Source organism: Lacerta agilis, chromosome 2 (assembly GCF_009819535.1).
Source record: "Lacerta agilis isolate rLacAgi1 chromosome 2, rLacAgi1.pri, whole genome shotgun sequence".
In the NCBI taxonomy this organism is placed as follows: Eukaryota; Metazoa; Chordata; class Lepidosauria; order Squamata; family Lacertidae; genus Lacerta; species Lacerta agilis.
The window spans coordinates 110733826-110792004 of record NC_046313.1 but is presented as its reverse complement, the minus strand read 5'-3'; the positions used below and the strand labels follow the sequence as shown (position 1 = coordinate 110792004).

General features: G+C 43.5%; 4 protein-coding genes across 4 annotated transcripts in view; 1 reads left to right on the top strand and 3 right to left on the bottom strand.

Moving 5' to 3' along the window:
- Nucleotides 1-8111, bottom strand: part of LOC117042431 (E3 ubiquitin-protein ligase TRIM11-like) — a 22776-nt gene extending 14665 nt beyond the window's left edge. The window contains exons 1-7 of the mRNA XM_033141976.1: nucleotides 7701-8111; nucleotides 7039-7134; nucleotides 5957-6187; nucleotides 4410-4432; nucleotides 3060-3178; nucleotides 1894-1926; nucleotides 12-251 (exon numbers count right to left, since the gene is read on the bottom strand). Of these exons, the coding sequence (XP_032997867.1) occupies nucleotides 12-251; nucleotides 1894-1926; nucleotides 3060-3178; nucleotides 4410-4432; nucleotides 5957-6187; nucleotides 7039-7134; nucleotides 7701-8111 (1153 nt within the window). The remainder of the gene's footprint in view (nucleotides 1-11; nucleotides 252-1893; nucleotides 1927-3059; nucleotides 3179-4409; nucleotides 4433-5956; nucleotides 6188-7038; nucleotides 7135-7700) is intronic.
- Nucleotides 8112-18023: 9912 nt separating this feature from the next.
- LOC117042430 (zinc finger protein RFP-like) lies at nucleotides 18024-30805 on the bottom strand. Its single transcript, XM_033141975.1, is given in 9 exon segments — nucleotides 18024-18568; nucleotides 23597-23629; nucleotides 24803-24868; nucleotides 27924-28145; nucleotides 28148-28216; nucleotides 28219-28321; nucleotides 29081-29097; nucleotides 29100-29175; nucleotides 30395-30805. Coding segments are annotated over 9 exon segments (1542 nt in total).
- A 3076-nt stretch (nucleotides 30806-33881) lies between these two features.
- Nucleotides 33882-43898, bottom strand: LOC117042428 (zinc finger protein RFP-like). The gene is made up of 8 exons (XM_033141974.1): nucleotides 43455-43898; nucleotides 42636-42731; nucleotides 40640-40870; nucleotides 40220-40242; nucleotides 38317-38435; nucleotides 37692-37718; nucleotides 36495-36527; nucleotides 33882-34526 (listed from the first exon to the last, which is right to left on the bottom strand). Exons 1-8 carry the CDS (start codon nucleotides 43896-43898, stop codon nucleotides 34030-34032), a joined length of 1470 nt encoding a protein of 489 aa, XP_032997865.1. The 3' UTR covers nucleotides 33882-34029.
- A 9765-nt stretch (nucleotides 43899-53663) lies between these two features.
- On the top strand, nucleotides 53664-57061 carry LOC117042824 (vespryn-like). Its single transcript, XM_033142480.1, has 3 exons — nucleotides 53664-53775; nucleotides 54637-54669; nucleotides 56727-57061. Exons 1-3 carry the CDS (start codon nucleotides 53736-53738, stop codon nucleotides 56954-56956), a joined length of 303 nt encoding a protein of 100 aa, XP_032998371.1. The 5' UTR covers nucleotides 53664-53735; the 3' UTR covers nucleotides 56957-57061.
- Nucleotides 57062-58179: the final 1118 nt, after the last annotated feature.

Below are 58179 nucleotides of genomic sequence, written 5' to 3'. Positions count from 1 at the left end.
GGCAATGACACCCTTTCTCCTCACAGACTTCCTGGCAACCCCCACAGCCCACCATATCCCACTTTCCACATTGACTTCCCAGAAATGTCTGCCTGCTGTGAATCCCTCACGTCCCAACACGGAAGGCAACTCATTGAATCTCTCAGGATTGTCGGGCAGGACTTGCTCTTTGTCTCCCCATCTCACGCTTTTCTGATCCTGGGACAGAATGAGCCTGGGATGGGTTGTGTCTGGATCCAGAGTGACATGAGCTGTTGGGGAGAAGATGAGGAAAAGAGAAGAGAGGCAGAATCAGCTCAGAGGCAGAGAAAAGACATTCTGATCCAAGAAACACCCAGAAGAATCAGATTCTCTCTAACAGAAATGGGACTTCTTTGCATCATATGCAGGATTGGGACCTTCCTCTCCTTCTTCCAGACTTTCCCCACAGTAAGTATCTGGCTTGTTGCGTTTTAAATAAGTTACTTTTTTATTTTTATGGTCCATGTATTTACATTGTTCCCCTCCTGTCAATCTGGGTATCTTCAAAAAGCAAAACAATCCAATAAACTTTTCTTTAGCTTTTTTGTGTGAAGGGGAGGGAGAGGGCACGAGAGGGGAGAAATTGTCCTCCTTTGCGCCTCTCTGTGTGAATTGGCCATTTGGGGATGCGGGGGCTCCCCAATTCAGTTAAGCAGAGAACAGTCATTAACTCTTTCTTTTCTAGGGCAGATTCACCAGCCAGTTCTGCCCTAGTTGGAGGTAGGACCACTACTGCCTCAATGGTTACATTTTGATGAGGGAACAAATAGATTCAGGCAACCCAGCAGATTTCCTTGCCTTGTGAACCTTACTTCCGTTCTCTTAAAAACACAATACTACTACGTACAGATTTGCTTTCCTAATGCATGCTAAAAACTCTTTGAATAACATTTTGTCTTTGGCAGTTGTTATTTTCAAGCTGATTTGCTGTTCTGAAAACGTACCTGCATTTGTATGATCAAAAACCTTGCAAAAAGCTGCACAAAACCTGCACATGTCAAATTATAGCCAATGAAAGTTTGGCTGTGGTAGGAGCCTATTGGCTAGTGCCAACACCATCTCCTATATACCTTCTCCTGATCCCCTGAGCATTTTTTAAATATATGTATACAAAGTAATATATAATTGCACCCTAACGTGTAAGAATCATGGAATCATAGAATTGTAGAGTTGGAAGGGACCCTGAGGGTTATCTAATCTAATCCTCTGCAATGCAGGAATCTCAACTAAAGCATCTATGACAGTGGTTGGATTGGCATCTATCATGGATGCTTTACTTGAGATTCCTGCATTCTAGAGGGTTGACTGGGTGACCCTCAAGGTCCCTTCCAACTCTAATAATTCTACTGTGTTTCTCTGAAAATAAGACACCCCCCGTGGGCGGGCGGATGGCGCAGCTACTGTGTTTTCCCGACAATAAGACACTGTCTGCTGCCTTGCAGGGGGAGGAGGGGGCGAGGAGCCACTTTCAGGGAGGCAAGGAGTCCTGCTGGGGCTGCAGATTGGCGTAGCTGCGCCATCCACCTGCCCACGGGGGGTGTCTTATTTTCGGAGAAACGCAGTATGACTCTTACAAGGCTGCCTCTGAATTCCTGCTTGTGGGCTCCCTGCAGGCATCAGTTTGGCTCCTGTTGCAAAGAAATCCTGACCTAGATGGGCTCTTGGGATGACCCAGCATCGCTCTTCCGAAGCGGTTTAGTCACATGGAAAGGCAAGCAAGTAATCTCTCTCTTTTCAAAGGATCTAGAGGGAGCTATGAACCAGAGTTAAGGCATTGATGATGGTTGCAAAGTCTGCAAAAAATATTATTTATCCTCAATTATATATCCGTCCACATCCCTCCTTCGAATTTGGGCTCAATAGAATTTTTACCTTCTTGAAGCAGTTGTCTGAATAAAAGAGAATCTGAGGAAGCAAAAAGATATGAAGTATAAGTACCACTCTTGTACCTCAAATAAATATTTGTGCAGAAATAACACTTCATAATTTAGCATCTGTTGCTTCCTTATATTCAAGTAAAATATTAAATAGTAGAACGAATAATTAAAAACAATAAAATAATTGAAAGAACCAATTAAAATAACTCTAAAACTCAGCAGTGGTAAAGTAGACTTAAAAGCAGCAGAAGAAAAATGTTCAACTAAAAACCTAACAGTATATGTATGTTGTCACAGAGATTGGGGTCTACAGTGCAGGACTGGAGGAATAAATCAGATAGGTCTGGCATGACTTATTTCTGAGAAACCCATGCTGGGTCTTAGTAATCACAGCATCCTTTTCTAAATGCTCAGGAAGGAATGGCAGAGCTCTCATTCAAAGGGAAGTCTGGCCTCAGAAATGTTGTGAAAATCTTCCAAGCCATGGGAGTAGCCAGGATTTTTTTGGGGGGGGGGGGGGCAGAAGTGACGTGATTGGGTTGTTAGTTAAGTATTTCTATTGTTTCACTTGATTGGGGGTGGGCTTGGCTATGCCCATGTTCCCAGGCTATTAAGAAACTTAATTGTGCCCTTTGGGGCTCCTGTGCGCTTGATTTCAGGAATAGTTTGGGAACTCTAAGGAGATTGTGTTGGTTGCAGCTCTAGATAGGGTAGCTGTGGATGGACGTCTGAGGAGATAGATCAGGCCTTTGCTTCACTGCTGGGAGACAAGTCTAAGAGGGAACAGGCTGTTTCAAAATGCCTAGTCTGGACTAGGGAGATGGATAACTAGTGAAAAAGGAAGTTCTGCAAAACTGTAAACAGATACCCATTAGGCAGAAAACCCTGGCTTTGCTATACACTTTGGTTCAGGCTTTTTCTCTTTGTGGCAGTACCATTTCTCTCTTCCGACCCCCCATGCACCAGAGTGACAAGGTTTATGGGGCATTCTGGGGGAAATGAAATGATGGAAGCAGCACGGAGAAGGCAGGTACTGTGGGGATACCCCTGTCTGCGGCAGGAACAAAATACAATGCAATGCAATACTCTAGGGGCCTGCCATGCTCAGTTTTGTAATAATATAATGCCCAGGATAAAATCCTGGCGGTCATTTTTCATTACCTTTGAATTCCTTCATTGCATTGTCAATGATACGATCTATGTCACAGAATCTGGAGATCTTCCCCTTCAGCTGTGGAGGGAAAGCCCATGAAATCTTTGAACTCTTCCTTTTCTCATACCTGGTGAGAATTAAAACAATGTTAGCCCATTCAAATCCATAAGGAGGAAGAGAGTGGCAGAAAGCCTGGAGCAGGCATGGCCAAACTTGGCCCTCAAAATGTTTTGGGACTACAACTCCCACCATCCCTAGCTAACAGGACCAGTGGTTAGAGGTGATGGGAACTGTAGCCCTAAAACATCTGGAGGGCCAAGTTTGGCCATGCCTGGCCTAGAGCATGGGTAGGCAAACTAAGGCCCCGGGGCCGGATCCGGCCCAATCACCTTCTAAATCCGGCCCGTGGATTGAGTAGAATGTGTCCTTTTATTTAAAATTAATCTCTGGATTATTTGTGGGGCTTAGGAATTTGCTCATTCACCCCCCAACAAAATATAGTCCGGCCCCCCCACAAGGTCTGATGGACAGTGGACCGGCCCCCTTTTGAAAAAGTTTGCTGACCCCTAGCCTAGAGGGAAAGGCAGGCACAGAGGGGAGATTCTTCCTCACTACGGGCTCCACAGCCAGACATCTGAGGGTCAAAGCAGCCACCCCAGGCCTCTGAGTCTCCCCACTGATGTCTATTCAAAGGAGAAACACCATTATGTAATATTGTCATGCTCAGAGTTTCTCTGCTACAGCTTCACTTCATTGACGTTCCTGACAAGGGCAGGAACTATCTGAAGGTGTTGACAGCACAGCTGGCAATTCCTTACTATAGAGTCTCCATAGAAGGTACAGAGAAGAAAAGAATGGCTACTGATATCAGCAAATATGAAATGTTCCTTATAACCTCTGCTCTGAACCTGAGTGACACCTTGAAGTACTCCCCTATCTCCTGCTGCCTCGTGAAAACTTCCACACTTCCACCCCCCCACACACAAGAGCTCCATGGGGAAGGGGTGTGTAAGGGCCTGGGTTGGGGGGGGGGGTCAACAGAGGATGCTGTAGAGGAGGAAATATTGAGGTAAGCAACTTAGGCACTTGTTCCTCCAAAGGAAGTCACTTTCTCTTCTTGTGCAAGTACAACAGCTTTGTCACAGTGACACTTGAGTAAGCTAAAAAAAATTGTTTCTTCAACTTGGGGGTATCTTGCTTTTACTAAGTAATATAAGCTCTGCTCTAGTATGAGGTGCTCTCAGAGGATGAAGCAGACCACCTTTTTGGGGGAGGGTCAGTCCTGGCACAGAGTCTGGACTTTTCTCAGCCTTCAGATTGTGGCCAATAGAAAAGAGTAGGATCCACATACTACATACCTCTCAAAGGTGCTTCTCACAACCTAGAGGGGAAAGAGAACAGAAATCATTGCACACCACAGGCCACTGTAGGAAGACACTTCAGATCATGGAATGGAGTAACCCTCTTGCCCTCTGAGGCCTGTCTGTCTGCCACATGCCAAAGCTTTGAGCAGGAATAGCTGAAGTACGTATTCAATTCTGGTTTGAGTCAATTTTTGATTTTCCAATTGTCAGTTCTCTACATTTCCACATCAGTTTGAAATTTTTAAAATAGAAATTCATAAGCATTTTTCTGTGAATTTATCCCAAAATACATTTTTGTATACAATTTTGTATGCAGGTACAGATTACTTAGTTGGAGAACTGCACTGGAAAATCCAGACATGCAAATGTCAATGGGGGGCTGTAATTCAGTTTGCATATAGATCAGAAAGGGCAAACAAGGCAGGTCATCTCTACCGGTAAGTGTGCAGTCAGTGGAACCCACTTACCTTTTCCCTTCTGGAAACAAATAACCACCTACAGCAGGCATGTCCAAAGTCTGTTTTGGGGGCCTAATCTGGCCCAGTGGTCAGTTTAATCCAGCCCCTGTGGCAGTTTATTTCCTGGGGTAAAATCCTAAAAAGCTCAACAACTTCAATCTTTCGTCCGCCCTCATGCATGTTCACTTCATCAAATCTGGCCCTCTTTGAAAAAAGTTTGGACACCCCTTGACCTACAGTATAAAATGCCTCCAACACGCAATGAATTTTGTTCAAGTGAGTTTCTTATCCCAGCAAATGTTAGTGGAGCAGAGAAGTAAAACACCTAATCGTTTCTTTCACAGAGAAATGGTCTGGGAAAGGTCAAGGAAGTGTCAGGCGGTTGGCAGAAACCATGTAACGTTGTTTGGGGACATTTCACTAACCAAGGACAGGTTTCTTACTGGGCTTAGAAAAACACACTAATCCAGGCATAGGCAAGCTTCGGCCCTCCAGATGTTTTGGACTACAATTCCCATCATCCCTGACCACTGGTCCTGTTATCTAGGGATCATGGGAGTTGTAAGCCAAAACACCTGTAGGGCCAAAGCCTGCCTATTCCTGCACTAACCAGTAACAATTGTTCTGAGTTGTAACAAAGCTCTTGCATTATTTGATACCAGAGCACCATTTTGGACAAATCTCCATGGCTGGTGTAGGTGATCAGCCCAGAAGTTGAGTGGAGACATTTGGAGGGCAGCAGTGGAAAGGACAGTCTGAATGCAGAGGTGTTGGGGGTGTCATTTTGGAGCAAAAAAGGTGACTGTGCTCAGTGCTAGAGCTCACTTTTCCTTTCTTTCATTTTTCCTTAGCTGTAAGGTGGAAATAAAAGTCTCTGGGAAGCCCACCACAGGGCATGAAGTGTTCTTTTAACACAATCTGGATTAAGGGGAATAAAGCATCTCAGTTCTCTTGGTTGCTTCTGTACATGAGACCTGGCCAGAGGTGCCATTAACTGTCACTTTTTGCATCTTGAATTGATGGAGTTTTGGAGCCAACACTGTCTTTGGGAACAACCTTGTGCTGTTCCTGCCACCTTCTTACCTGCAGAAGTTCACTCGCTGGCTTCTGTCGTTTCTCTTCCATCTCCTGGATGATCCTCTCAAGAGAGGAGAGTTTCCTGGAGAGTCTGTCCAGCTGCTTATTTCTTCTCCTTGCAATCTCCTTCTCCACCTCTTCTATCTCATTCAGCAGACACTTTTCCTGTTCTTTCAGAAACTGGCACATTTGTCTAAACTTCTCCACTGTCCTCTGCTTCTCAGATTTTGTTAATTTCTGCAAGAAGAAGGAAGGAAGGAAGGAAGGAAGGAAGGAAGGAAGGAAGGAAGGAAGGAAGGAAGAGGGAAAGAGGAAAAACAGATCCCCGAGTAAGGAACATATTCCTGCTGACTTGCCCTTTGCCTAAAGCAAGGAGCATTTTTCTAGCCATGAAGGTTCCTTGCACATTTTTGGACCTGGCATAATCAGAGTTCTAAAATATTCAGAGAGCCTCTGTGGACATTAAAAACTCATCTCAGGAAGATTTTAGTTTCTTAAAGGTTAACAAGAGTGCACATTTGGAAAGACCCTTAATTAATAATATTTATGGAAAATCAGGCTGTCCCTGCAATTTCATATACCCTACTCATTCATATTCAAAAGGGTTGGGCTGCCTCAGGGCGAAGAAATTCAATTCAGTTTGCATTCAAAGGTGAACTTACCTCATAACTACTTTCTGGGGAAAAAATACGTGGACTAAAAAACAACAATCCTTTGAAATTCACACTCCTATGAACTTAGCATAGGTGATGTGTATTCAAAAATGCACATTCTGGGGTAAAGTATGTACAAAATATGTTTATGAGTGCAAATAACATAGAGAAATGAATGGAAAAGGCACTGAAGAGTGCTTTGCAAAAATACACATGTTGGGGAAAATAATATTGAAAATCTTGATATCAGGGAAAATTCATATTAAAATGCTGATGAATTTTCAGAAGTACAGTACTCTTAAAAAATTAAAATCATATTCTGATGTGGAAAAATGAGAAATGGAAATGAGCTGATAGATTTCCCCATCCCTCCTCAGTCCTAACTTGATTCTTCAAATACTTCCTCCCTCCTTAGTTAACAATAGTGAAACTTACAAGGAGATCTTGGCTCTTCTTTTCCAGGTCTGCCTGAGAGGCCAGAATGGTTTCACGTTCTTTCCTCAGAATCTCCAGGCGGTTGCAGATCTCTCCCTAAAGAGAAAAGGGAAAACTCAGGTTTGACACACACACACACACACAGAGAGAGAGAGAGAGAGAGAGAGAGAGAGAGAGAGAGAGAGAGAGAGATGACTTCCAGTACCCTGATATTAGTAGTCGGGGAATTTCTAATTTGTTTTCTTTTTTTCAATTTCATTTGTTCGTTTTCCTTGAGGAGATTAGTTGAAACTTGTGGGGAAAGAGGATTTTCTCTATCTCAATTTGGCACAGAAGAAATGAAATCCAACCAAACAACACTGAAATATTCCAGATCTTCCTCAATCTCAGAAATTCATAATTTAAGAGTGATTCTTATTATTTATTTATTTATTTATTTTTCACATAACCCATCTTAAAAACATCACAAATTACCATTTTTGGTATGGGGGGGGGCTTCCCGTATTGCACGATAAGTCAAATCTCATTACAGCCCATTTGTTACTAACAACACATAAAATATAAACATAAAAAATAACAGGCTAGGACTTAAAAATTATGGAAAACCACCCAAGAAGAATCCACAGCTCTTTCCCTCATCAAGATTCAGAGTAATTTCCTACCTTGTACTCCTCAGAAGCCTCCTCCAGAGGAAGCACTTTGTGATTTTCATGTTCCTTGGATCTGTGACACACCACACAGATGGGGGTTTCGTGGTCTTTGCAGAAGAGCTTCAGGGTCTCCCAGTGCATCTCACAGACCTGCCCTTCCTGAAGGTGAAGACTGAGCTTCTTGGCTATTTCTACCACCTTGGCCAGGTGCTGGTTGGAGATGAGGCTCCTTCTCTTGACAATTATTTTGCACTGGGGGCAGAAAGCCACTGCCTCCAATTTCCTCCAGTGTCGGACCAAGCAAGTTCGGCAAAAGTTGTCCCCACACTCTGCGATGGTCACTGGATCCTTGAAGTAATCCTGGCAGATAGAGCAAGTAACTTCATCACACAGACTTTGGACGGGACCCCCTGCAGCAGCCATGGCTTCCTTGTCTCAGTGAAAGAGTTAAATTTTCAACAACTTTGCAGTTGTCAGGAATTTTACTTTTTGAAATATGGCAACCCTAGATCAAGCAGGATTGCAGAAACTGTGCCCACACTCTGGATGATCTCTGGATAATTGAAATACTCCAGAGAGATGGAAGAAGTGGGTTCAGCAAAAATACTTCACCACAAAGAGTGGTTTCCTCACTCCAGAGACGGAGTTAAGTTTCACTTTCTCAGTTTTCAGTAACTGGGTGTCTCCCTTCCTGTCATTGATTCAGGAAGGAACTCAGTGCTGTTGTGATTTTTTTTAAAATGAATCATAGAATTGGATGAGACCACAAGGGCCATCCAGTCCAACCCCCTACCAAGCAGGAAACACCATCAAAGCATTCCTGACAGATGGCTGTCAAGCCTCTGCTTAAAGACCTCCAAAGAAGGAGACTCCACCACACTCCTTGGTAGCAAATTCCACTGCTGAACAGCTCTCACTGTCAGGAAGTTCTTCCTAATGTTTAGGTGGAATCTTGTTTCTTGTAGTTTGTATCCATTGCCCCGTGTCCGCTTCTCTGGAGCAGCAGAAAACAACCTTTCACCCTCCTCTATATGACATCCTTTTATATATTTGAACATGGCTATCACATCACCCCTTAAACTTCTCTTCTCCAGTCCTCTGCAGTTGCTTAACCTTTCATCAAGAATCCTTGATTCATTGCTTGGCATTGTTTTTAAACCTTTGTGTATGTGTTGTTGTTGCACCTAGTCATATTGTATATTGCACTTAAAACACACTTTAAAAGTTTTATTTGCAGCTGTATAGCTGAGTCCCCAGAGACAGCTAAAATGTGGAGGAGCTGCCTGTGCTTCCAGAAGATTCACCTCTCCAGGGTTAGAGTTTTGTAGCAGCTGAAGATGATGCTCTCCCCTCCTGGCAGGGGTGAAACTAGACTTTCTGCCACTCAGGTAAAAGTCCCAGTTGACATATGGCAGGTCTGCTCACTGTAATCTTTTTGGTGGCTGCTTCCAAATACTTTGCTTTGTTGACATGTAAAAATCAAGATAAGCCTATTGCTGAATTTAATTATCATTTGAATGTTTTCAAATTCCTGTTTTCATCCACCTTTCCTTTAGTATTTTAATGTTTATATTTATTTTTTGGGTAAACTGCTTAGAGGTTTTGTCAAGCGGTACATACATCTTGTTAAATCAAATAAACCATATAAACAATTCCCATTTAATTCTGTTTAAATGGGAACAGAGCTGGGTGGGTGGGCAAGGCTCCCACCCCAAGTGGACTTGTGGGCAGATGGGGATCCTGGCAAATTCCCCACACTCCAGCCCATGCGGAGAAGGCCACTGATGACAGGATTTGAAATGTTAAAGCTTTCCAATCAAAGCAGGAAAGTCCCCCCCCACCCAGTCCTCTCAATCCATTTCCTGTCTAGGAATCCTTTCAATGGACTAGAGAGTTCTCACTCATGGTTTAGTGGTCAGGATCCTGTGCCACCATTGGTGCAACTGAGGTCATTCCAAGCTGGAATTTATTTATTTTTTGCTCCATCTGCCCCTTCCAGGAGCTGAAGGTCTTGCAGGTGTAGCTCTTCTACTCACAAACAGGTGAAGAGGCGCATTTTCATCTGAGGGATGGAAACAAGTCCAGAGGCCAGGGCAGAGTTTCTCTACTGTGGTGGTTACTGCGATCACCTCACACGCAAAAGGTCTGAAGCAGCCAGCAAATGTGATGCCCTCTGGAAGTTGCTGTGTGGGAATATGTTTTTATTTTTTTATTTTTTTATTTTTTAATCTTTATTGGTTTTATTTACACACATTAAAAATATTTACAGTCTCATCAATACAGATAAGAAAAGAAGAGAAAGAAAAAAGAACAAAGAAAAAGAAAAACACAAAAAGGGTTAAAATTAAATTACATAACCACACTTCTCACATACATACATACATACATACATACAAGTCTTCCGATCTTTCTTATTGTACTTTCGTTACATCATTGTTTGTCTGCACAGTTTTGATCATAATTTCTCGTTCCTTTATCTTCAATAGTATTCGATATTTGTTTAATTACAAGTATCACTCTAGTTCTGCTAATATGGCCTTATTATTGCAATATATTCTGATGTATTCTTTAAATATTTTCCATTCACCAAAAGTTTTCTGCATCATTTCTCCTCTAACTCCTCCTGTCAATTTTGCCAGCTGCAAATAATCTAACATTAGCATCTGCCACTCTAGGATTGTCGGTACTGATTCGTTTTTCCACTTTCTAGCCACAAGAATTCTAGCTGCTGTGACAGCATACATGAATAGCGTTCTCCTTTCTTTTTTAATCTCTGGGGGTAAAATTCCTAATAGGAAAATCTCTGGGGTTTTTTTAAAAGTAATTTTAAACAATTTCTTCAGTTCATTGTAAATGTTATCCCAAAATTCTCCAATAATTACACACGTCCACCACATATGGTAGTAAGACCCCACGGCTTTTTGGCATCTCCAGCAATTTGGTGACCCTCCTTTATACATTTTCGATAATTTCGAGGGGGTGTGGTGCCACCTGTAAAGCATTTTCATGGTGTTTTCCCTTAGGGTATAACAGGCTGTAAATTTGACATCCTCCTTCCACAGTCTTTCCCATTGATCCATATATATGTTATACCCAAAATCCTGGGCCCATTTCACCATTACCGTTTTAACCTGTTCTTCTTTGGTTTCCCACTCTAAAAGATGGTCATAAATTCGTGAAATATTTTTCCCTTTAATCAAGATTAGATCTTTTTCAAATTTGGATGTCTCCCTCGCTATTCCCTGCTTTATATCTATTGCCAATCTTTGATTTAACTGAAAATACTGGAGCCAGTCCGTTAGGTAGCCCTTAATTTCCTCATATTTTTTCAGTTTGAAGTTATCATTGTTTAATTCCAGTACTGTTCTATACGTTGGCCAGTTTGCTTTCATGTTCGGTCTTTTAACTGCTATGGCTTCGGTTGGCGACATCCACAGGGGTATTTTTGGCTCCAAGATTCCTTTGTACTTATTCCAGATCTTATACAATGATTTTCTCACAATGTGGCTCAAAAAACCCCTGTGGACCTTTACTTTTTCATAGATTAGATATGCATGCCAACCGAACCTGTTGTCGTGGCCTTCCAAATCGAGTATGTCTGTATCTCTTAGTGTGATCCAATCCTTTAACCAATTTAGTCCAGCTGCTGCGTGGTATATTTCCAAATCCGGCAGTGCGAAGCCTCCCCTCTCCTTTTTATCTATTAACGACAGATGTTTGATCCTAGGTTTTTTCCCACTCCATATAAATTTAGATATTTCCCTTTTCCATTCTCTAAAACAATTCATTCCTCCTAGAATGGGCATCGTTTGGAATAGATACATCATTTTAGGGAGGACACACATTTTTACCACTGACACTCTTCCCCAAAATGAAAGGTGGAGTTTGGTCCAGGTTTCCATGTCTTTCTTGATTTCTTTCCACACTTTACAGTAATTATCTTCATACAAATGTAGACATTTATTTGATATCCAGATCCCCAGATACTTGACTTTATTTTTTATTTCTAGCCCTGTCTTTTCTTGAAGAGTTTTTTTCTCATCCCCTGTGAGGTTTTTTGTCAGAATTTTGGTTTTTTGCATATTTATTTTCAGCCCCATAATTTCTCCAAATTTCTTAATTTCCTCTATTGCTGCTATTAAACTTTGCTCAGGATCTTGAATCGTAATTATTAAATCGTCAGCAAAAGCTCTTATTTTATAGACTTTTGCTCCAATCCGTATCCCTTTTATATTCTCATTTTTTCTGATACTGTGGAGTAGAGGTTCTATTGCTAGTATGAATAGCAGGGGCGACAAAGGGCACCCCTGCCTAGTCCCTTTTGAAATGGAGATGTTTTCTGTTAAGTTACCATTTATCAGCAATCTAGCTGTTTGTTTTTCATATATTGCCTCTATTCCTTTTGTAAATTTTACTCCAAAGTTCATTATTTCCAGTTGCTTCTTCATGTAGTCCCAGGACACATTATCGAATGCCTTTTCGGCATCTAGTAATACAAGGGCAGCCTTCTTATCGCTATGTGCTTCTAAATATTCTAGAATATCTATAACATTCCTTGTGTTTCCAGCTATTTGTCTGCCCGGGAGAAATCCAGTTTGATTAGGGTGGATAACCTCCTTTATAGCCTCCCTTAATCTATTGGCCATTATATTTGCAAAGATTTTATAGTCACTATTTAAAAGTGATATTGGCCTATAATTTGATATTAGTTCTGGGTCACCTCCTTGTTTCGGTATGAGAGTTATGTAGGCTTCTCTCCATGAATTGGGTATCTTACCTTGTTTTAAGATATTATTCATTGTCTCAGTTAATGGGGTTGTTAACAATTCTATCATCTTTTTGTAGTACTCCGCTGGAAGACCATCTGGGCCAGGTGTTTTGCCTGTTTTAACTCTCTGGATAGCTTTCTTGGTTTCTGCTTGTGTTATCGGATCTTCAAGTGTTTGTAGTTTATCCTTATCTATTTCTGGGATTTTATACTGACGAAGATACTCTTCCACCCTCTCTCCTTTATTTGTTTTTTCCTTATATAAATCTTCATAGTATCTTACAAAACTTTGCATTACTTTCTTTGGGTCATCTATGTATTTCTCATTTATTTTTAGTCTATTTATTTGTTTTTCTTCTCTCCTTTTTTTGAGTTGCCAAGCCAGGTATCTACCTGGTTTGTTTGCAAACTCAAAGTTATTTTGTTTCCAGGTTCTCAAGTTAAATTGTATTTCTTGTTCTATTTTAGATGTGTATTCTGCCTGTAGTAATCTAAGTTCCCTTTTAATACTCTCATCTCCTGGTTTTTTGTTTAATTCTTTTTCTTTTTTCTTTATTTCCTCCAGTAGTCCTGCTTTTTTCCTTTCATTATCCTTTCTTAAAATCGCATTTTGTTTTATAAAATATCCCCTGATGACCGCTTTACTAGCGTCCCAGATTGATCTTACATCGGTATTTTGCTTGTTATTTAATTCAAAATACTCTTTCAGGGTTTTCCTAGCACCCTCTACAATCTTTTCGTCTTTCAGGAGGGATTCGTTTAGTTTCCACCTCCAAATCCCTGTTGTCCATTCTGGTTTTATTTTCAACAGAACCGGATTGTGGTCGGAGATTGTTTTGGGCAGAATTTTTACCTCTTCAATCCTTCTTAACATTTCTTTTGAAATCCAAATGGCATCGATTCTGCTAGCTGATTTATTAGGTTCAGAGAAGTAGGTATATTCTCTCTCCGTTTTGTGTTTATATCTCCAGGTGTCTACTAGTTCCATATTCTCCCCCATTTTAGAAAAGGTCGTCGGCAATTTCCCTTGGTTCTTTTTCCCTCCCGATCTATCTAAATGTGGGTCTGGTACCCCGTTTAGATCTCCCATTAGTATTATTTTATATTCTAAATACTCTATCAGCAGCGTTTCTAGTTTCTTATAAAATGCGGCTTTTCTTATGTTAGGTGCATATATTCCTACTATTACATTTTTTTCTCCTTGATTCGTGATTTTTATTATCAGTATTCTTCCTTTGGGGTCTGAAAATAATAAATCTGGTTCTAGATTAGGTCTAACATACATCACTACTCCTCTTCTTCTTTTTTTTTGATCAGCAGCTATAAATTCTTTTCCTAGCTTGGGGTTAATCAAAACTCTCTTATGATCTTTTGTTACATGTGTCTCCTGTAGGCAGACCACGTCGTTCTTTTGCTTTTTCAGTATGTATTCTATTTTGTTTCTTTTTTTCTTATCATTTAATCCATTAACATTCCAAGACAAAAGTTTTAACTTCATCTTTATTTATATAGATTAAAAAAAAGAAAAAAAAATAATCAAGCTTTTATTTGCAGTGACTTTATATTCTGGTGTTGTTTCAGATGTTATGTTTCTTACTTTTTAAAACTCTTCTTCCTTTTGGATCAATGGTTTGTTTTTATTTGTTTTTCCTTATTCACTGTCCAAGCTACGGTCTGAGTTTATACCTTTTGTTTGTACATTTTTTGGGCTGGATTCTTTTTCTCCTAAATATTTTTCGCCCCCAAGCTCGCCTCTGTATGTTCTGTGGAATTTTTTTGCATCGTCCACTGTTTCTAATCTTCTCCTTTTTCCTTTAAAATTGAAGGAAATTCCTTCAGGGAACTCCCATTTGTAAAATATTGACTTTGCATTTAGGGCTTTTGTTAGGAATTGGTAACCTTCTCTCTTTTTAAGCAGGCGGGGCGGAATTTCTTTTAAAATTATAATTTCTTCTCCTTGTATTTTGAAAGGTTTCTTTCTTCTACGCTGGAGGATCATGTTTCTTAATTTATTTGATGTTAAAGTAATTAAACAATCTCCAGGCCATTTGTTTGCCTTTGCTTTTCTGGAATTAACTCTAAATGCTGATTCTGTGTTTTCTAAAATTTCATCCTCTTTTATTTCCAGCCAAATAGCTAACTCCTTTGTTAAAATTTGTTGGATATTTTCTTCTGGAGTTTCAGGTACCCCTCTTATCCTGAGTATTTTCTCCTTATTCTGCATCTGAAGAATGGACATTGCATCCCATGTCGCCTCTTGTGTGATTTTAAAATCATCATTTTCCTTCTTTACCCTCTCGCATTCTTTCCTGCTCTCTCTTGAGTCTTTTGCAACCTTTTTATAAGATTCTTCTAAATGTTGTGTTTTTATTTTAAGGTCCGCTACTGCTTTTTCCAATTCTTTTTTGTCTTCTGAAAGTTCTCTCACCTGAGTTTTCAAATCTGCGATTGCTTTTGTATTGTCATCAGTTTTTATCCCCATCTTGTCTAGCTTTTCCTCTAGGCCTTTCACTTTCTCATTCATTTCATTTTTCATAACATTGAAATCCTTCCTCATCTCACCTATGTCTCCTTTCAGACTTAATATAAGTTCTTTTAGTTCCATTTCTTGATCTAATCCTGAGTTCCTTCTACTCTGTTGATTATACGATGGCCCCGAATTATATTTTTTATTCGATGACATGGATTAACCAGTACTTTGTTGACCTTGTTCTCTGAACAGTAAATAGCGTTAAATAGCCAGTGTCTATATCCCAGTTTTCAGTCTTTCCTTTTATGAGAGCTTTAAACGCAGAGTCTTTGTATGAAATGCAGATTATACCCAATATATTATACCTGATCAGTTTTCCCTTAATTCCTCCAAAGGGTCACCCCCAAATTCCGGATATATTCCTCACTTGTTTTCACCAGAAACCATCCAAAACTAAAATAAAACTAAAATAAAATAAACCAATTTCTTTTTTTTTCCTCCCCCCTTTCCCTTGTTTTGTTGCCCCCCCCCTATTAACCTCTAAGTATTGGTATTGTTGGTATTATTAATATTGTTTTGGGTTCAGTTCAATTATTAATATACTGTTCACTTATTCAGAATATCTTCTCCTTTTCTCTTGTTACACTGATTGGATATTTCCTGTCTTTTTCCACCTTTAGGTTCCTCAGTCTCTCAGAGGTAAAAGTTCTTTTTTTTCTTTTTTCAGGCTAAGGCTGCCTCTGGTTAGTGCTTTTCCACTTCCTCACCAGCAGGTGTCGCTTTATTACCTTCCTTTTCTTGACGTTGGGAGGTTTTCTCTTTTCTCCTTACCAGTCCTCTCTTTGTTTTCTTTTACTCCGCCCCTTCTTGCTTTATTGTCTAGTCATTCCTTTCCAATCTTTGTTGATCCAGCCCTCTGTTAGACCACGCTACGCCATTTCTCAGCCTTGTAAGTCCATTAATAAATTTGTAATCCCAGTCTCTTAAATGCTTTTCTTTGCCTTCTTTTGTTTCCCTTATTTCCTGGGTGTCTGTGTTTTTTCCACTCCTTCCCCACTGACCACACTGACGGTGTGTTCCTTTTTGGTGGAGTTTTTCACGGAGATAATGCTGCTGCTGCTGAGAAGGATATTTTAGCCTTAGCTTGTTTCTTTAGCTTTTTTTCCTTTTTTTCGAGCTACTTGTTGCTAACACTCTGTGCTTTCCTTCAAGTACAATAAGATAGATCTCTGTGTTGCTTCATTAATTAACAGGAAAACAAACTGTCCCGTTCTTTCTTCCTTTGGGGCAATCTTTATGGGTATAGATTAACACGACCCCCGCAGTTTGCGTCTGGTCTTTTTGAAGATTAGCTTCTGCTTTTAACCCCTTCTCCCCCTCTCTGGGCTTTTTATTATTTTTTCTTTAGTAGCCCTACTTAGTCTGTAGTAAGGGATTGATATTTGTAAGAAATCTCTCCGCCGCTCTTACCCTCCCGGGGTTTTGAGGCTTGCTTCTGAGGACTGCTCTTTTCCTTGCGCTTGGTGGTGCTCCGTTGTCTCACCCCTGGTTAAAGACGCGGACTCCGAAGCTCCCCTCTTTTTGGCGCTGCAGGACACTCTCAGTCCTGGGTCACCCCCAGAACCTTCGTGGGGACGCGTAGCCTCTGCGTTGCCCCAAATTTGTCCTCTGGAAGCTGCTTAGTCGCGGAGAACCCGCTAAGCTCACCGGAATGGAGGGCGGAGAAACCGGAAGTCCGTGGGAATATGTTTTTAAGGTGCTCCTGCACCTGTTTGTTTATGTTTATTTTAAGGTAACCTTCCGTGTTAGGAAGGAAGGGCAAAGGATCCAGCAGAGAGTTTGCTGCATGGATCCCTCCGCGTTTGGGCAAAGCGCGCCAATTTAGCCAATGTAATGGTCAGTTGATAGTTTCCCGCCCAGAAACTAGCTTAGAGACAAGTTTGTGATTGGTTCTTGTAAATGTTGTGACGATGTTTGATTTCTTAATAAATAGCCTCCGCTCTCTGTAGCGTGTGTGGAGAACGCGCGAGACAAGCTAGAGAGAACATCAGTGCGAGACAAGCCAGAGAGAAACTGAAAGCAAAACCAGCCGCACAGAGCAGTTGAGAGCTTCTTCACCATTGACTGCAGTCTCTTAGTTTTTATTTCTTTTATTTCAAAAGCTTTTGTTTGGCCTTCTAAATTTTGGCCGCTACCTAGCTTAGCCTATCTTTCTATCCGGAGACCTCCGGAATCTCCGGAACCTTCAGATACCTGCAGAAAACCTTCGAAAACCTTCAGTAACCTTCAAAACTCACAACAACTACCTTCAGATCATAGCCAGCGGACCCTTTCACAACGCAGTGGGAGCAGGAACTCCGGGATTACTGGTCGTCCCATCTGCTGGCTATCCCCACATTGCTGGACTACAATCCCATCATCTCTGACCAGATACTGGACAAGGCAGATGGGATTTGGAGTCCAGCCTCATTAGCTGTAATCCTAAACACATCTAAACAGCCAAAAGCCCCACTGAAGTCAGTGCAGGAACATTCAGGAACATATTTATTGGGACTGTTAAAGTGATATTGTCTCTTTAAGAAATAACCTGCAGAGGGAATTCCGGGAAAGGGAAGGAAGAAGCAAATAAAATAAAACAAAATTTTAAAAAAACAAGCCCCATTTTTTGTCTGTTTTCTTCTACTGATTGTGACTAGAGTGAGTCATCTCTAAGGGCCTGTGCAAAGCTGTCAAAAGAGCTCTTGAGATATTTGGTTTTATATCTGTCATTCTTCTTTGGAGAGAAACTCCAACTGTTCCTGTGAGGCAAATTTAGCCCCCTTAGGCAGGGGCATAACAAGCCAAGCGGCACCCCTGGGGGGCGGGGCTTCTCTCCGTGCGCATGACATCATGACGCATGTGCACGGAGCGACGCCTCCGCCTGAGCCACCAAGAAGGGGCCCTTCTCGCTGGCCCACCCCACCCTCTCCATGTCCCGGCTCCGCTCAGGGAGTGCTGGCTGGAGGCGCCGATGGGGGCGGGGCCCTGCCCCAAGTGTCACCCTCCCAGAGCGCTACCCGGGGCGGACCGCCCCCCCCGCCCCGCCCCACCCCTGCCCTTAGGAGATCCTGAGGTGGATTTTATCTCCCCTCAGGTAAAAGAAAGGGAGGAGGGTCTCTCCAGAGAACGAGGCTACTGAGAACGTGTAGAGATGGGCTCCTGAGTCAGCACCAGAAAAAGACATCTCCCCTGCTTCACAGTCCAGAGTTATTCGGATCCTCCTGGGTTCCGCACTCAGGGACAGAGGAGAGGAATCAGGGGAGGTGCAGACCCTGTACTTACCTCTCAATTTCCCCACAGCCCAGATCCCTTCCTCATAACTTAACTCACAGAAGGTATTAATTATTCTCAAGAGAAAGTCGTCCTTTCTCCTCACAGACTTCCTGGCAACCCCTACAGCCCATTCTCCCTCACTTCCCACAGTGACTTCCCAGAAATGTCTGCCTGCTGTGAATCCTTCACGTCCCAACACAGAAGGCCAGTCATTGAATCTCTCAGGATTGTCAGGCAGGTCTTGCTTTTTGTCTCCCCATCTCATGCTTTTCCGATCCTCGGACAGGATGAGGCAGGGATGGGCTGTGTCTGGATCCAGAGTGACATTTGCTGTTGGAAAAAGAAGAGAGGCAGAATCAGCCGAGAGTCAGAGATGGACATCCTGAGCCAGAAAACCCCAGGAACCAGATTCCTCTCAAAGAATGGGACTTCTTTGCATTGCATACAGGACTGGGGATACTTCTCTCTTTCTTCCATACTTTCCCCACAATAATACTTTCCTTGTTGGTTTTAAATCAGTTGTTTCTTCTTTCTGTATTCAACGTATTGCAGTGAAACAAACCACCCAGTGAACCTTTAGAATCATAGAATCATAGAGTTGGAAGAGACCACAAGGGCCATCCAGTCCAACCCCCTGCCAAGCAGGAAACACCATCAAAGCATGCCTGACAGATGGCTGTCAAGCCTCTGCTTAAAGACCTCCAAAGAAGGAGACTCCACCACACTCCTTGGCAGCAAATTCCACTGTCGAACAGCTCTTACTGTAAGGAAGTTCTTCCTAATGTTTAGGTGGAATCTTCTTTCTTGTAGTTTGAATCCATTGCCCCGTGTCCGCTTCTCTGGAGCAGCAGAAAACAACCTTTCGCCCTCCTCTATATGACATCCTTTGATATATTTGAACATGGCTATCATATCACCCCTTAACCTTCTCTTCTCCAGGCTAAACATACCCAGCTCCCTAAGCCGTCCTCATAAGGCATCGTTTCCAGGCCTTTGACCATTTGGTTGCCCTCCTCTGGACACGTTCCAGCTTGTCAGTATCCTTCTTGAACTGTGGTGCCCAGAACTGTACACAGTATTCAGGTGAGGTCTGACCAGAGCAGAATATAGTGGTACTATTACTTCCCTTGATCTAGATGCTATACTCCTATTGATGCAGCCCAGAATTGCATTGGCTTTTTTAGCTGCTGCATCACACTGTTGAATCATGTCAAGTTTATGGTCTACCAAGACTCCTAGATCCTTTTCACATGTACTGCTCTCAAGCCAGGTGTCACCCATCCTGTATTTGTGCCTTTCATTTTTTTTGCCCAAGTGTAGTACTTTACATTTCTCCCTGTTAAAATTCATCTTGTTTGCTTTGGGCCCAGTTCTCTAGTCTGTTAAGGTCATTTTGAAGTGTGATCCTGTCCTCTGGGGTATTAGCCACCCCTCCTAATTTGGTGTCATCTGCAAACTTGATCAGGATACCCTCAAGCCCATCATTTACTCAGCCCTTCTGTGTTTGTGAACAGGAGGGAGGGGGTAGGAGAGGAGAGGACTTGCCTTCCTTAGGCATGTCTGTATGATATGGTCATTTGGGGCTCCCAGTGGGTGGGTGATGAGGGGCCCCCAGTTCAGATAATGTGGTGATCTGTCATGGAACAACCCCATTGAAGAATATAACAGTGGTTACTCAGCCCTTTGTGGTTGCCAGGAATTTTTACATTTTGAAATATGGCAACCTAGATCTAGCAGGATTGCATAAGTTCTGCCCACACTCTGGGATGATCACTGGATCCTTGAAATATTCCAGAGAGCTGGAACACGTGGCTTCAGCCCAAAGACTTCACCACAAAGAGTAGCTTCCTCCACTCCTGAGATGGAGTTAAGTTTCATTTTCCCCAGTTTTCAGTAACTGGGTGTTTCCTGTACTGATTTAGGAAGGAACTCGCTTCTTATTTTTTACTAGTGACCCAGCCACGCATTGCTGTGGCTAATAATGTGGATTGGAAAAGGAAGAATAGTGGAAAAGAGGAAATGTAGGGGTTTTATACCTATTTTGTTGAAGTGTAGGATGTCTGCGTGTGTTTTTGATGTGTAGTTGTTGTCTTTGTGCACTTTGGAGGTGTTTGTGGTGGGATGGGCTATATTTTGGAAAAATATATAAATGAATTCCTATGTCCTTGGGACGGGGTATGTTTTCTGAAAAATATTAATGAATTCCTATGTCCTATAAAGAACTTAGAGATCCATTTTAAATAAAAGTACACCTTCTACTCATGTAAAAACAGCAGGGAGGCCCCATAAATAACCCAGAGATGCATTTTATTTAAAAGGGCACTTAAAACGTGGTGATTTCCAGACCGTCCATTGACTGGACTTAGAAGGCAAGTGGGCCGTATCCGGCCACGGGCCCTAGGTTCTCTACCCCTGATGTAGCCGGGTAAGGTGTTGGCATGGCGTGCGTTTTTGGGCGGGCTTGTTTCTGTGCACGTGGTGGAGGATTTGTTGGGAAGCGGTGTCAGGTTAAATTTGTCTTTTTGGATGGCATGGCTGTGGATGTGTGCGAGGTGAGTGTGTGGTTTTTGTGGTGGAGTGGCTCTGTGCAGGCGGCGGAGGAAGCGGCAGAAATCGGGACTTGGGTAAGTTTTGTTTTTCGGCGTTATGGTTGTGGAGGTGGGCGAGGTGAGGGAGGAAATGGCAGCCATGGCTTTTTTCTCTGCCTTTGCTCTTTACAGGCGGTGTTTCCGTTGTTGTAATGTCGTAGCCTGTGGAAGTGGGTGAGGGAAGGCAGCAACTTGAGGAGGGGGGCTTTGCGGGTTACGGTTTGTGCGCCTCAGCTCCGCAACTGTGGATATGTGCAAGGCGAGTGCTGCAATTGCGGAGGTGTGATTTTCTGGCAGACTGGCTGTGTGGAGGCGGCGGAGGAAACGGCACAAAGTGGGAATGGGGTAAAGTTTTGTTTTCGGCCCTCGGTTCTGCACAGGGGGTGGTGGGCACGCAATAAGCTTGCTCTGTGTAAAAGTCGCTGCCTGTGTAGGTGGGCGAGGGTAGGGAGCTACTTGTGGACGGGGGCTTACCGGTTTGGGCGCCTCGACTCTGTGTGTGGGCGATGTGAGGTTGGAAATGGCGGGGGGCGCTTTGCAGGTCTGTGCAGGTCGGGCAATGTCTTAGGGTGATCTGTCTTTCTATTGGTTGCTGGCAGTGCCGGTCGAAAAAGAGGAGAAGGGGCTAGAAACGGGTGTACTGTGCTATACCTTCAAACGTCCACTAGAGGGGGTAAATTTTTTTGATGTAAAATCATATTTCCACCTATGAAAGGTGTGGTATATTTGCAATCCAGGTATGCAAGATCACTCCCATATATCCATGGAATGTTGTGTCCAAATTCAAAGAGAATTGGTCAAGCAGTTACGGAGCATTGCGGCTACATCAAACAACCCATCTTGAACGTTTATATATATAGATTTTGTTTCAACTATGGTAGACCAACATGGCTCCCTACCTGTTATTTGCAGCAGTATAGCTGAGTCCCCAGACTATGTTAAAATGTGGAGGAGCTGTCTGTGCTTCAAGAAAATTCACCTCTCCAAGGTGAGAGCTTTGTAGCAGCTAGAAATGATGCTCTCCCCTCCTGGCAGGGGTGAAAATAGGCTTTCTGTCACCCAGGTCAAAGACCCAGTTGGGCACCCTGCCAGACACATTTATATATACACACAGTAAATAGCCAACAGGCTGGAAGCCTCAGAGATGCCCTCCTGGAAGCTTCACCTGGGGCAAAAGTACTGGCTAGACCCCCCCTCCTGCCCCCTGCTAAGGCTCTGCCTCCTGGCCTGGACATCTTGGTTGGCTGCTCAGCTCCGGAGTCCTATCTAGCAGTGAAATGATTTTGTCTTCAATGATTCATCTTCAAATTCATTCTCTTCCGTGTGTTTTTCACTCTGAGTCTTTAAGCGCATGGGCATAGCCAGGAATTTTGGGGGGAGCAGGCTTTTGTTAGGGGGTTTGTCAGGATTGGCACTGTCCATAAGAAATCCAGTTGCAGCAGACTTGAACTTACAATAACGTATAATAAGTCTAAACCTTAACACTATATACAGAACACCACACCAGAAGGAAGGAGATAGGAAGTGAAACCCAGGCTCCTTCTGGCCTTATTATTTATTATAAACAGCATGACCTTGCCAGAAAGAGCGAACAGAACCAGTTTTACCAGATGATTTGTTGAGCAACTCCAGAAAGATGGAACAAGTGGCTTCAGCACAAAGAGTGGCTTCCTCACTCCAGAGATGGAGTTAAGTTTCACTTTCTCAGTTTTCTCAGTTTTCAGTAACTGGGTGTTTCCCCCTCCTGTAACTGATTCAGGAAGAAACTCAGTGTAGATGTGCTTTTTTAAAACTGCAGTTACTCAACAAATCAGCTTGAAAAGAAGCTGGTTTTACAGAGCTTGTTGCAAGGTATTTGTCATGACACCTAAATGTTCTGTGTTCAGAAGCAGTTACCTCAAAGCAGCTTTTCTAGGAACAGAAGTCTAAAAAGGTTACTAGCCAAACAAGCTGTATTTACTAGCCAGCAGTCCTCAGATATCCACCTTAGTGAATTTCTTGCCTAAAATAAAACTGAACCAACCACTATGATATTTCTGGGTCCTGGCATCTGAGGAAGATTCGGTTATCAGAAGCTATAATAGGGAATATGGTTTTTTACAAGGCTGGCTCTGAAATCCTACTTGTGGGTTTCCTGTAGGCATCAGTTTGGTTCCTGTTGGAAAGAGGATGCTGGAGTAGATGAACTCTTGGTCTGGCCAACCATGGCTCTTCTGAAGTGGTTTTTTTTTTTTTTTGTCTTTTTTTGTCACACAGAAAAGCAAACTATTAACCTCAGACTATTCAAAAGCTTCAGTGGGAACTATTAACCAGCATTAAGGTACTGTATTAAGGTATCCAATGGACTGCAAAAAGATCAAACTTATCCATCCTTAAAGAAATCAGTCCTGAGTGCTCACTGGAAGGACAGATCCTGAAGTTGAGGCTCCAGTACTTTGGCCACCTCATGAGAAGAGAAGACTCCCTGGAAAAGACCCTGATGTTGGGAAAGATGGAGGGCACAAGGAGAAGGGGACGACAGAGGATGAGATGGTTGGACAGTGTTCTCGAAGCGACTTCGATGAGTTTGGCCAAACTGTGGGAAGTAGTGAAAGATAGGTGTGCCTGGCGTGCTCTGCTCCATGGGGTCACGAAGAGTCGGATATGACTGAACAACTGAACAACAAAGGTATTGATGATGGTTGCAAAGTCAGCAGAAAATATTTTTTAACCCCAGTGACACACCAGTCCCCATCCCTCCTGTGAATTTGGGCCTTAATCAGAAATTTACCTTTCTGAAGCTGTTGTCTGAATAAAAGAGAGTCTGAGGAAGCAAAAAGATAAGGTTTAAGCATTATACTCTTATTCCTCCAATAACAATAACAGTAATTATATTTGTACCCCACCCATCTGACTAGGTTGCCCCAGCCACTCTGGGTGGCTTCCAACATATATAAAAACACAATAAAACATTACAATAAATATTTGTACAAAAATAACACTTCATAATGCAGCATCTATTGTTTCCTTAAATCAAGTAAAATATTAGGTAGTAAAACAAATGTTTTAAAACAAGGAAATAATAGAAAGAACCAATGAAAATAACTAGAACTTTGAAACAGAACAGTGATAAACTAGACTTAAAAACAGCAGAATAAAAATATTCAGCAAAAAAACCGAATGGTCTATGAATGTTATCACTGAGATTGGGGTCTATAGTGGAGGACTGGAGGGGAGGCAGTGCAAAAGCAATCCTGGAAAAGGATGAAGAGGGGAGATAGAGGCAGCCTTAATATCTGCCCCAAGTAAAGTGATGAGGGGTATTGTTTAAGCCAGAATCATTAAATGTATTGAGAAACTCAGATTGCAGAGGAAGGAAGGGAAGAGCTCTTGCGCAAAGGGAAGTCCTGCCTCACAAACCTTTTAAAAAACTTCCAGGCTATTAAGAAACATAATTCTGCCCTTTTGGGCTCCTGTGTGCTTGATTTCATGGTTAATTTGTGAACTCTCAGGAGATTGTGATGGTTGCAGCACTAGATAAGGCAGCTGTGGGTGGACATCTGAGGAGAAGTATTGGGCCTTTGCTTCACTGCTGGGAGACAAGCCTGAGGAGGAGGCAAACAGGGTGTTTCCAAATGCCCTTTTATAGTCTCCTTCAGAGTTTGAGATCCTCCAAAAGGACCACCCCAGATATACATTCGGGGGGGGGGGAATCTTAACTTCTTAACTTTGCTATGCCCTCTGGTTCAGGCTCTCTCTCTTTGCGGCAGCCGCCATTTCTCCCCCCCCCCCATGCACCAGAGTGACAATTTGGGGGGTTGCATTCTGAGGAAAATAAAATGATGGCTGGACAACCAAGAAGGAAGGTATTAGGGGATATCCCTGTCTGCAGCAAGAACAAAATACAAGACAATGCAAATACATCAAGAGACCGGCATGCCAAGTTTTGGACTAATAAAGTGCCCAGAATAAAATCCTTGCAGCCATTTCTCATTACCTTTGAATTGCTTCATCACATCCTCCAGCATACTATTTATATCACAGAGTTTGGAGAGCCATTCAGCTGTGGAGGGAAAGCACACGGAATCTCCAACCTCTCTCTTTTCTCATACCTGGTGAGAAGAAAAATAATGTTAGCCCATTCAAATCCACAATTCCTAGCACAGTAAAAGAAAGGAAATGAAAAAGAGCTTGGCAGAGGGTTGGACTGGATGGCCCTTGTGGTCTCTTCCAACTCTATGATTCTATGATTCTAGAGAGTTGAAGAAAGCCTATAGAGACAGGCAGCCACAGAGGGGAGAGATTCTTCCTCACTACAGGCTTCACAGCCATATACCTGAGAGCCAAAGCAGCAACTCCAGGTCTCTGAGTCTGCCCGCTGATGCCTATTCAAAGCAACTGAATTATATAATGTAACAAAATAGAAAATTCTTTCCAGTAGCACCTTAGAGACCAACTGAGTTTGTTCTTGGTATGAGCTTTCGTGTGCATGGACACTTCTTCAGATACACTGAAACAGAAGTCACCAGATCCTTAAATATAGTGACTTCTGTTTCAGTGACTTCTTAAATATAGTGACTTCTGTTTCAGTGTATCTGAAGAAGTGTGCATGCACACGAAAGCTCATACCAAGGACAAACTCAGTTGGTCTCTAAGGTGCTACTGGAAAGAATTTTCTATTTTGTTTTGACTATGGCAGACCAACACGGCTACCCACCTGTAAATATAATGTAACGTTCAAGAGTTTCTCTACCAACCTCACTTCCCTGCCTTTAACGAGCCAAGGGCAGGAACTATCTGAGTGTGATGACAACACAGCAGATATTTCTTTTCTCTAGATCAGAAATGTTCAACACGTCGATTTACGGGCTCTTCACCTCTGCCTGCCACTCTCTCCCATGGCCGCCAGGCACCTTCAGCATGTGCTTAGCTGCAACCGGAGCGACATGACTCTGCAGGTGGCATGGCTGGTCGAGGCTCTGCTTAGCCAGGCTTGCTCACTGCCGCCGCAGCAATTGCTCTGGCTGGTGCTGGCGCCACCTCCACATCCTTACGGCCACCTCAAGTGCCCAGCTCCTGCTGCTGGCTTTGCCCGACACCCATCCAGCTGGCCAGTCCTGGAAAGGCATGAGGCGCCGAGGAGGGAACCGTGGAAAGGATGGCATGTTGAGAGTGACGGTGACGCCCGTCCCTTCTCCCTCCTGGTTCTGCGTGGATGCTGAACTTTCTTCACCTTTCCAGCTCCAGCCTAGCTGCATTTACTCGAAAGTAAGCTGCCCCTCCCACCACGGAGCTCGTTGTTTGGTAAAGGGGGAATTGGACATTTCCGGGTGTGCACCAAGGGCCCTTGGAGGGGGACTGATGTGGGGGTAATTATTTGTTATTCTTTTTATCATGATCATCATCATCATAATTTATTATTTATACCCTGCCCATCTGGCTGTGTTTCCCCAGCCAAATATAATATATTTAAGCTGAAAAATGACAATGGAAGAGTGTAGTAGATCACTGCCAGTTTTTGATACTGGATAGTAGATCACAGCCTACTTGGAGTTGGACATGCCTGCTCTAGATGTCTCCAGAGAAGGTGTGAAGAAGAAAAAAAGATGTTTGCTGCTGTTGGCAAATGCAAAATGTTCCTTATAACCTCTATTCCGAACCTGAGTGACACCTTGAAGTTACATATTTCATCAGGTATATTGTCAATAACACAGCACACGCCCTTCCCTTATGAGATCTCACCTCCACGGGGGCTCCATGAGAAAGGGTGGGGTGGTCAACAGAGTGGTTGCTGTAGAGTTACAGAGTGACTATACAGCTGCAAATAAAACGTTTTAAGTGTGATTTTGGTGCAATATACAATGTGACACTAGATGGTGATGGTGAGCCTTATGTAAAATTCAATGGATTTTTTAACATGCTTTTTTAAAAAAGCATTTTCAGAATGTTTTTATATGTGTTTAGATTCCACCTAAGCAACAACTTAGGCACTACAAAGGAATTTCTCCCCAAATACACCTTTGTAGCCAATTTTGTATGCAAGTTCAGATTACTTGGCTGGAGAACTGCACTAGACAATCTAGAGAATTGCAAATGTTGATGGATGGCTATTATTCAGTTGCATATTGATCATAAATGGCAAACAAGGCAGGTTTGAGGAAGTTTTAACTTATCAAGCTGCATTCAATTTTGTGTGCAAAAAAAAAAAACACCTCCAGCACACTTCTCATTGTGCAATTAGACATGAGAAGGCTACAGTTTAGTCCTTCTAGAACATTGTCCCCCAAAGCCATTTGTTAGAACGTCGCCAAATTTCAGCCAGCCAGCATTACCATTTTCCTTCTGGAAACAAAAAAAAAACCACCTGCAGCATAAGATGCAATGAATTTTTGTGTTCAGCTGAGTTTCTACCCCTGCAAATGTCGGTGGGATTGGGGCATTAAACCCTTCATTGTCTCTTTCACAGAAAAAATGTTCAGGGAAAGGTCAAAGAAGTGTCAGGTGCTTGGTAGAGACCATATAATGGTGGGGGATAACAGGTTTCTTACTGGGCTTATATAAACACCCCACCAACCGCAGGTCGTTACATTTGTTCTGAGCTGTAATAAAGCTCTTGCATTATTTGATAATATTTTCATAACATTTATCATCACTGAAGCTGGCCTCAATGTCTGCCTGGAGGGCAGAAATTGAAAATCTGAATGCAGAAAGGTGGGGGTGTCAATTTGGATTTAAAATGTGATTGTGCTCAATGCTAGAGCTTACTTCTCCTTTGCTTAATTTTAATTTTGTTTAGCTCTAAGGCAGCCAGAGCAGCCTCTGGGAAGCCCACAACAAGACATGAAGGCAGCACTGCAAAAATAGAAGGCATTAGGAGAAAATCTTTAGCTAAGCACAGAACACCACATTCTATTAACACTGAATAGGCATCTCCAATCTGCATTAAGGGGAATAAACCACACCAGTTTTCTTGGCTGCTCCTGTACATAAGCTGAGTCACTTTACTGCTTGTATAGAGGCACAAAAAGGTTTGGAGGAAGCAGGGCTATCTTAACTATTGAGCCTACTGGCGCAACAGCCTGGAGGGTGCCTCCGCCCTCCAGCCCCGCTGGCAGCACCCTCCAGCTGCCCAGCGAGCGCGGAGCGCGAGTTGGCCGGCTGCGCCCTCCAGCTTCCTGGCGGAGCGCAAGCTGCCCAGCCGCTCCAGGGCGCCTCATACTTAAGACGGCCCTGGGAGGAAGCCTTGTCCCGGAGTGGAGCCTTGTGCTGTTCCTCCCGCCGTTTTACCTGCAGGAATTCACTCGCTGGCTTCTGTCGTTTCTCTTCCATCTCCTGGATGATCCTTTCAATGAGGAGAGTTCCCTGGAGAGTCTGTCCAGCTGCCCATCCCTTCTCCTGGAAATCTCCTCTCCGCCTCTTCTATCTCATTCAGCAGACGCTTTTCCTGTTCTTCCAGAAACTGGCGCATTTGTCTAAACTTCTCCACTGTCCTCTGCTTCTCAGTTTCTGTTAATTTCTGAAGGAAGGAAGGAAGGAAGGAAGGAAGGAAGGAAGGAAGGAAGAGCCCTGAGTCAAGAACACACTTGCTCTGCCCTCACCATGGCTATTCCTGCTGCCTTCCAGTTTAAAGCAAGGAGCTTTTTTATAGCCATGGAAGTTCCTTGCCCATTTTTGGACCTGGCATAATCACAGTTATAAAATATTCAGGCAGTCTCCACGGACATTGAATGCTGCTCACTTTAGACTGAACACTTCCATAAATATGAAGGCAACAGAAACAGTGGAAGAGGGCATAGCCAGCCTGCTCATTGCCAGCGCTCCCCTGTTTACTTTAAGGCTTCAGGATGGCCTGACTTTGCTAAAGATTAACAACAGAGTGCACATTTCAAATACCTTTCATTAACAATTTGTACAGTCCTTTGGGATATCCAACTAATTTATATTCAATAGAGCTGGGCTGCCTCAGGGGGAAGAAATTCAATCCAGTTTGCACTTTCCAAAAAATATGCATTCATTTCAAATTAACACTCCTCTGAATGTTACTCTGGTCAGGTAATGTGCACAAAAATGCACATTGTAGGGTAAAGTAGGCATTAAAACGGTTTATGAATGCAAATAACAAAGAAAGACTTTTTAAAATTCAAAAATGCATGCTGATGTGGAAAAATGAGAAACCGGGAGAAGCTGATATGGGACAGATTTGCCCGTGCTTCTTCAGTCCTGATTTGATTATTCAAATGCTTGTTCCCATCCCAGTAACAATAGGGACACCTACAAGGAGGTCTTGACTTGCTTTTCCAGGTCTGCTTGATAGGCCAGCATTTTCTCTCTCTCTTTGCTCACAATCTCCAGGCGGCTGCAGATCAGTCTCTAAAGAGGAAACAAATCCCAGGTTTGATTAAGACCAGCCCCGCCTTATCCGTTAACGGTTGTGGCGCAGGGCGCCAGCCCCTCCAGGGGCGCCCCCGCGAGCGCAGCAAGTGGAGGGAGCCATGCGGCCCCGCCGGCGGCCCTCCCCCCGCCCCACGGGCAGCCGGGCGCTTGCTCGCCGGCAGCACCATCGCTGCCGCCCGTGCCACTCCTGGGTGGACTGCGAGCCGGCCGCCTTGCTTCCCATCCCGCGAGGGAGCGCCGGAAGGATCGTCGCGCCACGGCGGCCAATGTGGCTAAGACGGTCCTGATTAAGACCAAGAAAAAGAGATGGAGAGGGAATGGAGAGAGAGAGAGAGATCACTTTAGAAGGCATCTGAAAGCAGCCCTGTATTGGAGGAAAATTAATGTTAAATGTTTCCTTATGTTTGTATATGTAATGGACAGCATCTTAAAAAGCAGAGACATCATCACCTTGCCGACAAAGGGTCCGTATAGTTAAAGCTATGGTTTTCCCAGTAGTAATGTATGGAAGTGAGAACTGGACCATAAAGAAGGCTGATCGCTGAAAATTGATGCTTTGAATTATGGTGCTGGAGGAGACTCTTGAGAGTCCCATGGACTGCAAGAAGATCAAACCTATCCATTCTTAAGGAAATCAGGCCTGAGTGCTCACTGGAAGGACAGATCCTGAAGCTGAGGCTCCAGTACTTTGGCCACCTCATGAGAAGAGAAGACTCCCTGGAAAAGACCCTGATGTTGGGAAAGATGGAGGGCACAAGGAGAAGGGGACGACAGAGGATGAGATGGTTGGACAGTGTTCTCGAAGCTACCGACATGAGTCTGACCAAACTGCGGGAGGCAGTGGAAGACAGGAGGGCTTGGTGTGCTCTGGTCCATGGGGTCACAAAGAGTCGGACACCACTAAACGACTAAACAACAACAACAAATATGTATTGGAAGCTGGGTGGGGTATTATTATTATTATTATTGAATAGGATGCCCCTATTTTCATCATAGAAATGTTGCAGGATATGCAAGCTGCCTTTGGAACCTACCCCACCACTCCTCAGGCTTCTCCTTTGCTGCCTTTTACATAATAAACAATTGATGTTTGGGCAATTGATTTCATGCAGAGCTTAGACTTGAGTGCTATAGAAAACGACCCAGGAAGAATCCACTGCTCTACCCCTCATCAAGATCCACAGTGATTTCCTACCTTGTACTGTTCAGTGGCCTCCTCTAGAGGAATCACCTCATGATTTTCATGTTTCTTGGATCTGTCACACACCATGCAGATGAGGGACGCATGTACTTTGCAGAAGAGTTTCAGGGCCTCCTGGTGCTTCTCACAGACCTTCACTTCCCCAAGGGGAAGGCTGAGCTTCTTGGTTATTTCTACCACGTTGGCCAGTTGCCGGTTGGAGATGAGGCTCCTTCGCTGGACAGTCATTCTGCACTGAGGGCAGGAAACTTCTGCCTCCAATTTTCCCCAGCAGTGGACCAAGCAAGATCGGCAGAAGTTGTGCCCACACTCTGCAATGGTCACTGGATCCTTGAAATACTCCAGGCAGATGGAGCAAGTAGCTTCATCACAGAGACTCTGGATGGGACCCCTCAAAGCAGCCATGGCTGGCTCGTGCCAAAGTCCCAGTTAAGTTTCTCTTTCTCAGTTTTCAGTCACTGGCTGTCCCCCTTGCTGTAAATCATTAATGAACTCAATGCTGACAGGACCTTCTTTTAAAAAAGGCAGACAGGCCTCTGCAGTTATTTAACATTTTGTTGAGAAGCCTTGATTGTCCTGTTATGATAAAAAAAACTGCTCCTTTTTCCCTTATGGGGTATCCAAGAGCCCATGTAGAGTCCTTAAGTAGGTTCCTGTTGATTCCTTATCAGAAGGAGAAAATTTGTTGTTGTTGTTGTTGTTGTTCATTCGTGTCCGACTCTTCGTGACAGAGTCTTAGTGGTGTGTCTGTAAATGACTGTGGAGGCCAATTCTGCACCCGCACATCCTTCCACAGTGGGGACATAGGTTTCCAGGCGGGAGGTGATCACTGTGAGGATTTGCCAAATGTGATTCAGTATAGGATAGTGAGCAAGCATGGGAGAGTGGTAATGCGTCTCTATACAGATGTGAACGGGATCCGTTCTGGAGCCCCGTTCGCATCCTGAGCAGTCAGCATCCTGAGCGCCGCATGTGCGCAACGCAATTCGGTGCATCTGCGCATGACGCGTCCGCACATGCACTAACCACTGAACCCGGAAGTAATCAGTTCTGGTACTTCTCGGTTCGGCGCGTTCGTAACCTGCACCGTTCGCAACCTGCAGTGAACGCAACACAAGGTATGACTGTACTTCTATCTATATAAGGTTTACTTCTATGACCACAAGAACTGTATTATAGTGGGTTGAGCTAATGGTGTACCAGCATGTCTTAAAGTTTATGTAGCTAGTGTGTTTATGTTTGTCTTGTGCCACGAGGCAATCAACACTTTATACTTTGAAGTGAACTGAGTGGGAAAGGTGTTTCCTTAGCCTGGAACTCTGGAAAAGGCTACTGAAAAGCAGGGAAACTCCGATGTTCTGCTGGAAGACTCTGCAGATCACACTGGTCGAAGTGTGGTGGGTGTATCAACAGATGATGGTCTTACAGGTTATGGGCCAACTGACTTCTACAAGTCAATAATAATAAGTCAAACTATGGAGCTTGCTCCCCTAGGAGGCAGTGATGGCTGTAAGAGGGTAAGACAAAATTCATGGAGAGGGCTATTGAGGGCTCCTAGCCATGATGGCCATGTTTTGCCCCCACACAGTTACAATACCTGTCGCTGGAAACCATGGGGGGGGGTGCTCTTGTGCTTGTGTTCTGCTCCCAGGTTTCCCACAGGCTGGTCGGCCCAGATGCTGGACTAAGATGGGTCACTGGGCTGATCAAGCAGGCTCTCCTTACGAATTCAGTGAAATTTATCACTAAGTATGGAGATGGCGAGGCTGCACTTACACAGGGAGTCTCTAGTTGGTGCCACACACACACACACACAGTGTCTGCATCTTCTTTCTGTCTGAGGTCTACAGAGCCAAGAGCGCCCTCTTCTGATATGCACGAAGGGGTTGATTTCTAGTAATCCTTCGATGCAAATACAATGTGCATATTTGAACAACTATATCAGAGGTCTTATAGGGACATGAAGGCATACCACACAGCTGCCTCATTTTAAGCAGGACATTATTCCAGATTGACAGAACACTTCCTGGGTTCAGATCCCGATCCTGGATGTCCTGTGCTGGCTCCAGTTTTGCTCTCACCATGCATTTTTCATCCTACCCTGTGGCATGAGTGAATTGGCTCACACCAGAGCACGTAATTTAAAAAATGGAAGCGAAACCCCCCTTCCCCCCCCCCAAGATGCCACTCTTCTTCCTCCTTCCCTTGTAGCAAGAGGAGATGGAGACTCTGCCCAAAGCTGCAGCGACTTTGCCCAAGGCCACGGCAGGTGTGGAGGAGGCTGTGCCAGCTGCAGCAGCTCTGCCCAAGGCAGCTTTGCCCATGGCTGGGGCAGCTCCGCTTGAGGTCATGCTGGTGGCGGAGGAAAAGGTGGCAGCCAGAGGTCAGACCTCACCTGGTCTGCTCTGGTCAGACCTCACCTGGAATACTGTGTCCAGTTCTGGGCACCACAGTTCAAGAAGGATACTGACAAGCTGGAACGTGTCCAGAGGAGGGCAACCAAAATGGTCAAAGGCCTGGAAACGATGCCTTATGAGGAACGGCTTAGGGAGCTGGGTATGTTTAGCCTGGAGAAGAGAAGGTTAAGGGGTGATATGATAGCCATGTTCAAATATATCAAAGGATGTCATATAGAGGAGGGTGAAAGGTTGTTTTCTGCTGCTCCAGAGAAGCGGACACGGAGCAATGGATTCAAACTACAAGAAAGAAGATTCCACCTAAACATTAGGAAGAACTTCCTGACAGTAAGAGCTGATGGACAGTGGAATTTGCTGCCAAGGAGTGTGGTGGAGTCTCCTTCTTTGGAGGTCTTTAAGCAGAGGCTTGACAGCCATCTGTCAGGAATGCTTTGATGGTGTTTCCTGCTTGGCAGGGGGTTGGACTGGATGGCCCTTGTGGTCTCTTCCAACTCTATGATGTGGTGGCCAAAAGTATGGGGGGGCAGCTGGTGAGCAAGTGGAAAAGAGAGGGGGTGTGCAAGTGTGTGGGGAGAGCGATCAGTGAGGGTGCAGCAAGGGGGTAGGATGGTGGCATGGTAAGGCAGTGTTTTTCAACCACTGTTCCGCGGCACACTAATGTGCCGCGAGATGTTGTCTGGTGTGCCGTGGGAAAAATTGTGTTTATTTGATTCCTATTCAAGAGAATTACTTTATATATAGTCAATATAGGCACAGAGTTAAATTTAACATTTTCTAATGGTGGTGTGCCTCGTGATTTTTTTCATAAAACAAGTGTGCCCTTGCCCAAAAAAGGTTGAAAAACACTGTGGTAAGGTGTCCTGGATTTTCAGCAGAAATTTTTTTAAGGGTATGGGAAGGTGGAAGAATGAAACTAGGATTGAAGGTGATGGAAGCTGAACCCTTTTGAGGAATATGTTATTTATTGGGAAAGTTAAAAGTGTTACTGTCTCTTTAAGAAAGTAGTTGAGGGGGGAATTCTGGGAAAGGGAAGAAAAATACAAAGTCTAATTTTTGTTCTTTTTATTTATGCTGATTGTGACTTGAACAAATCCTCCCAAAGGACCCCTCAAAAGCTGCCAAAAGTGCTCGAGAGGGATATATATAGTATAGGGCAGTATATAAATTCAATTACGTGTGTGTGTCATTTCTGGTGAGGCAGATTTAGTCACCTCAGCAGATCTCAAGTTGGGCAGAAACTGTATCCAGCCGAAAGAAAGGGAGGAGGGACTCTCCAGCGAACCAGGCTCCTGAGAAAGTGTAGAGTTTGGCTCCTGAGTCAGCATTATAAAAAGACACACGTCCCCCTTCATAGTCCAGAGTCACCCGGATCCTCTTGAGCTTCCCATTCATGGACAGATGAAGGGGATTAGGGGAAATGCAGACCTTGTGCTGACCGCCTTCCCTTCGTACAGCCCAGATCCCTCCCTCAGGGCTTAGAGGAAATTCAGGCATCCTCCCAGACTTCCCAGCGACCCCCACAACCCAGTTTCCATTTTCCACACTGACTTCCCAGAAATGTCTGCCTGCTGTGAATCCCTCACGTCCTAACAAAGGAGGATAGTAGTTGCTGTATGTATTAGGAGGGTTTCCTTCCAGTCTCACACTTTTCCGATCCTTGGACAGGATGTGATTGGTATTGGCTGTGTCTGGATCCAGTGTGACATTTGCTGTTTGGGAGATGATGAGGGAAAAAGAAGAGGCAGAGTTAGCTGAGAGTTGGAGATGATCATCCTGATCCAAGAAATGCCCGGACTAGATCCCCTCTCAAATAATTGGGAGTTCTTTGCATCACATTCAGGAATGGGACCCTCCTCCCCTTCTTCCAGTCTTGCCCCACAGTGAACCAGGTTTTTTTTTATATTCAATGTATTTCTATTGTGCCCCTCCAGTCATAGAAATTATTATTATGAATTATTAATCATTATTATTCTTTTTAAAATCATGAAAAGAGTGTGATTTCCAGTATATTTGGATATATGGAGGGTGTCAGCTGAGCTGGGGGTTAGGGTTGAGTTAGGAAATCCCTAACTGTGTGAGCCAGATAGAGGCTGAAAGAAAGTCTCTTTTCATGCTTTTTTTTGCTCTTGCCTGCTTGTGATCCTAAAATCTTCTTATGCTTCTGACCCCCACTTTGCATGCAGACAAAGGGCTTCTCCACATCAGTTTATGCTGTGTTTGTGGCTGCTTCTGACCCCATTTCATTTGCACGGTCCACGTGATATTACCCTCAAACAACATCACTCGGGGGCCATACTCAGGCCTCCATCATGTTATTGAATTGCACACGTGTATTTCCAAAGAACAGCCACTGAAATTGTTTAGGGTCGTTTCTAATGCTAGTCCATACAGAGTAGACATGTTAAATTAATAAACCCAAGTTACTCATTTTCACTCTGTCTGCACTCTACAGCAACATAAACGAGTTCTCGCCCACAATTGTTTCTCCTTATTGCAACTGTGCTCTACCACAACAGGAATATTTATTTATAAAAAAAGATAATTAATGGCACCTCCTCCTCCCTGGCCTTCCCTTGCTGTGCTATTTCAGACTACAAACTTCTCCCTACCATGCTAGTATTTGTTGATAGGTGGGTGCACAACTGATCTGTCAATCAATATCCCTGATGTAAGAACTGTGGAATAACCAGCCTCAGATAAGCAACATGCTTAATTAATGCATGAAAGGGTTAAGATCATAAATCTCTGCTGGAGTTCCTTCATCAAAGAGTACTTGCCCAAAACCTGGATCCTGGCATTCAGGGAATTCTCCTTTTCTACCTGTTTCTTTTTTATTTTCCACCAATAAGAATGCTAGGTGATCGATTTTTGCCCATATAGATTGAAATCAGCCCTGAAAATCCTGATGGTCAGCTAATTGACAAACTGATGACCACCTAATTGGCAGCATTTGCAAAGCTAAGATAAGGCCTGCATATTCATGTAATTTTGGAATGGAGTCTTTGTTTAATGCTTCTCTCTTAGATTTAATCTACTCAATAAGGCTAGTTGCCTGGGGAAAACAGAAGACAATAAAAATGTACGTAACCAGTTACAGACTGAGTGTGTCAAGATAACTAACTAAAGCCTCTGTGTTCAGAGGGAATATCTCTCAAAGCAGGAATAGAAGTCTGTAAAGGTTGTATTTAGTAGCCAGCAGACCTCACATATCTCCCTCGGTGATTTGTTGCCTAAAATAAGACTGAATTAACCATTCTAAGGTTTTTGAGTCCTGACATCTGGGAGAGATTCTGCTAAGGGAAGTTATAACAAAAAGTATGGCTACTCTCAAGCCTGTCCCTGAATCTCAAGTGAAGGGAGCCTAAAAGTGGTGATAGCCATTGCCTTCCTGTCATGAATGTGGGATCCCTGGAGGCATCAGACAGTCTCTAGGCAGGAACAGAAACCCTCCATCATTAGTCTCACACTTGTGGGCAGTTCCTTTGTAAGTAGAGGCACTCTCCAAACACCCTGTTTTGCACTTTCAAGCCCACCACCCTCTGTTTTAGATATCAGGAACCCAAACAGCAAGACTAAAGTTACTGAAGGTTCCAAACTCTGCAGAACAGACTCCTTAACTCCAGTGAAATACCAGTCCCCACCCCTCCTGTGAATTTGGGCCTCCATTGGAAATTTACCTTTCTGAAACTGTTGTCCAAACGACCAATTATCTGAGGAAGAAAAAGATATAAAGTTTAAGGGCAACACTGCTATATCTCACAAAATTGTGGTTACAAATAATCACTTTATAAAAAGCATATGTTGTTTCCTTATTTCACATTAAAAATTAAGTCGTAGAAGTAACTGAAAACAAGAAAGTTGCATTCAGATGAAATTAAAGTAACCAACAGGTGAAAATCAGAGTTGGTAAACTATACTAGAAAACAACAGAATAAAGTCATTCCAAATCTATCAATGAAATGGGGATCCATAACAGAGGATTGGAGGGCCGGCAGTACGGCATCAGTATTTTTAAAGGATCCTGAGAGCTGGAGGCAGATTCAAATCTGCCCCAAGTAAACAGGTGGGGAAAAGCTATTGAAACCAGAATTGCTAAAAATACTGACAAAGCAAACTTGCAGAGGAAGAATTGGCACAGATTTGAAAACTAATTCCAAGGGTCTTGTGCAACGGGAAGTCTTGCCTCATGAAGCTTCTAGTATTCTTTCAGAATGTTAACAAAAAATTTCATAGATGCTTCCTGGAATAGTATCATTAGCTTCCCATGTGGGGCTGATCAAAGAATTGCAGGATTGTGTGATGGTTGAAGCACTATGATTGGCAGCTGTGGGTGGATGTCTGAGGAGGAGATGGTTCAGGCCTTTGTTCCACTGCTGGGAGACCAGCCTGAGCAGGAGGCAGAGCGAGAAACTGATGCCCCTTTTAATGACCTTCAGTATATTGAAACCCAAGGAAAGTCTGAGAACCTCCAAAAGGACCTCCAGATTGTGTAGATGGGAAACAAAATAGAAGGAAGGTTCCTTGTAAATGAAAACTGGACGTTCACCCAGTGGGACACTCCTTAAGGCTTTTGTAAGGGGAAAAAGTCAAGGGGGAAAGCCAATGAAATAGATTATAGATAGGAACCAAACTCCACGCTCATTAGTCCCAGAATGGCAGGGATGATACAGCCCTACAAAAATCCATGCCACACCTGCACCTTCAAACCCATCCTCTGGTCATTCATTGTACATATAAAGAACCTAAATGCCACTATAGAGCTATTACCCACAGCGAAGCTATTGATTGTGCTTCCAAAGTCTGCAGAACTGACCGTTTAACCCCAAAGAAATACCTGTCCCCACCTGTGAATTGGGTTCCTCATTGGAAATTACCTTGATGAAGCTGTTCTTTGAATGAGTCTAGGGAAGCAAAAAGGATAAGAAGTTTAAGCACTATATACTTTTTCTTCAAATATGTGTTCTTACAAAATAACACTTTATACTGCAGCATCTATCTAACCCGGGCATAGGCAAACTCGGACCTCCAGATGTTTAGAGACTACATTTCCCATCATCCCTGACCCCTGGTCCTGTTAGCTAAGGATGATGGGAATTTAGTCCCAAAACTTCTGAAGGGTCGAGTTTGCCTATGCCTGATCTAACCTGTGATCTTTCCTCCACCTCTCCCACCATGGTTTCTTCTTAAAACAGGTGCAGCCAACCAGCAAAAGCAAAACAAAGGAAGAAATGATTGTCCGATCTCTCTCCCCTCATTGTCTCTCCATGGTTTCTGCCCAAAAATGGCTGCCACCAACCACCAAAGCACAAACAAGTAAAGAAGTGAGCAAACTTCAGCTGTTCAGACATCTAAATCAGTTGTGTGTGTAGCGAGATTTGACCATAATTCTTTGTGTTTGGATAACGGGACCAGTGTGTTCGATATAATATGAGCCTGGTATGTTCAGTTTTTGACTTATATAATGCCCAGAATAAAATCACTATAGTCATTTTTTATTACCTTTGAATTCTTTCATGGCAGAATCCAGAAGGGGGTCTATAGCACAGAGTCTGGAGGTCTTTATCTTCAGCTCTGGAGGGAAAGTCGGTGGATTCTCCAGTTTCTCTCTTTTCTCATATCTGATGAAAGGAAACAAAATATTAGCCCAGTCAAATCCACAATTCCTGGTAAAAGAAAAGAAAGGAATTGAGAGGAAGAAGAGGAGGCAGAGAGCCTAGAGGGACAGGCAGACACAGAGGCGAGATAATTCTCCCTCACATCTCTCAAGCCTCCATCTCTCATCGCTTACATAGTAGTCCCATTATTATCTCACCCACAACAGTCTTCAGAGAAAGTTTAAAGTATAGCAAGTGTAAAAGCCCTCATGAGAAAGTGCTTCCTGCCCACTCAAGCAAATGCTGCCATGCACACTGGCGGGCAAGGCCTGCCCTGGGAGCAGAGCAGTGCATGGGCCCTCACAATGGCTGGTGGAGGGTGTGCCTGAGATGTCTACTCCAAAGCCTGCTTCCTCAGTCAAGAGGCCTTTCCCAATGGCATTAAGGATGGGGCAGCAGCCACAATCCTGTTCCATTCAAGCCTGTGAGACATTGCAAGACCGGAGAAGGTGACTAGGCCAGACAGAGAGGTGGCCCAACTCAAGAAGAAGAAAGCTTTGCCACTGCTGTGGAGCTTGTTCAGGAAGATGGTAGCCACCCATTCTGGCTCCTGCTGCCTGAGGAGCACCCGCTTTGTTCCATAGCTTAGTGCAAAATCCATCTTTGCCTTTCTTATGCCTTAAAAGAGAGAGAGAGAATATGCAACATTTGGTTTGCTAAATGTGCCTTCTCTTAGCTTGTTTCTCCCTTGCGTCCTGAGTTCGAGTGTCTTAAAAGCCCATGACACCTTTGGTAAAGGCTGTTCTCCAATTGAAGCACTCGCAAGCCTGTGTTTCCCGGTTGTTGGTGTTTATACTACATTTTTTTAGATTTGCCTTGAGAAAGTCTTTAAACCTCTTTTGTTGACCACCAGCATTACGCTTTCCATTTTTAAGTTCGGAATATAGTTGCTTTGGAAGATGAGAGTAAGGCATCTGAACAATATGACCAGTCCTTTCCAATTGTTGTGGATTCAGGTTAACACAGGGTTAACTCTGCACAGGATGTTACGTTCTGAGTCGCAGTTTCTACTGTGCTGTAAGCCAGAATGGAGCTATGCTGTATTGCTCTCGGCTGATGTACATATTTCGCAATAAAGATGACTTAGACTAGAGCTTTCGTCTCAAGAAGCGTTTTATTGGGACCTAAAGAGTTCACTTCAGGGCTTTTATGCTGTGCTAAAACTCTGCTTGGACTGTTTCCAGCTCATTACGCAGATCGGAGAATGACTTGCTGGCGTTTGGCCCGGAGAGCTCGTTATCCTCCTGGCTTGCAGTCAACCTTATCTTCATCAAAGGTATATATGGAAGTATTGAAAAAGTAATTTCAAAGCCTGGAAATATGGGATCCTTTCGGCCTGCCACCAAAACATGATTGTTATTATTAAGGGAAGTGCTCAGTGGCTACCATGTGGATGTTAAAAAGCAAGGGGAACAAGATGGAACCCTGTGGGACACCCCTGGAATGCTCCCATGGCACTGAAATATGCCCCCCATAGAAATCATCTTTCAGATGTTTGAAACTATTGCAGAGTTACTGAGTAGGATGTGCAGGAGGCAGAGAAGAGCTTCCAGACCTGTGTGATAGCAGGGAGTTAGGTGGTGCTCTAAGCCTGATTCTTGGAGGGAGAATTGGGGCACATGGACAAAAAAGAGGGCCCTGTTTTTACTTGTGAAATGCTGTAGGGTGTGGACTCCTACAGTCTCTCCCACAGGAGGAAGATTTTATATACTCTCCTCTTTTAACGGAAATGAGCAGGATCCACTTACCTCTGCAAGGTGCTCCTCACATCCTAGAGGGGAAAAGAGAAAGGAAATCACAGGCCACGCTATGAAGACACCCCAGACCCTGGAATGGAGGAACACCCTGGCCCTCTGATGTCAGTCTCATAGCTCACAAACCAAAGTTTTGGGCAGGGATGGCTGAATCGTCCAATTTTCAGCAACTGGGTAAATCGTAAACTTTACTTGGCTGGAGAAGTGCCTTAGAAAGTCCAGAGAACTGCAAATGTTTGTGATTCAGTTTGCATATTGATTTATAAAGTGCAATTGAGGAATGAACCACCCCACGACTATTGGATACACAAGAGACCTGACTTAAGGCTCCACCAACTGAGCCCCTTTATGTGCCAATTTCACCTGTACAAGCAGCAAAGGTTGAGCTTTGTGCTATTTCTGCCACTGTCTTACCTGCAGGAATTCGCTCTCCGGCTGCTGACGCTTCTCCTGCATCTCCTGGGTGATCCTTTTCAGATAGGAGAGTTCCCTGGAGAGCTTGGCCAGTTGCTCATCCCTTTTCCTTGCAATCTCCTTCTCCACCTTTTCTATCTCATTCAGCAGACATTTTTCTTGTTCTTCGATAAACTGGTGCAGTTGTCTGAACTTCTCCGCTGTCTTCTGCCTCTCCGTTTCTGTTAATTTCTGCAAGAGAGGAAAAGCGGAGCCCTGAGTCTGGAATATGAGATTTCACGAAAACAGACATGAGGCTTCCGGGGGGGGGGCGGACGGACGGGGACTTCTGACTTTTCATGGACACAAAATCAACTTCCTTCTGCTGAAGAAGCTCCCTTCAGGCATTAAAATAAACATGGTGCTTTAGACTGGCAATTTTCACAAGTAGGTGTTGGCATATTTAAGCTGAGCAACTGCACAACAAAAGGTTGAGGAGACTGTAAAGCATAACTAGGAGTTGATTTAATTAAAGGAAAAATAACAGAAATTAATTAGCTATAAGAACATTACAGAAACATGACCCATCCAGTGACCCACCACCTAGGGTACTGAGAGAGGTACGCAGACCTCCTTATATACTGTATCCGATTGCTGATACGCCTTAAATCAATACAAACTTAACACGACCTGCTGTACTGCCCCACAGCTGCAAAACTAGGTCAGTTCATTTCCTTCTTTCTTTTAAAGAGATATTTATGTGGAACAGTAATGAACCTTAAACTGTAACATTCAACAGTAGGCACAGGAGGAGGGTAGAGGTGGCATGTTCATCCCCAGCACTCCCCATTTACTATAAAGTTCCAAGATGGCTTGAGTTTCCTAAAAATTAGTAATGTATCTTCAGCCCAGTATACCTGAAGGAGCGTCTCCACCCCCATCGTTCAACCCGGACATGGAGGTCCAGCGCTGATGGTCTTCTGGCTGTTCCCTCACCGCAAGAAGTGAAGCTACAGGGAACCAGGCAGAGGGCCTTCTCGGTAGTGGCGCCCGCCCTGTGGAACGCCCTCCCATCAGATGTCAAAGAAATAAACAACTATCTGACGTTTAGAATAATCTGAAGGCAGCCCTGTTTAGGGAAGTTTTTAATGACTGATGTTTTAGCGTATTTTTAATCTTTTGTTGGAAGCCACCCAACAATGAACGAGAGCCCACGCTCATTGCAAGCCTGGTGAATTGGCCAAATAGCTCTTCCTGAAAAAAATATGCAGAGCGAAATACAGCAATCTTCTGAAATTCACACTTCTCCAAGGTTACCCCTGCCAGGTAACATTTACAAGAATAAGGGTGAAGTATGAATACAGATGAATTTATCTGTGCGAACGACATAGAAAAATAAATTACATTGGGGGAAATTACATTCCAAATTATGTATACTGAAGAAAATTACATTGAATATATAAGAAATCCACACCAAAATCTGACCAATTTTTTAAAAAGTTTAAGAGAAATTGATGAGGGGAAAGGAGAAATGGAGAGAAGCTCAGTCCTGACTTGATTTTTCAGGCCCTTCTTCCCTTCCTACTGTTATAAGAATTCTAAGGTCTCAAGTATAGAATAAATATTCATAAATGCATACATATCTAAATATATAAACCATGTGTCTGAAGAGCAATCCTGAAGCCATTTTGACTCTCCCAATGACCTCAAATATTCCTCTGCAGTAAATATCCTGGCAGACAGGATTTCTGCTGTAGACCGCCTCCTATAAGGTATGTATGATTTTGGGGTGGTCTCTAGCTAAGGGGGTTGGGCAATGTCAAAAGTCTTTGAAGGTTCCTGCACACTTTTGTTCAGGGTCTCTCCCTCCTTGGAAGGAGGGGAGGGAACTCTGTTGCAACAGAAAAATAAATATCTGCCTTGCTTTCCACTGGATCCTGCCTCCATCCATTCCTCCCTGACCTATCAAAAGCCAAACCCCAATTTTTACATCACTAGTAACAACAGTGACACTTACAAGGAGGTCCTCACATTCCTTTTTCACGTCTTCTTGATAGGCCAGAATTCTTTCTCTCTCTTTCCTCAGAATCTCCAGGCGTCTACACATCAGTCCCTAAAAAACAAACAAACAAAAAACGACCCAAAAGCTCAGGTTTGAATGAGAGAGAAGCGGAAGTGTTGATTGTTTATTTAATCTATCACAATGATATACCACCATTATCTTCCAGGAATCTCAAGGTGATGTCCATTATTCTCCTCCCCATTTCATCCGTACAACAACCCTGTTGTGGCTAAGAGATGCTGACTGACCACTCTAACCATTACGCCACACTGTTAAGCTGACTTCTTGGTGACCTTGCTTTTAGCTCTTTATCATATAAAGTGCTCTGGAACATTCTAGTGTTTTTTCCCCAATTGCATTCATTTTATTGAGAAGCAGTAATCAACAGTTAATGGTTTTTTTATCTATTATTATAAAAATGGTATAGAAACTTGCATAAAACCAGTATTTATTGGGGGGGTGTATCAGCGTTGGGCAGCCTGGTGCCCTCCCCATGTTTTTATAAGCAAAAATAATAATCAATGTTACAAAACATAGGAGCAGTGTGCAAGTTGTATTTTCCAACTAAGCAGAGAGAAGATAATGCAGAAAAATAAAAAGCAGCAAAACACATATTGAAAGCCCATTTTTTGGGGGGGGGGGAGGTTTTGTATATCTGAATTTGACACAAAATTGAAGTCCCTCCACCCCCTGTAACCTAAGAGTTACAGAAAAGCTCCCAAGAAGAATTTTTGTTTTTTTTAAAAAAAACCGAAATCGAGAATGATTTCTTACCTTGTACTCCTTGGAAGCCTCTTTCAGGGGAATCGCCTCGTGGCATTTGTGCTCGTTGGATCTGTCGCACACAAGACAGATGGGGGCTCCATCCTCCTTGCAGAAGAGTTTCAGGGGCTCCTGGTGCTTCTCACAAACCTTTTCTTTTCCTCCTTCCTCCTTTCCCTCTTGAAGACTCAGCTTCTTGGCTATTTCTACAAAGTTTTCCAACGGCCAGTTTGGGATGAGGCTCCTTTCCTGAACCGTTTCTCTGCAGTGAGGGCAGAAAGCCTCTGCCTCCGATTCCCCCCAGCACTGGATCAAGCAGGATCGGCAGAAGCTGTGCAGACACTCAGGGATCATCACCGGATCCTTGAAATATTCCAGGCAGATGGAGCAAGTGGCTTCATCGCAAAGACTCTGCACAGGACCCCCTGCAGCAGCAGCAGCAGCAGTCGCCGCCATGACTCCCTCGCGCCAAAATCCCAGTTAAATTTCACTTCCTCCGTTTTCAGCCAATGGGCGTTTCCCTTTCTGCAGAATCTCGGTGCTAATGGGACTTTTAAAAGAAAAAAAGGAGTAGAATCGCCTCTGCAGCTGCTTAATGTTTTCTCAATTAGCCTTGATTGGTTCATCATTGCTGTGATTGCTTTTCACTCCCTCCCTCCCACATTAGAACTGTATTGACACATAGATTTAAACATAGCGTTGTGCATTGCCCTGAAAAGGTATTGTGTAAATGCTTTTATAAATAACTAAACTAAACTAGTTACAGGTAGGTAGCCGTGTTGGTCTGCCATAGTCAAAACAAAACAAACAAAACAAAAATTCCTTCCAGTAGCACCTTAGAGACCAACTAAGTTTGTTCTTGGTATGAGCAAACTTAGTTAGTCTCTAAGGTGCTACAGGAAGGAATTTTTTTATTTTGCATTTTGTTTAAACTAAACTAAACTAAACTAAATCCTTGTCATTGTGGAGAAACAACCCACTTCCCTGAGGGCAGAGCTGTGTAACAATAAGTCCAACCAGTCCCGGAACCCCTCTCTCTCTTTTTAATTTTTATTTATGCTATTCAAATTTATACATTTCATTAATTTTGCAATCATTTTAACATTTCCCAATTTGACTTCCTTCCCCCTCTTTCTGCGGTTCTGTAACTTTATTTTTAATATCTTCTGCATATCCAAATTCACTTCCTTCACTTCTTAAAAAAATAATAGTAAATCTACTTTAAATATATACTATTATAAAACTGCAGGCCATTACAATAAACCTGCCAATGTTTTTATCTGTTTACAATTTATCTGACATACTCCATAAACCATTTCCATTATTTTATAAAAAGTTTATTGCCTTGATTTTTATTTTCTTGGTAAGTTTTGCAATTTCTGCATATTCCAATAAGTTTTTGTATCCATTCTTCTTTCGCTAGGACTACTTCTTTCCATTTTTGGGCAAGTAGCATTCCTGCTGCTGTAGTAGCATACATGAATTAGTTTCTGTATTGTTTAGGTAGTTTTTACCCTTTAATTTCCAAGAGAAAAGCTTCTGGTCCCCCCCCCAAAAAAAGTTATTTTAAACATCTTTTTCAATTCATTATATATCATTTCCCGGTAAGCTTTAACCTTACTACAAGACCACCAAATAGGATAAAAAGAACCTTCTTTCTCTTTACATTTCCACAGTCCAGGAACCTCTCTCACAGTAGCCAGCAGGGCATCTCTCTGAAGCCCACAGGTTTTCTCTTCTAGACCAGGCAGAGATCCTTGTAGCTTTCCCTCTGATCTCATAGGAGAGCCAGCCCAACTCAAGCACGGAAGGCAGCCTTGGGAGCAATGGAAAGGAAAGGGGGGAGGAGAGAAACAGTGTCCAAAATCGAAACTATTTTGCAAAAAAGCAGAAAAAGGGGAAGCCTCACTTCCTCTCATTTGAAATGAATTCATGGTGGATGCCATTGCTCTACAGTCCAAGGTCAGTACATTTCTAGATTAAATGGTGGGGAATGGCTCTGCTCTGCCTCCATCCAACTTTACATGTTGGGAGGGCCCCCCGCTCTAAATCACACCGGCCAGGACCAGACCCCAGGAGACCCCTCCTCATTCCCTGCCTCGGGTTGGGAGGAGATCAGCAGCCCCTCCTGTTCACTGAGAAGCTGCTGCAGAGGAGGCACTGGGGTGGGGGGCTGCTAAGGAGGCACAGTACCAGATCCGACCTCCAAGGATGTACCACAATCATGCATTCCTTGGAGGCCAGATTTGCTGCCCCTGTGGATCCTTCCACCAAAGGCAGTCGCCTCACCTAATACAGTGGTACCTCTGGTTAAGAACTTAATTCGTTCCGGAGGTCCGTTCTTAAGCTGAAACTGTTCTTAACCTGAAGCACCACTTTAGCTAATGGGGCCTCCCGCTGCCACTGCGCCGCCAGAGCACGATTTCTGTTCTTATCCAGAAGCAAAGCTCTTAACCTGAAGCGTTATTTCTGGGATAGCGGAGTCTGTAACCTGAAGTGTCTGTAACCTGGGTTAGTGGAGTCTGTAACCTGAAGTGTCTGTAACCGGAGGTACCACTGTATAGATCTATTAACAGAGACTTTCTGTCTCATTTCTCCTCACTGACAAAGAGATGCTTTCACCAAAGCATTGCCCCGGGTGGTACTATGCTCTTCTCCCCCTTCCCACCCCCTGCAAGTTCCTGCAAGGATCACAAAAACTGATCCAGTTACAGGTGGGTAGCCGTGTTGGTCTGCCATAGTCAAAACAAAATCGAAAATTCTTTCTAGTAGCACCTTAGAGACCAACTGAGTTTGTTCCTGGTATGAGCTTTCATACCAGGTATCTGAAGAAGTGTGCATGCACACGAAAGCTCATACCAGGAACAAACTCAGTTGGTCTCTAAGGTGCTACTAGAAAAAACTGATCCCTTATCATGCTGGTTTGACAGAGAAATTGGACGATAAGACTGCACTCATGCATAATCCTTGGATGGCTTAGGGATGGTGGCAATTCTGGATTCCTGCCAGGTCTCTGGGAGCTATTATCCTAATAATATATAATTAAATAGCTTAACTATGTGTGGCAGCAGTTGCTTTTGTAGTAGAAGAGAAGAAGAGTTTGGATTTGATATCCCGCTTTTCACTACCCGAAGGAGTCTCAAAGCGGCTAACATTCTCCTTTCCCTTCCTCCCCCACAACAAACACTCTGTGAGGTGAGTGAGGCTGAGAGACTTCAAAGAAGTGTGACTAGCCCAATGTCACCCAGCAGCTGCATGTGGAGGAGTGGAGACACGAACCCGGTTCCCCAGATTACGAGTCTACCGCTCTTAACCACTACACCACACTGGCTCTCATAGTGTTTATGAAAAGCCACTGAATGGCCACCTGGGCCTGGGGCTTATATGCTTCCTAACTTTTTAATATTGTGTCAACCTCCTCAATCTAAATTTGCTGCTCCTTTGTTGGGCTGGCCCGAGGAGACCCATTAGGTATTGGGAGAAATTCTAGAAAAGTTTGTTTCTGGTTTATGTTTGAACAACAATTTTGGAAGCAGAGTCTTGAACCATGTAATAATAAATATATTTGAATCGTCCCGTTCTGCTCCTTCTGGGAAACCATGAAGGTGCATGTTCCAGCTATATGATTGGTTCTCTGCCGCCTCCAGCTTACCCCAGATTTATTTATTTTTTACAAATGTTCTTTTTTCTCGTGCATAACACCCTCAGACAGAGCTGAGTCTGCAGTTTCAATCACTCTCTTGTAGTGTTAATTTTTTTGTAATTGTCCCTCCATCTGTGTCTTTTGAGAAGTTGGAGATGGCGTCTGTAAGTGGTCCATGTTTCACAAGCATACAGTAAGCTTGGTAGTACGTATGATGTATTGGGGGTGGTGGTCTTGAGCTACACCCCTTCTGTGATGTAGGTATGATGTTTCTGGGGGAGGTCTTGAGCTACAGGGTGGGCAATTTCGAAGTCTATATAAGGGCTTGCACAATGCACACCTTTGTCCTGGGTCCTCCTCCTCTCTCCTGTGTGTGTGGGGAGCACCCTGTTGCAATAGCTTTGCTTTTGTATATCCTGGTCTGGTCTTTGTTCATTTCCTGACCAGTTTGAGCCTTAAAAGGTACGCTCTCTCCGAAGGTCCAGTCTTCCTTAAAAAGCTGAACCCCTTGAAGGGACCTCTCAATAGTCTTATTTCAAGCATAGTGAGCCACACTCACTCCCACACGAGAGATTTGGAAATCTTCATTGCCCAGTGGTTTTATAGGTTTCTGCCCTGCTCAAGCTGCTTCTCTTTACTTTGTCATATTACAGCTTCCCTTTCTATCAACAAAGCCGCAAACACTTCACCCACTATGGCCTCAGCATCACCATCCGTGGACATGGACCAGGACGCCTTGTGTCCCATCTGCAAGGACTACCTCACAGATCCAGTGACTTTGGACTGTGGCCACAACTATTGTCAGGGCTGCGTCACCAGTTATTGCAAGATATGGGAAAAACAAAATATGGGGCACTTGGAGTGTCCCATCTGCAGAGCCCAAATGCAGAGAGGGAATTTCCGGCCCAATTGGCAGCTGGCAAGTATAGTAGAAAAAATTAAACTCCTGCAATTAAATAAAGGGGGAAAGGATATCTGTGTGAAACATAAGAAATACCTTGAACTGTTCTGCAAAGAAGATGAAAAATTGGTTTGTGTCTCTTGTGAACGATCCCCAGAACACAAACTGCACACTGTGGTGCTTGAGGAAGATGCTGCCCAGGAATACAAGGTAGGAAACTATCTTGACACTTAGTAATGGAATCCGTTCAATTTTTTATGAAATATTTCAATGTGGCTGGAAAGCAACTCCCGTGCCAAGGCTGTTTTCCTTTTTCATTGTGCCTGGAGCAAATTATGAATTTCCTCCATTTTTGAAGCCACTTCAAATTCTTCCTAAGCTGTGATGACATAATTGGCGTCATGTCCCATCACAATGATGGCATCACAACTTCCTGTGTCCAAACACGATTCCCTTTTTTACAAAGTTCTCTCCTGGTGGTCATCCTGCATTGGTTGAAATCAAGTTTATTTCTGTACATCTTTTCTTCAATGACTTCACCCAAACACTGTTCACAAGGGATAAAGATGCATCAACAACACAACATTATAGAAATGAATAAGATACTAATCCAGAGGGAGTAAGACCCTCTGAACCCAATAGGACATTTCTCAGTGAGCACCTTTAGTTGTTAAAGCTCAATTCCTAATGATTCTTCATACTTAAGAAACAACACTATACAGACAACATGAAACAGAAAGTCACAAAACTTGTACCAAACCTGGAGGGGGGGGTGACACTATCAGAACTCAACAAAACCAATAAAACCAAGCAAATTAAGAGGCTTGGATAGCAAGGGCAATTAGATATGTTATTGTGTACGGTTAAACAGCCTGGAAACACACAGAGCAACTGTAGGTTTTAAGGAGAACCCCACCACCAGTAAAATATAAAATGCTGTAAAATATTAAAATCCTTAATCCTGAGCTAGGTGACAATGTTTTTAAAAAAGAAAGAAAGAAAAATATGCTACTAACCAGTCAGATATCAGCCACCAGCTGGCACGGAGAGAAGACAGCACTCAAATTTCTTAAAAAAACAAAAGTACGGTATTTGCTAGATGCAGATGTGTTAGTAAACAATCTCATTTACGATTAGCAGTGAGGCCATCTGCATTTAATCCAGGACTTTCCGAAAACTAACACTTGTTGTATGAAACCTACGAAACCTCAAGTTTCATTATCCTTCCATTGGAAAGCATTTAAAGGCTATTTAAGGAATTCTGTGGAAAGGGCTGATCTCCTAGCAAATGTATGAACGTCTCAAAAGGTAAATAGAACAATGAGAAATTACAGATATAGGTATACAAAGAAATGAAGATACAGAAACTGCAATAAAGATCAGGTTGGAAGTCAACACAGGGTGATGGGGGGTGAGAAAGCGTCTTATGTGTATAGTTAATTTTTTGCATATTATGTTTATATAAGTACTGTCTTTCTTATATTTTCCGTTTGTTTTGTTTATTTTTATTTTTATTTCATATCCTTCCAGATCAAGCACCATAATATAAGGAGAGCCAGGCTGGGTCAGGTCAAAGGACTATCTAGACCAGCATCCTCTTATCACAGTGGTCAGACAGCCAGGTAACCCTTCTGGGAAGCCATTAGGTGGGACCTGAGCACAAGAGCACTGCCCCCTCCTGAGGTTTCCAGTATTCAGAAGCAAATACTCTGCCACACTGGAGAGTCAATGGTGTATTCACTTCTGACCCTTCAAATGAAAACCTTTGCTCCACAACATAGCAGCAACTGGGGATCAGGGATTAGATCAGGGCGAGGAGACACGGTTCTTGGTTTTCATTAAAAAGTGTGCTTTCCCCCGCTTTAGCCTTTGCAGATGCTACTCTCAGTCACAATCACAACCTGAGCTTTAGTTTCCTCTTTAGGGACTGATCTGCAGCCATCTGGAGATTCTGAGGAAAGAGAGAGAAACAATTCTGGCCTATCAAGCAGACATGGAAAAAGAAAGCCAAGATCTCCTTGTAAGTGTTACTAGGAAGGGAACAGGTACTTGACAAATCAAGTCAGGACTGAATAGGGACGGGTAAATCTGTTTCTCTCAGTTTCATACATTTTCATCTTAAATTCACTTCTCCACATTTCCACTTCAGTGTGTAGTTATTATTTTTTAAAGTCCTCGTGAAAATCAATCAGCATCTTAGTGCAATTTCTGCTAACATGTTTTAAACAACTATATATAGCTTTATAAAGAGTTATACAATTATATACAATTATATAACTTTTTGTAGACATTTGAAGGCAGCTTTTCATGTTTGATGTGGTCTCCCCCCCCCCCCGCTCTGTATTTTTGCTGGAAGCCACACAGAGTGGCTGGGGCAACTCAGTCAGATGGGTGGGGTATAATAAATAATAATAATAATAATAATAATAATAATAATAATAGTTGTTGTTGATGTTGTTGATGTTGTATGCAATTTTGTCTAGTATACACATATTTTGCAAAGCAATTTCCCCTAATATTATTCCTTTTTCTATGCCTTAATGAATGTATTTTAATGCACACTTTACCTTAGTATGTGCATTTCTGTAGTTATTATTTGGCTGAAGAACTGCATTTCAAAATTCAAAAAAATGTTAATTTAAAAAGATTGCTGAGTTTCTCTCTGCATGTTTTTCCCCCAGAAACTGCTAATGAGGTAATTTTGCATTTGAAGCCAAGCTGAACCGAAACTCTTCCCCACAAGGCAGCTCAGATCCACAGAACATAAATTAGTTGCAACCTTCTGATTTGCCTTATAGATTCTAAAAGAAATGTCTTTCTAAATGTACACTATCTTTAGGAAGCTCAAGCTGACTTAAGACTTTAAAATAAACAGAGCAGTGCTGGGGATGTGCAGGCTAGATGTGCCCCGTTTTTCCTCTGTTTCTAGTAATTTACTACTCATGAAAGAAAGGAAAGGTAAAGGTAAAGGACCCCTGGACGGTTAAGTCCAGTCAAAAGCGACTATGGGGTTGTGGCACTCATCTCGCTTTCAGACCGAGGGAGCCAGCGTTTGTCTACAGACAGTTTTCCGGGTCATGTGGCCAGCATGACTAAACCGCTTCTGGTGCAATGGGACATCGTGACGGAAACCAGAGCGCACGAAAATGCCGTTTACCTTCCTTCCGCAGTGGTACCTATTTATCTACTTGCACTGGTGTGCTTTCGAACTGCTAGGTTGGCAGGAGCTGGGACAGAGCAACGGGAGCTCACTTCTGATTGGCAATCCCAAGAGGCTCAGTAGCCAGTGTGAATGAGGACTGTTTTATGTCCATGGAAACTCTCTGCACAACGTAGAAACCAATTTATGCCAAGTTCAGAAATGTACCGGGAACCTCCATAGATAGAAAAAAGCTCATTGCTTCCACAAGGTGGACGGCAACAGAAATGGCAAGGGATAGGGCAGAGCCAGTGTGTTCATCCCTGCTGCCTCCCCACTGTGTTTACTTTAAAACCTGAAGAAGAGGGCTTCCATAGCAACTGAGGGCTCATCCACATTTCCACTTGTCCCGAGCCTAGAAAGCACGAGTCCGAGCAGTTTTCCCCTTGCCCCACACCTTTCCCAGTGAAAACTGCTGCTTGCTGCTAAATTCAAGCGAATGTCCAGGCAAAACCCAAATTTAAGAGGAAATGTGGATAAGCCCTGAGCCCTGGTTTCATGTTTTTGAAAACAGGAAGTGTCCTCCCAGCGGAATTTTCATAACTCTCCTCCTGATGTTGTAAAGACGGACCATATTCCAGACTCTCGCTCTCTCTCTTCCTGCTTCTTGCAGAAATTTACAGAAACTGAGAGGCAGAAGACAGTGGAGAAGTTCAGAAACTGTACCGGTTTCTTGAAGAACAAGAAGTACACCTGCTGAATCAGATCGAAGAGGTGGAGAAGGAGATTGAAGGGAGAAGAGATGAGCAGCTGGCCAGACTCTCCAGGGAACTCTCCTCTCTTAAAAGGCTCATCCAGGAGATGGAGGACAAGAATCAGCAGGCAGCAAGTGAACTCCTGCAGGTAAGATGGTGGCATGAACAGCACAAGGCTCTACTTGGGGACGAGGCTTTCTCCAAACCTTTATGTCCCTCTTGCATCTATACAAGTAGTAAAGGGACTCAGCTGATGGAGGCAGATGCACCTCCCTAGGGAGGACCCTTCCACAACTAGGGAACCAGCACTAAAAAGACCCTGTCACAGGGTAGCGCCAATGGAGCATGCCAAGTACTGAGAGGAAAATGAAACTTATACCCATGAAGCTTTAAACATTTGTAATACATTCCTCACCCCCCTTATTCAGCCAGAATCATATACATCACTTTTTGTCCTTTGTGTTGCCAGACTCAGGCTCATTTTGCTTTGCAAAGGACATCAACAGCTTTAATTAACGAAAGTAACATTCTTATTCCACGCAGATGCTTTTTTATATCCAGTTGTAACCCATATTCTTCATTCTAGAGTCTTATCCACAGTCTGGGGTGAGAACAGGGTAGCCCTGGAGAACCTTTGCAATAACACAGCTCTGTCCTTTCCCTTTAATCAGACAACTTGCAAGTGCATGCAACAAAGTTAATACATCTCTTTGACCTTCACATTCAATCAATCACCTGCAGCTTTGTTGACCTCTTGTCAACAGGGGTGCCCCTTCACTTTGATCCGATTGCCTGAATTTAAGGAGAATCTGCAGCGTTAAGCAGTTGTAGATTGAGGCTGTCTCATGATGTAGTCTCGGAGCCCAGAGCCCTGCCTCGTCGGCCACCAAACAACAATTTCCACCCCTGTCAGCCACTGGCTTCAGCATTAAAGGGCTTCTGCACCTCTGTTACTTTGTAAGGGTCAAGGGGGCTGACCTCCTCCCCCCGACCACAAACATTTGTGTGTGCTAGGCACACTGACACAAGAGGGCCAGAGTCCATCCATCCCAGGGCTGAAGGGGTTTCATATGTGGCCTGTGGTGTGCAGTGAATTCTTCTCTTTTCCCTCTAGAGTGATGAAGCACCTTGCAGAGGTGAGTGAGTCCTGCTCATTTCCATTAGCATCACTCCGTAATGCTGGGGAAAGTCCAGAAGGACATAAAACTGGCCTCCAGGCTCCCCAACAAAGAGACAGTAAGTTGTCCAACCACGATACCAGCAACCTGAAGAAACAAATATTTTAACCTTGCTCAAGTCTTGCTAAGAGGTGGATACTCTATGTTTCCACACAACAGGAGAAAGATATACCAGTTCAGTCACTCTCCAGCAAACCCTCATGTACCACTCAAGTCAGATTAAAGGTCACTGCAGCCATCTTTTTCTTCTCACACCTTCACTGGTGACATCTAGAGAAAGGAAATGTGTGTTGTGTGTCATTCACTCAGGATAATTCGTGCTGCTTTTTGTGGAATCAATGAAGTGAAGTTGGGGCAGAGAAACTGAGTATTACAGTATTACCTGATGGTGTTGAATAGATGTACGTGGGGGGGGCTCAGAGGCCTGGGGTAGCTATTCTGGCCCTCCAATGTCTGGCTGTGAGGTCTGTAGTGAGGGGAAATCTCTTCCTCTGTGCCTGTTGGTCCCTCTCTAGGCATTCTACCATTTTCTTCCTCCATCTTTTTTCTTTTCCTTTACTAGGAATTATGGCTTTGAAAGTCTAACATTCTTTTTCATCAGATAGAGAAGAGAGAGACTGCAGAATCTACTGGCTTTCCCTCTAAAGCTAAAATGGAAGACCTCCAGATTTTGTGATATGAATCTCCATCTGGAGGACGTGATAAAGCAGTTCAAAGGTATTGAAGAATGGCTGCAAGGAGTTTATGCTTGGCAGGGGGTTGGACTGGATGGCCCTTGTGGTCTCTTCCAACTCTATGATTCTATGATTATATTAGACCAACACAGAGCTTGCCAGGCACTTACTGCATTGTATTTTGCTCTTGCTGTAGACAGGAGTAGGACCATCATATTCTTGGTCAGGCATCCCCCCAACTCGGCCTCCAGATGTTTTGGGACTACAATTCCCACCATCCCTGACCACTGGTCCTGTTAGCTAGGGGTGGGAGTTGTAGTCCAAAACATCTGGAGGCCCGAGTTTGGGGATGCCTGCTCTTGGTGGTCCAGCCATCATGGATTTTCCTCAAAAAAAAAAAAAATGGGGTATGAGAAATTGTGACTGCCACAAATAAAGAAAACCCACACTAGGCTGTATATTAAGGCAGAATCCCCCCCCCCATTGTGCATCTGTTTACAATTCCTTTTGAATGAGAGCTCTGCCAATCCTTCCTCAGCAAGCTTAGTTTCTCATGATGTTTAACAATTCTGGCTTTAATAATTTCCCCAACCACCAAGGCTGCCTCCATCTCCCCCCTGCATCCTGTTACAGGATTGCTATTGCTTGGGCTACCCTCTGCTATGGACTCCAATTTCAGGGAAAACATTCATAGACAATCAGATTTAATGTGGTATGTTTTATTCCGCTGTTTTGAAGTCTCGCTTACCATTGTTGAGTTTTACAGTTTTCTTCTTAAATTGTTAATCCTTTGTTCTACCACTTGAAATAATGATACAACAGATTATGTGTTGCTTTTCTATCAATACTTTATGAGGTATAGCAGTGCAGTGTTTAAGCTTGATATATTTTTCTTCTTCTTCAGATGCTGTGTTATTCAAACTACAGTTTCAGAAAGGTAAATTTCCAATAGAGACCCAAATGCACAGGAGGGAGGGGCACTGGTATTTCTTTGGGGTTAGATCATCTTTTCTTTAGACTTTGGAACCATCAATAGGTTAATAGCCTTATAGTGGCATTTGAGTTCTTCATATGTACATTGAATGACCAGAGGGTGGGTTTGTTTATTTTATTTTATTTCATAAAATTTATACACTGCTTGATTGTAAAACAAAAAAAAACCATCTGAAACCTAGCGTGGAAATTGCCTTTTTCTGCTGCACACTGGGTCAACATCTTCATCAAGCTATCTACTATCAGCCCAAGGTTTCATGCATCACTTTCATTGAATCGCATCTGCCATTTTACCTCCCATTCACTCAGTTTCTGGAGCTCTTCAGTGTCTCTTTTTTTGGTTCAATACAGTCATCATAACTAAAATCAGGGAGCAGCAGCGTCTAAAATTACAGTCATCACAATAAAATGTCTTCAGCTCCTTTTTGTAATCTCTTTGCAGTCACAACTTTGCATTCTGTCCCTGTGCACAGTTTCATTCAGGATGACATTTTGCTGGGTGCTCCACCTCCACCCTTTATGCAAATATGCTATGTACAGAGAGCAAAATCATACATTTGCTTTTATACATATATGTTCACTGTTTACCAATTATTATTATTATTATTTATACAAATATGAAAAATAGTTTCCAAACTGCTCTGAGGATGGGAGGAGGAGGATATGTGTGTGACGATATTGGCACTAGCCAATAGGCACCCACCACAGCCAAGTTTCACTAGATACTACAAACTGGCAGATCCAGTTTAGGCACATCTTGTTTCAAGGCATGCGGATATACAAATGCAGGTGTGTTTTCAGTACAATATCTGAGCTTTAAAAAACAACTGTCAAACCCAGGGAGACTTTGGCAGGCTGCAGGATAGCAAATGTACACGTAGTGGTATCATGTTTGTAAGAAAACAACATGGAAGGAAAGTCCAGAAGTTCACAAGGCAAGAAAATCTTCTTGGTTATTTAATTTTGCTTCTTTCCCAGATTGAAATGTGACCCTCGAGCCAGAATTAGTCCTACCTCCAAGTGAAGAAATAGGTACAGTGGCACCTCGGTTCTCAAACAGCTTAGTTGCTAAACAAATTGGCTCCCGAAAACCGCAAACTTGGAAATAAGTATTCCGGTTTGCGAACATTTTTTGGAAGCTGAACATCCAATGCGGCTTCCGCTTGACTGCAGGAAGCTCCCGCATTCAATCGGAAGACGTGCCTTGGTTTTCGAATAGTTTCGGGAGTCGAATGGACTCCCAGAATGGATTAAGTTCAAGAACCAAAGTACCACTGTAATGGGTTTGCCCAACACTCTCCCCAACTGTAACCTTAGTGAGGGCATTAACAATTTTGTGGTTGTTCTCTCCTTACCTGAACTGGGGGGCTCTCATCCCTCACATCCCTGAAGCCCCAAATGACCAATTCACACAGAGAGTGTCAGATGAGGGCAAATTCCTCCCTCCCTGCCTTTTCCAATCCCTTTCTCTTTCTCCTTCCCCTTCACTGAATAAAGGTTTATGCAGGGGTCAGCAAACTTTTTCAGCAGGGGGCCAGTCCACTGTCCCTCAGACCTTGTGGGGGCCGGACTATATTTTTGGGGGGCGGGGGAAATGAACGAATTCCTATGTCCCACAAATAACCCAAAGATGCATTTTAAATAAAACACACATTCTACTCATGTAAAAACACGCTGATTCCCGGACCATCCGCGGGCCGGATGTAGAAGGCAATTGGGCCGGATCCGGCCCCTGGGCCTTAGTTTCTACCCATGGTTTTTACTGGGTGATTTTGCTTCTTGGAACATGCCTGGATTGACAGCAGGGGCCCAATCCTGATTTAAAAACCAACGAGGAATATATTTATTCTGATAAGTCTGGAAGAAGTGGGGAGGGTCTCAATCCTGCATGTGATGCAAAGAGGTTCCATTCTTTGAGAGGGGTTTATTAGATCAGGATGCCGACCTCTGGCTCTCGGTTGATTCTGCCTCTCTTCTCTTTTCCTTATCTTCCCTCAACAGCAAATGTCACTCTGGATCCAGACACAGCCCATCCCAGGCTCATCCTGTCCGAGGATGGGAAAAGCATGAGATGGGGAGAGAAAAAGCCACGCCTGCCTAACAATCCCGAGAGGTTCAGCAACGGGCCTTGTGTGCTGGGACTTGAGGGATTCACAGCAGGCAGCCATTTCTGGGAAGTCACTGTGGGAAGTGAGGGAGAATGGGTTGTGGGGATCGCTAGAAGTCTGTGAGGAGAAAGGACAGCTTTGCCTTTTGTCCCGAGGGAGGGATCTGGGCTGTGCAGAAGTTGGGAGGTAAGTACAGGGCGTGCACCTCCCTGTTTCCATCTCTCCCTGAGTGAGGAACCCAAAAGGATCCGATAACTCTGGACTATGAAGGGGGACGTGTCTTTTTCTGATGCTGCCTCAGGAGCTGAACTCTACACATTTGCAGGAGGCTTGTTCTCCGGAGAGACCCTCCTCCCTTTCTTTTATCTGTGGGGAAATAAAACCCACCTCAGGATTCCTGAGAGACTAAATCTGCCTCACAGGCCCATTTGAATTTGGGGGTGATAGGAGTTGAAGTCCAATATTATCTTGAAGGCCACAGACTTCTCTCCCCTCTCTAATCAAAGTGAGATACCTGAACAAAGAAATGACCTTTCTTTCCCCACTGTATGTAGAATGGAAAAACTAATGAGAACTTATTTAATGCCCCCCAATACTCACACACCAGCAGCATTTTATTTAATGATAACAACAAATTATTGAGCGCTTGCCCTTATCACTGAGATATTTTTTTTTTCAAATTTCTCGCATCACCCCAAAGCAAAAGCCCACATCTTCCTAGTGCATAGTTTAGAAAGGTGGAAGCCTTGAACCCAAGTAGCAACCCTTACAGGAAACTGCACCCATATTCTCTGGGGGACTAGATTGCTAGAGGAGTCTTGGAAGGCTTGGCCACATTCAAATTGTCTTGTAAGAGTGGGGAAGGTTTCGCTTCCAGTTCCCATCAGCCCCAGCCAACCAGCATAGCCAATTGTCAGAAAGGACAGGAGGGTCCCAAATGCCGCTCCAAGACTTCTGAAAAAGCAGCTACATTTTGTGGGAGGGGGGCACCATGGCTTTTGTTGAGATGCTGCCCTGTGCATGATCTGAGCTCCAACCTCCAAGGTTTTGCTATTTCTTAAAAAATAAAAATAATCATAGTATTTTTCTCTCTTCACTCAACACTCTGCTTCACGAACCTTTCTAGAAAGGAAAGCACCCCTAGGATGTCATTCCTAGTGTGTGTGTGTGTGGGGGGGGTTCCCCGATGCTTACCAAAAGGAATGCAGAAGAGGGAAATCTATTTTCATAGGTCTGACCTTGGAAACTTTAGCCTAGGCACCTAGTGCACTTTACCACTTCAGACTGCAGCAAGGAAATTCCATTTTTAAAACGTTCCTTTATGTTAAAAAAAGGCCCTGCACATA

Bases quoted from the DNA above. Each gene is read 5' to 3' on its own strand.
- LOC117042428 (XM_033141974.1), bottom strand. From the start codon at position 43,898: ATGGCGGCGACTGCTGCTGCTGCTGCTGCAGGGGGTCCTGTGCAGAGT. The intron at 40,871-42,635 runs GTAAGTGTCACT...CCTCTCTTGCAG, and splicing joins AGGAATGTGAGGACCTCCTT to AAATTAACAGAAACGGAGAG. The intron at 37,719-38,316 runs GTAATAAAAAAT...TTGCTTCCCTAG, and splicing joins TGCCATGAAAGAATTCAAAG to ACTCATTCAAAGAACAGCTT.
- LOC117042824 (XM_033142480.1), top strand. From the start codon at position 53,736: ATGAATCTCCATCTGGAGGACGTGATAAAGCAGTTCAAAG. The intron at 53,776-54,636 runs GTATTGAAGAAT...CTTCTTCTTCAG, and splicing joins CGTGATAAAGCAGTTCAAAG to ATGCTGTGTTATTCAAACTA. The intron at 54,670-56,726 runs GTAAATTTCCAA...TTCCCTCAACAG, and splicing joins CAAACTACAGTTTCAGAAAG to CAAATGTCACTCTGGATCCA.